Raw genomic sequence first — 60,871 nt, 5'->3', positions numbered from 1 at the left:
ATCATGAGATTATAAGAAAGATTTTTCACATTTCTCAACTACCAGAACGAGGGTTTGTTTCAGAATCATGACATGTTACTAGAATTTGTCAGTACAGCGTGAAGGCTATTGGGTATCAACATCCATCGGATGTTGGATCATGCAACAGAAATCGGAGACAATTTCACACAACTGCAAACATCCTCACATCCTCGTCCTTATTCAATTAAATTCCATCTATTTTGATAAGCGATTCATAGCTTTGAGTCTTTTTTTTTTTAAGAAAAAAATCTAAATTCTCTGATTTCAGTTTCTAAAATGTGAATATTTTCTGGTTTCTTTAGTTTTCTATGACAGTAAACTGAATATCTTTGGGTTTTTGGACAACACAAGACATTTGAGGACGTCATCTTAGGCTCTGGGAAACAGTGATCAACATTTTTTGACATTTTAATGGACCAAACAACAGATTAATTGGTAATGAAAATAGTCGCAGCCTATTTAAATCCAAAAGCATAAAATTTCCATAATTTAATTTAACAGAATATTATGAATATGACAGGTGTCTCCAAAATCTGTTGTGCTGGATGTGACATTTTGACTTCGTAGTGTGTAGTATTGCATGACCTTTTTGGCCACAATAATCAAATGCTTCAACGCCAACTATTGTTACAGAAAGAGGAAGACCCAACTTTGAAAGAAAAACATTTCAACAAACACATGAAATACTCTGGATCAGGCCCTTGGAACAGTATCTTACGTAGTGCTGTTTGTTCTAAAATGCCTGGTCAGTAACTCGAACAAAAGTATTTAATCTGCAAAAGCTTGACATCTTTGTGATCCAATTTATAGATGTATGAACTGGACAAAAACGTGAAATTTGTAGGTGATATTTGTTGTTTCCAAAAAGGTACTAGTAACAGTGCAGAGCAGTTGTCTTCAATGCATGGGCATTTATGTGTTTGCAGTCTGTAACATTAGCACCACAGCAGCCTACAGAACGCTTAATCATTAGCATTGCACGCTAGTTTCAATTTGCATTATGCAAATGGTGACCGACGACAAAGCAATTCGACAAGGATTAACTCTGCTGTTTCCCGAGGTACATATGACGCAAGCATCTAGTAACAGTAGTGTAAAATCTGTATAACACTGAAATCACCCGAACTGGATGTGACTTCAAAATGCTCAAACATCCCTTAATTAACCAATCCAAACATTATCACAGACCACAGACGGAGTGGAGACACTCATCTGTTTGTGCTTGCATCGCTGTGTATGAAGTAGTGTGAGTCTGACTTAGTGTTGATGTGTGCATGTTCTGTTTGTATGTGTGTTGATGAGTGTTATGTATGGTGCCTGCCATATACATTCTCTCCACTAGGAGGAGACAGTAGCAAGGCGTTAAACTCTGATAAAGGAGGAGAGCCTGCAGCTAACACACACAAACACACACACACACACGCACACACACTCATACATAACGCCTGCATAAGAGCCACAGCAAAATGTAACAGAAGTGCAGTTAGTTTTTTCTATGGTCTAACACATGACCCCAGCAGTCAGAAACCACCCTGTTTATTCTGCAGTCGTGACGACGCGCCGCCGCTCTCTGAGGTCTGCTCCGACAGGAAGTAATGCAGCTAAAAGAGGGAGGGAGCTGAGCCACTTGCGCCTTTCTCTTGTCCATTCAGAGGCTGATCCGCCCCAGACGTTATTTATTTTTTACTGAAAAAGGCCACTCGTCATCAAATTGAAGCCATTTGTTCAGAACCTGTGGATGGCTGCTTCTGGCTCCCTCTTTTTCAGCTCTTCCCGGTAGCAGCAGGAGCAGTAGTTGCCCGTTTCGGGGTGTCCGTAGTAGGTGCAGCTGGGTGTCCGACAGCGGCTGGACTGGAGGCTGGCCAAACCACCGGCGCTGCCCAGTGAGTAGTGTCTGACTGGGGGCTGCCCGCTCCGAGAGTCCAGGTTGGAGCGCATGTCCCGGAAGCCGTTGGTGTAACTTCCACCTGTGGGTTCGGAGCCGGGGTAGTCCGGCGGGTCGAACTCGGGGGGGTATGAGGGCGCAAGGCGAGAGGGACTCAGAGAGGCGGGGCCTTGTGAGTTATTGTACTGGGGGTGGGGGGGGCCCTGCGTTGTGGGGCAGTGTCGAGGAAGGGTGGCGTAAGAGGGGAGGCCGGGATAGGAGGTGGCCGGGGAGCCACCGGCTAGCTGGCGGCGAGTATCCACGTAGCCGTGCATGTGAAGGTGCTGGGTGAGGGGTGCTGCGGCAGGAGGCTGGTCGATGAAGGAGGGCCGGGGGATGGGCACGACAGCAGAGTACATAGAGGGGCTCAAAGGAGTAGTCTTGAAGGAAGGTGACGAGTTCTCTGACAGCTCCTCTTTAGCCTCATATGGCCGGTAGGTCAGCTCCGCACCACCAACGGTCTCCTTCTTGGGTATTTGGATGCCATTGGTGATGCCCTTCCTCTCTGCATCACGCCGCTGTTGTTCCTGCTCCGCTCGAAAGCGCTCCTCTGCGTCGGTCAGGTAGCGCTGGATCATCTCCTCCTGGAAGGGCTGCCGGTTGCTGGTGGTGAGCAGGCTGGCGAAGATGAACTTCCTCTCACCTTGCATGGCAGCTCGCAGGATGCCCAGGCTGACCTTGACGTCAGCGCTGTACTTGTAGGTTTCGCTCTCGGTGCTGCTTCCGCCGCTGCTGCTCATGCTGCTGCCTGTCCCGTTCAGACGCTCACTACCTGAGGAGGGGGAGCCTTTCCCAGAATCCTCTGAGGTGTGGGCTGAAGGAGAGCCGTCCTTGCTGCCCTTCCTCCCCCTAAATGAGCCCTTCTTCTTCTCCCCGCCCTCCTGCTTGACACCTCCAGCTCCGGCGTTCTTTCCTGTCATCAGTCCACCCACGTTTTTCTTCAGCTTGCTGCCCAGGCTCTTTCCAAAACTGCCGAGCTTATTGGCCACAGAGTCTGCCCTCTTCTTGTCTTTATCCTTGTCTTTTTCCTTCTTTGTTTTGTCCTTCCCTGCTGTCCCCGTTCCAACCGCTACCGATCCACTGCTGGAGGAACTCGACGAGGAAGAGGAGCTGTTCTTGGCCAAGGACCCACCTCCATTAACCGCTGATCCTGTGGTTGTGTCTCCGTTGCCATTGGAGCTGCTGCTGACTGACTCCTTGTCTGACTCTCCTGAGTCAGGAGGCGTGCGGGCATCCTCTCCTGCTGATGCTGTGGGAGACTCGGGCTGGGCCAGAGGCGCTTGCTGCAAGGAAACAAAACAGAAAATATGAGCTAGTGGAAAAATACTGCAAAAAAAATGAACATCAGGTCTCAATCTGCTGACCAAATTACAATAGAAAAGCAAACTAAAAAATATAATAGTAAAGAGAGATGTAAAATAAGGACTGTCATATTCTGGCTAAGTTTTAACAGTACAGGCACGTGACTCTCACGTGTGGGGACAAAAAGTCAGTACGACAGATACACAGTAAAAAAAAATCATACAGGAATTAGCTGTAATCAACTAATCTTTAGTCATTAAGTTATCGTCTTGCAGTGACAAGTCTTCTCACAAACACTCGACACAGAGAACACATCACTCAGTTTAAGATTCTGCTAATCAGTTTCAAGTCCCTATATGGTCTGGCTTTAATTTACATCTCAGCACTCCCGACCCCTTACTCTGCCCTAAGACCCCTCATATCAGAGAATCAAATGTTGTCAAAAGTCCCAAGGTCCGTAAAAGCATTATCACCTTTTGTTTTAAGCCTTTAAAACAAAAGGTGATAATGCTTTCACTGTTTTAGCTTCAGTGTTGTGGAACAAACTCCCCCTCGACATCAGAGTGGCTGAATCAGTACCTCAGTTTAAGAAGCTTCAAAAAAAAAAAATCTTGTTTTTCTATCTCCATTTTATGTCATTTTCTGTGTATGATGTGCTTTTAAATTGTGGTTTTATTTCTGTGTCTTTATTTTGTGAAGCACCTTGTAATTCTGGGTTTGGAATGTGCTGTGTAAATTATTTATTATATTTATCATTATTGGAAATATACACGTTTTGTGGCCTGTATGGTCAACTCATTAAATTAGGTTTCTAAAAAAACATGATGCATATTAGCAAAGAGTTAAAACTCTCCTGAAACCCTTCAGTGAAAACCTGCTGTGTGTCTCTAGTAGACTTTAAGATAAGTCAGGGTTGCTTGTTTTTAAAATCTGAAACACTGTGAGCATGATGAAGGTTAGTATTGAATTAGATAAATGTTGAATGCTTGGTTAAACAAACAGTTAATAAGGATGTGAAAAGTGTGATTCATAGAGCTGCTTCTTTGCACACCAATGCAGAAAAAAACAAATGACTCAGTTTCCAAATGCTTTTCATACCTACAAACATGTTATGCTGTATTTGGAAATGACGCAGTATTCTGATCTCTAAAAACTCTCTCTGGCCATCATGACCAACACACAGCTATCCTCAAGCAGCATTGCTAAACAGAAGAATCGTGTTAAATTATAATTTAATTACTTTGAATACTTGGGTTCCTGTATTTCCACCAGTTGCTGTAGTTTAACCATGAAGCTGCTCTGAATTTGTCCTTCCAAGCACCCTGATGTTAGCATGTGGCACACAAGAGGACCTTTGTCACAGTGTTTGCGTGGCGTGACTCTATGACCTGAATGGGCCAGTGTAGTTTGTTTTTTCACATACGCTTTGTACAGCAGTCAGGGGACAGGCAGTTCGATGGAAAAGGGAAAAAATATTGTCCTTGTTTGTAATGAGTGTGGGAAATTAACACAAACCACAAGCAGCTGTAATACTCCAAGTCTACCAGCCACTTTGGCATCAATCTAATAATCATCACATTACAAGTTGGGGTTTCTTTTTATTCCAAAACTCAATTTGGCTTGTAAAATACTGAGTGAGTTTTTGGAATCCTAAGCCAGTTGTCATGGTTAGTTGAAAAATAATTCACTGTTCTTTTTATCGCTGATTTATCTTGTCTGTCATTTCAAAAGCAGTCAAAAACCAGGTGGTACAATAAAGTCTGTCAGAGCTTTATAAAGCTGCTGTAGAGGAGCAAAGATGACTCAGGATGGATGTGTGGACTTTGATCTTTACCTCACAGGGCAGGGGCAGCCAGGTGACCGTCATGTAGCTGTGCAACATCTGGAGCTTTGCCTCTAAAGAGAGAGCCACACTGGGAGGAGGAGGGACAGACAGGCACACAAGTCAAAGCTCAGTGAGAGGAGACCAACACTTTCTGTCAGAGTTCCTGTGTTGTACTGTACTTGAAATGTATTTACTGGTGTTATTCATGTAGTTGATGAGCTTATTTCATGTTAAAATATCATAATGATCAACAGTCATGAGCTGGAATCTAGAGCACGGTACCAGAGGTAAACGTGCAACCACTGAAAATCTATCCAAACAGGTAGCCAGCAACATCAACTGGGATCATGGTGAGGGAAGCAGGAAGCTAAACAATATACTGCTGTGGACGGTGTCACAACAAAATGTATTTTAGCCACCTAAACAAAAAAAAAAAAAAAAAAAAGACTCAACTCTGAAAATAAAATCAATATTGGTTTCAGTGTACGCTATATTTAGAAAATTTTCACAGCTTTATCTTGCAATTAGACAGCCTTTTCTGATGGAAAATCGTAGTTATATAAGCAAAATATTTCTCTTTCCAAACCAACCAAACTCCATGGGTGAAACAAGTCATTTTACCTCGCAGAACACAGGAGCAGCTGGTCCACCGCTGCCTTGAACGGTTAGTTTCTTTTTGTCATGGTGTGACTTTGGTGTTTTAAACAGTTTATGTTTCACTGAGGCCACACAATAACATAAACAAACTAACCAACTGAGGCAACAGCATATCAGCAGCTCCTGTGTTCTGCAAGGTAAAATTACTGATTTTGTCCATGGAGTTTGGTTGGTTTGTAGAGAGTGTTATTTGTCTTATATATGATGGCAAAGTAAAGTGGTGAACAAATTCAAAATATAGCGTACACTTAAACTGATTTTTTAGGTGGGCCTTTTTTTGAGTGGCTAAAACACATTTTGTTGCTGAACCTGTCCACAGCAGGTGCTCCTCTCTGCTTCTCTAAACTGGGCACATGCCGACCTCCATCTACTGTAGTCAGTGCACTGACTATCCTTAAGTACCTCATACAACCCCACTTCAAATAACCCAAACTATTCATTTAATGTAGGCTCATAATAAAACGGGATGAATATTTATGTGCTGCTGTTTAACAACAACCGGTAATTTGGCTCTGGACGGTGCAGTGAATAGCAAAATGCACTAAAAGCATCTTGCTCTTGTTCTGAGCAAGCCTTTTAACTCAGTGACCTTTTCCGAACAATATTACACAGCCACTCATGAAATAATATCTCTGTCCACCATTTTACCTGAATAAGACATCCACAGCGTGATCAACTGAGGTAAGTAAGGTGGACTGTTATTTTTACCAAGCTGCTATTTTGGCGCTCCTTCCCCTGGTCCATTCATAGAAGGTATTTAGAGCTAATCTTATTGTCACTGGCACTGTCGCTAATCTGGAGTCAGGAGTCAATCCCTACACACTGACACTCAGCCCTAAAGGGACAGCTGTCTATAAGGGAGTACACAAGCAAGACAACATGTCCCACTCTCGCCTTTATCTGCATCAGTTATGACCTTTAAAAGCAGTTCTGACAAATCCATGTGTAAAAGTCACCTTATCAATCCATTTGACCTGACTCGACGGCATGTAAATGCGTAAGAGCTGTTTTTAGATGGAGAACATACCTCGCCAGCATCACGTTGTCTGTGTCATCTTTGCCCCACTCCCAATCTTTCCCGGGGTCCACAGCAAAGTGCAGAGGCAGCATTTTGTGCTCTGAGTCAGTGAGAGGGATCACAACTGCTGGGAGAGATGGGGGAAAATATTCTTTAAAAAAAAAAAAAAAAAAGATAAAACGTTTTTATCCAGCACTTTGTAGACAGAAATACTTCTGAGTGCAATCAATTCCTCCACTTTCTATTTTAACATTTAACTGGCTAGGTTTGACCAGTATTGTTTTTGGCTGGTCCAATCTGATATTTTTAGACTGGTGAACAATTCAGTGTCTGGACAATGTCTGGAATTTCATGGATAGGCTTGAGCACAAACTTGTGTACAATTGCACAAGTATTCAGTGGTTCTCCAAATTCCACTCTTGTAAAGTGAAAAACCTAAAGAACAGCATTTAGACTGACAAAGTAATAGAATATATTACATCATGAGAACATTATATATTTTCTAATCAAAATCACTGGATATACTGACATGTCCACCTCCAAAGTCACCATTCCTTAATAAACTGTAAGGTCAGCGTTAAGAAAACACCGACCCATCAAGCAAAAGTGCAAAGCTACAAAGTGAGATGTTGGATATTGGGCTGAGTATTGGTACCTTTAAGGTACTGACTGAGATAACCCAGCACCAAAAAGAATCAAAACTTCTCAACCGATTCCTGCATTTGATCCTTTTGGTTTCCAGATCTGAAGAAAAAAGACTATTTGTGTCGTTCTTTGACTGATCGTAACGTGTGTTCAGTCCACTGCCACAGCAGCTACGACCCATACAGTCTGTGGTGGTGAAGTTGAGTGTGATGTATCCGACGGAGCTGAAAGTTCAGCGTGCCAAGATGCCACCAAAATGTTGTTAAGTATGGCTATACTACATGCCTGTGGCTTCTGATAAAAATAAATGCATAAAATGCAGGAATATTTCAAGAATTCCTCCATTCACATGATGGGTGTCGAATAAACTAGAACAGATGTAATACTCTGTTGGTACTGGTATCACTTTAAGGCCATGGGGCCCTATTTCAGAAAAAAGGTTTAGTGACTGTTGAGCCTAAATGTATTAAAAGTGAGTTTTTGAATATAGGCTGAATTTGTATGAATGTGTTTTGACAGCATTTCATTCCTGACTCCTCACACCACTCCTGTTTTTTAAGATAAATGTCATGGTCTGCATTGGCACACATTCATATTTGTACACCGCTGGATTAAAATGGAGGCTCCGCCTTTTATTTACTTGTTGTCATAATGAATCATCGTACTGGAGCTCCGCTGATGATAGCTTTCATACACGCGCTAAACTGGGCGTTAAATTACTCAGAGTTGACTGAACTAATTCTGATCAGCTGTTCTGGAACCAAAAACTAAGAGTTTCCCATCTCAGGCTGAATCAAGTCAGAGTTCAGGATTAGGCTCAGAGTTTGTTAGACCTGCTCTCTGAAACAGGCCCCTGATACTGATACTGGTATCATCATTTTTAAACGATACCCAGCACTAGTGGATATTAGTGGTACGAGTGCTGTCAGAGAACTCCTGTTCTTAACCTCACGCACATTAATATATGGAAATTATTTGAGGACTTTTATTTTTCAGCAGGGTGTCTCAGGAGGAATTTCTAAAGTGTTACACCCATGATTGATGTGCTGTGATTTATAACTTTTTAAAATGTCAACTGCTTACTAGGAGGCTGCAGAAAAAAAATCAATATTCAGATGATAATAAAGATGAATGATGCAGAGCATTACCTTGCTCTTTGGAGCTGTCTTTCTGCTCCATGGAGACCAGGGCAGAAAAGTGGGCCTGGTCGTACGCCAGGACCAGGGGTGAGCGATGGCACTTGACAGCTGGCACTTCCAGTGGTAGGTAGATGCCTCCGAACGGGATGGGAGCAAAGGCTAGGGAAGAGTAACGAGGACGTTAAGCATCTGAAAAGATCGACCTCAGCACCGTGTCTAGGCGATAAAGAGCACTAGGAGCATTTGAGCCAAAAATAGAAATGAGCTTTCACTTTCAATGAATCAAACCAGTATTTCACTTACTACTTAATTCTGCCAATTATGAGTGCTGCATTAATTCCATATCAAGAAGTGAACAGTGTAAAGAAAATTAACAGCTACTACAATTATCAAACCACAATTCCCTCAAAGCAGTGCTGTAAGTTGCTTATTGTAGAAAAATGTATGTGTGCACATTTGTTTTATGTGACCAAAATGGGTCACACAGTATTTGGCAGTAGTTGATACTGTTTGTTTTAACCTGCTTGAGATACCAGATGGGTGGTGTTCACTTCATTAGGACAACTTAGGCAAGCCATCAGTCACTGACAACTTGAAATGTTTCATATCAAATACTTCCCCATGATTGTCTCAAATTTCTGTCGACTGTGGCCTAAATCCTGAAAATGACCAACCCAAACTTTGCTGGATAAAAGACTACGAATTGTATGATGAAATTATGAAAAATATCATGACATATGGCGTGTGATTCATTAGAAATGTGAGGCTTCTCCTTACCCTCTCCTCCGGAGTCCCTCAGCATGGTGTCAGCCACCACCACTATGGGCCTTCTGAGGACGTGAGCCAAGACGAAGACATGAAACTCCTCTAAACTCTCGTAAACTGGTTCATCTGAGGACTCCGCCCTGAAGACAACATCAAGAACACAGCTTCTGGTTAACATAAACACAACTGTTGATACTGTTGCAAAACCAGAGAAAATACAAGTTTCAAGTAGACAGTAGACTGTCTTATTATGGATTCCTTATGACTTAATAATTGCAAGAAATTGTAGACTTTTTGTTGGGGCACAAATACAAAATTCATAAACATATAAAGCAGGGCTCGAGGCTAACGATTTCATGTTGTCCCAGGAACAGTTGAAAATGTGTTTGGAAGATGAGTACACCACTTGCTTGTTGCAGGGAATCAAAGCCTCCAAAAATCTATTTCAAACAAAAAAATCAATCCCCACACACACTTAAGTCTCTCATATCTTCGACACATTAAAAAGAAAAATCAATGCAGAGGTGCTGCACGTGTGTGGGAATTTACTTTTTCCTTTAAAATGAACATGAACACATCCCTGGGATGAAAAGGATTTCTGTATTAAGTATGTAGGTCACCATCGCTTAACAAATGACAAACTGAACCGAGTGCTGACTACAACGAAGCACATCTTCTCAGACTTTTACTACTATCACTGGCTGGCTGCTCAACACGAGATCAACGAAAGACTTTGAAATGTTCCCGCATTAACGGTCCACCTTTCCCTAAATTTTAAGGGACATATTTGTTTTAGTCATTGGATTGAAACAGTCTAGCAAACTGCTTACCGCTTCCTAGCCAACTTTAGCCAGGTGCTACCCTGGCTGTGTGTGAGTGAGCTAAAGCATACATAATTGGTTGGTTTTGGTTCGGATGTTGGAATCCGAAAGGATGCAGTAAACTCACTAACAATGGGGGATGCACCCCATTTTTCCCAAATAATGCTACATGAAATTGGCAGGAGGAGAGACAGTTAGCTGCCAGTGGGCAACAGAGTCCTGCGGTTTTTAATGTTGGAAAAAAAAGAATCAACTCCAATCAAGAACGTGAAGTGTTACAGTGAACTATGGTTAAAGTGCACATGCACACCGTGTACGGAGGCTGTGAGTCCTCTGCAGTGGGCGTAAGTTCGACTCCCGCCTTCGGCCCTTTGCTGCGTGTCACCCCTCCCACCCTCTCTCCCCATTTCCTGTCATGTCAAGTATTTCAGCTGAGTACAGTTTAGTGGTAAAAGTACTTTGAATTTACATCAGTGTAAATTGAAGAGATCGTCAGAGATGAAAAAAACATTTACTCCAGTTCTGTACTGAAGTACAGTAGCATAGGTGCTTGTTTTAATGGTGTTTTTATTGTGCCATTAAAAACAAACAAATACAAATATTAAATAAATAATAAAGAAAATAAACTACATTTTGATTTTGGGATGGTTCATATTCAGAGCAGTTACAACTGTTTTTCAGGATGGTTCTGGGACAGTCGTGAATTAAGTTAGTTTAGGGTAATGATGAGAAAGAATATTGCAATATGCCTGAATTTAAACTGGTTTTTAAATTTGTGATGACATTAAAACTTCAAGAGTGTGTATTATAGAGCTTTGTCAGTATATTTAACCCACTGAACTTGTGCTTGTTGCAATAAATAGCAGATTGACTAAAAGGAGGACCAGCCACTCAGTTGTGATTGTGAGCACAGTCGTTTGTTCATGAATAAAAACATGAGTGCGCGCAGCTTTAACAGTCCCAGCATTGTCCAAGCCAGACCTTACCCGTTGGTGCCGTTGGTGCTGTAGTGTATTCTCGGCTCACTGGAGGCTAGCTTCAACAGTTCATTCCACTCTTTCTGCCACTCCTCCTCCGTGTACACCAGACCAGACTGAGGAGAAAGGAAGGACACACAAACACACACAACACACACACACACGTTTGCCATTTAGAGAGGGAGTGTCAAATGTCACAAAAGCATGCACTGACGTTATGGCATCTTAACGCAAGGTTACATACTGACAATTGAGGAAAGAAACTTCACCAGAGCCTTTACAAATCCCCATGCTGTTCACACAGTGGCATCAGAACCCTCATTAATATCATGTGTTTAACCTCCATATATGGACAGAAGGACGCTGCCAATTAATTTGTTTTTTCTTCAGAATCAATGTCCCCATTCACCTACAGTAAATGCAGGCAGGAAAGTTTCCCAGTGCAGCCACAGACCTCCACTGCTGGCCGCTGTGCAGCTCCACTGGAGCAATTTTGGGTTTAAGTGATTTGCTTAAGGACACCTCTGTGGTAGCTGTTGAAGAATGGGTGAACATTAAGCAGTCATTCGTGTGGCATCTCCTCTGTGGGTGTCTGCACGCTGTCTGCATCCACTTTGGAAAACATACTTAGTGTGCTGTTACGCTTGCATTCATGGAGAGAAAGGTCATTGTGTCCTGTAAAAAGCCTCTAAAGATCTTCTTTTTGCCTTTGTAGAATGTTGGAAGTGAAGTGTTGTGCACAACTCACACAGTCTCTTTCTAAGGTTTTGATTAAGAGTTTCAACAGTAGGTGGAGATACCAGCACTTATAGATAATATAGTTAAACAGTGAGGTAATGATAAGACAATCTTATAACCAATGTTTGCATTTGATAAAGTCATCGGCATGTTGTAAGGGCTGGAAAACGTGACTTTCTTAAACACAATCAAAATATCAATAAAAAGTAAGAAAAAGACAGTGAACTAATGTTACCCATCTAAAGTGAGGAAATTGTTGACACAGAAAGGAAATCAGGGTTAACTACTATGGGCAGAAGTGGTTTTGATGTTTAAATCTCGCCAAACCTGTGCACTCAGTGGCCACTTTATTAAGTACATCTGTACATTCTAAGGCCCCGGTCAAACAGAGTGCAGTTTTGGCAGTGAATGGGCATCTTGTTCCAGTTGTGTTCAACAGGCAGAAAGTGTTTTATTCAGTTGCTAATGCACCTTGGACACCTCGCATTTTGGATGCTTGGAGTCCATTGCATTTTTACAGGAGTGCCCTGAACGCCTCGAGTTGAAAAACACTTCAAATCAGCGCGATAAAACTCCTGATATCATTCACAATATTTCCCTATTGTCCAGCTGAATTATTTATATTGTGAGACGAGCCGTCTGTGGCGGAGAGGACAAAGGTTTCCAGATGCTTGGACACAACAATCATGGAGGACAAATTACTGGTGGCAGTTGCTGGATACCTAAAACTATGTGACTTTACCATCAGTAGTTAACATGATTTGAACAGAAAACAGCGACCTGGAGGCAGGTACTTGAAATTTTAGTAGTTTTCATTCATTTCGCTAACAGTAACAGGGCAAAGGGTAACAGGCAGCAGGTGAACATTATAAACTTTGTAAAGGTAGAATTTATGACAAAGCTGAGTTGCAATATATTTTACATTGGTACCTGATAAAGTGGCAACTTTAACTATAAATTAAAATTTAATGTTTACGTTTAAAGCTGCAGTCACTGTTGGTATGCTAGAGAGTGACTGATGATCAAAAATATTTAGAGCTACAAATATAATATTGCACTAATATTTAAAGTACTGTTAGAGTTACTAAAGGCATGAAGTGGCTGACTTGTGTGAGTACAAGTATTTCCCCATCAGTCTGGCTATGATTATTAAGTATATTAATGGAAATTGCTCAAAATTGAGCAAAGTTAGTTACAGAGCCTGACACTGTTCTGCCTGTACTGTCTCTGTTGCTTTGTTTATTGTTGCCACTGAGTTTGGAAAGAGATGAAATCACAGAAAACTAACCAACAATAGTGAGCTGTGTGCATTTGACATTTTAAATCTTTATTGCAGACATGCAAGCAGCAGCAGGCAGGCATGTGCTATGCGGTCTACTGTAGGAAGCATGAAAAGGCTTTACTTGTCCTTTGTCTCCGTATATTTTTCCCCATTTTGACAACGGACTCAAGCTGGCACCATTCTGATCACAAGTTCACAAGCCTCTCTATGCTTCAGAGTACCACCTCCGTCATACCGTCATCACAGCGTTACAAAGACGACCCAGAGAAATGTGAAGCCCATATCACAGACCTCTTTGTTCTGCTGGGTCTGCTGCCACCTCCACCTGCGCTTCAGTGCCTCTCTCTCCAACCCGTGATCCATCAGCGCATACAGAGACTTCCTTAGCATCAGGTCCCGGTCATGAAAACCCCACATACCTGCATTAGAAAACAGAATCACAATGAGAATCGTCTTTATTTGTGAGTATGTGTACACATACATGGAATTAAATTTTTCATTGCTATCGATGTACTTACTCTGTAATAGACATCAAGCTAAGAATAAAGACAACAAAACTGAACCAATAAAGGTTAAGGATGTTAACGAATAAAGAATGGGCAGGCCTGTAATGTACACGAGCATATGAAAAAACAGACATATATACATTAAAGAAATTACTAAAAACTGAGACGTTTAAAGGGGATCTATTTCTATTTCTTTTTTGTCATATATAATGTTACAATGAAAATAGAAAAACACTCAGGTTTCAGACTGCTCTGAATGCAAAGTTTTTTTCGATGTTCAATGTCCTTTCGATGTCCTCAAAGTGCTTAAACTCTCTGTGATATACAGAGTTTCTGATGGACATGTATCTTTGCTTGTTGCTAAAGCAGCTAACCACTACTAGTAGTAAGTGATGCACTTCACTAGTGTTTTGAGCTCCCAGTCCAGGCAGAGTCAGCTGCATGACTGCTCACGATAACTAGCGGTTAGCAGCTAAAGTAGCTAACCACTGATAACAAGTAAAACTTTGTCCATCGGTGAACTCTATAAATCTTCCAAAGTTGAGGCAGAGCAGCCAAAGGACACGAGATGGAAAATCAGAAACTATTTTCTCCATAATATACGACCCAGTTTCTCCAGAATCAGTGAATAAAGTTATTAAGTTGTGTGCTTGTAAATGTCAGTCCCCAGAGACACTCTGCTTCGACTGCCTCCAACCAACAAACAAACCAACTCAACCAGTATAACTGCATTCTTTGTGGTGTGGACATATTTGAAAAAGGCACAAATCATGAGAGACAAAAATAAATAAAGTGCAAACCAATAAATGAAAAGGTCAATTTGTAGGCATGTTCTGAAAAGCACAGGTTAAGTACATGAATATTGCTTTCACACCTACTATCCAGGAGATGCACTACAAGGGCTTAAATAATGTCAGCACATTTGTTAGGACATTATTAATTTTCTGGGCTAGGGCTCCTGAGTGGGCCATAAAGGCTAAGTGAATATGCACTGCAACATTGTAAAACGCAATTAGAGCTTAAACTAACAATGAGGCTCTCTTAATGAATGCTAATGGAGTGTGAACCTGCACAGTATTGGGGTCTTGTCTGAAAGGTCTGCGATACTCACCGAGCGAGGCTGCGTGTAACAGGCAATTTCCGTCCCCGCTTGTTGCCAGAGGCAGCAGACTCTGACAGTTTGAAACCACTTTCGTCCACCAGTTCAGTCTCCCTGCAGGCAAAGGGGAAAAACATAAGTCACCTGTTTGTACCACAAATATGGCTCAGTATCAATCCAAAACAATTTCTGTAGGGCTTTCCAAAGGGGAAAATGAAGAGGCTTGGAAGATAAACATATTGTGTCAAAACTAGACTTCCATGTTGGAAAACAGGATGTCATATGACTCTATTATTGTCGAGTACAGAATAAAGTTCTGCTTTTGTGTCAGCAGTCATTTGATTTGTTTTCCTAAAGGATTACCTTGGTGTTAAATGTAACTAATTACAATATGAGTGTACAAAACCATCTAAATTTAGTAGATATAATTTTATTATGAAAAAAGGTCTTCATCACAGCAGACATTTTCACTTGTCATAGCGGGAAACAGTGAGGCGGCATAACAGGACCAAGACCCTAAAACCAAAACACCTAAATCAATTCATTTCATTACTTCTGTCCTACTGTGACATGTCAAAAATCTTCTGTGAAAACAACCCTACAGGAAATTAAAATCTTAATTCATCAGAAAAAAAAAAAAAAAATTTCTTTTTTCCTTATTGTTTTACACTTCAGTAGGGCTGCAACTTTCATTCATTGTCGATTAATTTCTCAGTTAATCGATTAGTTGTTTGATCTATAAAATGTCAGAAAATGGTAAATAATGCATGTTTTCCAAGGCAGAAAACTAAATATCGAGAGTAGAAGACTGAAGCTGTGTTCCCTTGTTGATGTACAGAAAGCCTGTTGATTCTGCTCTGTGATCGTCTTGCAGGCGTGTGTGTGTTTGTCTTGCTGCAAGGGTCTGCATTTTTTTTTCAGTGAAAAAGAAACACAAAAATTACCATTCCCACTAAAATTATGACTCACAGGATCTGTCAAAATAATCGCTATCTGATTGTTTTTTCATACTGTTCAGCCGTAAGTCTGAGTAATACTACTGCATTACAAGGGAAAGTCGAGGGAGGATAAGGAAAGCATTGTAAATAATCAAGACCTACTTTATTAAAGAACACATTCAGGCTAAAAAATTGCATTAATATGTCTAGAGGTCTAAGAAAATATCCATACACTTTCTAAATGCAACTTAACTAGTTTTAACCACAAAAGAGGACAAAACTCGGACAAATAGACAAAAATGACCAGCAAGTACCAAAAACAGCTATAACACTGTCGTCACATTACACATTATTAAGATACAGAAATTAAATAATCTGTCATGTTTTATAGAATTAACAGCAAAATAAAACATCAACAAGGCAGACAACACATAGATGTACAAACAACATAAACTACACAGCAGCTGCAGCCACAAACACACATATTAAAACAAAAAGAGCCCAACAGTTTGTGGTGCACGCACACACACGCACGCACGCACGCACGCACGCACGCACGCACGCACGCACGCACGCACGCACACACACACACACACACACACACACACACACACACACGCACACGCACACGCACACACACGCACACACACACCAGCATTGTACATTTACTTGACTGTTATTTACTTTCAGGTAAAGAAAAAGGAGCCACCTTGTTCAGACTAGAGCTGATTAAGCACCAAATATTTTGATTACCAATTAATCAGTTTGAGTAATTTTTTAAGAAAAGGTAAGGCAAGATTTTCTGATTCCAGCTTCTTAAATGTGAATATTTTTTGTTTCTTTACTCCTTCATGACAGTAAACTGAATATTTTTGGATTGTGGGCAAAAGAAGACATTTGTGGATGTCACTTTGGGCTTTGAGAAACACTGATAGTCATTTTTCACCACTTTACTTCGGTTAAACTAACCGTACAAACTTATCAACAGATTAATCAATAATGGAAATTACTGTTAGTTGCAGCCTTAGCTCAGACCATATAGTTGCCCACTGTGCGGATCCACAGCATTAATGCACCAAATTACTTCATTTATCATAAATGAATATCTGCAAAAACAAACAAAAGAATGGTGCTAATACAGCACATACTGCGCTGTTCAGTCAACTTAAATAACCACAGGGGAAATTCAGTCACAGCGACAGACCTATTTGTAGATGCTCTGTCCATATACACAGAAAAGGCATGGGATGTCTCGTATTGAACAACAGCTCTTCAAAAGCAACTCCTGCTTGCAAAACCTACAGTTTCATGTGTGTGTAAGTGTTCAGTTCTTCTCACCAGCATGCTCCAAGGCCACCATCATAGACTGCTCAATAAGGTCCCTCTCGATGAAGCCACGGAAGTCATCTCGGTACACGGTGAGGTCTGGTAGTTGGAAAGTGCACAGCGGCGTGTCCAGAAGCGGCTCACTGCTGGTACCTCCAGTGCTTGAGACGTGAGAGCGGGCCAGAGACACGATGGTTGAACTGGCGTGGGAAATTCCCCTCGACAGACGCTTTTCTGTAGCTGCTGAGAGACAATCACAGATGATGAAGACAAAAGGTGTCATATACAGTAGTATTTTTTATACATAACTCTTTCTAATTAGGACTAGGGCTGCACAATTAATCACAATATCCAAATCACAGAACCACATCCAAATCTAATTTTTTTGAAAAAGGAAAAATGTATGAGAAAACAGCATCATAATGAGGTACTGTAGTGCTGCTCAGATGACCTGGCATAAAAATCTTGTTCTCCAGATGAAAGAGAACATGTTTGTTTCGTGCAAACCATAATAAATTTAATAAACTGTGAAAATTATCATGCAAAACTCATTATTTCCACTAATCATATCTCTTATCATCAGTGCAATTTCAGTCAAAACAATCGCAATATGACTTTTTTTTTTTACCAAATCATGCAGCCCTACTTTGGACACATGCAGAAGAATTTTGGGAAAGAGAAAAAGGGTGTGTTACAAAGGTTAGCAGCAGCAGTCAGAGCAACACTTCAAACTGGTGTTTCTACCAGTAAAATTATGTTATTTTAACATTTACACATGTCACTAGCTGGTAGCCTCACCTTGCACCACCTCATCTTGGCGGTGGAGTATAGGCCGCCCTACCCTGGCCATCTCCTTTTCGGGAGGCAGATACGTCCTGTCTTCTGTGAACGAATACGTCAGATTCCCAGCATGCACCTGTCGTAGCTGCTCAAAGTCACTGAGGGCAGCAGTGAAATCCCAGTTCTTGCCTAGAGACAGAGAGAGGGACAGGAACATCTGTTTGAGCCACTAGGGCCGGAGTGACAACCTGAATCTTGTCTCTATGTCAAGACTATGACACATCCTTTAATGAGTTTAAATATTTACAACAAGTCAATGCAAATATAGGCTGTCTTATCTTCTGTAAAGGCCACTGGCACATTCCTTCACTCGGGTAAATATCAGAATTTGAAGCACGTCTCAGCTCGCTGGTTTGCTGCTGTTCACTGCATTGCATTACATTTTTAACCCATATTCTTATCTGCAACTCATGTTGCTGCTAGGCAACAGGACTCAGAAGCCCTGTTGACTCCAGCTATACCTTCCTTCTGTAAGTGTATGATAGTCTAATTAACAGTAACAATTCAGAAGCACTGACTAGGACAGCGGTCAAACTGGCCACCACCATCCTTTTTTCCTAAGTTGCGCTGTATAAAGAATGGACCCAAAAAAGATAAGATGTGTAACTGAATTGAATACATTTGGTGAAGGCATAATTGATTTTACAAACTTGCTCTTAAAGGGATAGTTCAGATTGTTTCATGTGGGGTTGCATGAGGCACTTATCCCTAATCAGTGTGTTACCTACAATAGATGGCAGTCAGCAGACCCCACATTTGGAGAAGCAGAGAGGGGCATCAGCACAGAACCTAAGCAATGTACTGCTGAGGACAGGGTCAGCAACAAAAGGTATTTTAACCATTTGCTGTCAGACTGACTTCATGGACGAAGTCAGTAATTTAACCTCACAAAAAACAGGAGTTGCTGGTCAACTGCTTCCTTGATTTGTTAAGTTTGTGTGTGACTTCTGTGTTTTAAAAGGATAGTTCGTATTCACTGAAGTCACACAATAACACACAACCAATGGATTGAGGCAACACTAGAAAGGCAACTTTGGTTGGTTTGGAGAGGATGATATTTGGCTTATATAACATGGTTTCCCGTTGGAAAAGACTGTCTGATGGCAAAGTGAAGCGGTGAAAATATTCTCAATATAGCATATACTTAAAGTAAAATTTATTTTTTGTTTCTGAGTTTCTGTGCTGGTGCCCCTCTCTGTCTATCCAAAGGCCGACTGGCATCTACTGTAGGTAATACACTGACGATGGATAAGCACCTCACACAACTCTATAATCCAAGTCATCCCTTTAATGTTTCACTTGATCTGATGAAGAATGACTGGATAAAAAACAAGTTTTTATCACTACTCTTTATCACTCCAAGTTTGCATTTGTGTGATTATTTCTCATGCAGCATGTGCACTTAAAAATGTCTCAATTACATCAAATTTATCATTCCACGAGGACAGCAGTAATTAAGACAATTATAAAAATATTTACTTGTTCCAGATGTTTTCTGTCCGTGACCAGAGGTATGAATACTCTGAAACTCACCCTCTAGCAGATCTCTGGCCAATCCTGGTTCAGCTCCAGTGGAACGGACAAAGTCGGACAGGACTGCGTCCATATCCACGGTCATGTGATCATGAATTCACAAGTTTGCGGGTTATGTCCTGACAGAAAAAAAAAAAAAAAAGGAAAACAAACTCGGACTCTGCTCTCCCCCACAGGGCAGCAAGGGAAGGGGTGAGGGGGTCCAGTCCTCTGCCTTTTGCTACTCTACCAACCACACCTGAAAAGAGAAAAAAAAATCTGATTAAACCTGGAGGAATAAACTCATCAGAGGCGTAACATTTTCAGGAAAGATTACAACAGTTTACAATAGATGAAAGGAGTGGTAGGGCTTGCATGTTTACGACAGTGAATGAGAGGCACACTGATACAATGACCCTGCTCAACCCCCTTTTCAAATGCAAGCCTGTCGTGGCCTGGTTTGCTTTTGAACTTGACACTTTTGCAGTCACTTGACCCAACCAAGACAACAGCTGTGGCACAACAAAGTGAACAGGTTTGACTCAGATTTGCCATAAAAGCCACTAAAAGTCAAATGACAACACATAAAGAGAAGCTGCTGTTAGATGTGATGTTTGTCATGCATGTGGTTTCAGTCTACATCCTGTTCTGGAGAACACTTTTTAATTAGGCCTAGCTATTATGAATTCAGAAAAGCTGTCGGGATCCATCACTTAAGTCATGACTATTTCAAAAACTTGACTTGAAACCAATGTGCTCCAACACCGCCTTCAGATATGACCTGCTGAATATGAAAACAGATGAAACAGAGAAACCGACCATAAAGGTTCTGAGCAGGAATCACACTTAAAATATATATAAGAGAAAGCAAGTCATTTGTGTGAAGTGTTCAACAAACAGCCAAGATAAAGTCTGCTCACTCTAAATCAGTTGGGGATAACAATATCAGGACCTAATATTGAATGCCAATATTTATTTTTGTGCCTGTAAAATCTGGCTTTTTGTTCATATTGTCATAATTGATGATTTTAGATTCAGATAACAGTATAGAAAAACCTATTTCAAGGCTAGGTAAGTAAATGGAAGTCAATGTCATAAATGTTAAAGTTAAATCTTTTGAGCAGTGTGCCATGAGGAAACTGTATGCCTTCAAAGAGGCCTCTGTGAAATCAATTAGGCAATTTTACTCTTCAAATTTCAATGGCAGATCCAAAGGACCCGCATCAGTTGGGCACTGAAATCAATAGAGAAACATTATCAAGACTGAGAGGAAAAAAAAAAGAGTCAGCATCAATGGGCCGTTGACACAAAGGATGCAGAGGGCAATCAATGTGCAGCCAGACAAAAGGCATGAATCAAAGTAGCTCTGGCTAAAAAGATGTACTAAGCTAAAAGCGAAAATCATTTATGTGACCAGGAGATTCAGGAGTGCTTTGAAGCATATTGAGGCTTTGATCTGTAATGTTCGTCCTTCTGCAGCACTTTGCTGAGTTAGTATAATGTGTAAATAAACGTTTCAAACATATGGTAAATAATAAACCTTGCTCATCAACATATGTACAAAAAGCAAGCGAAATCTTTCATCTTAGAGCTGCAATATCAAATGCTAACCTCAGCTACAGTATGTAATTATTACACTCTGCACATTGGGCCGATTATTAAACACATAATATGTGCGTTTTGCTGCTCTGGGACAGAAGACATGGTTTGACGATGTTGTGAAGTACTGTGGGATCATGGGAGTTGTTGTCTTCATAGTTAAACAACCAACATATTTAGATGAAAGTCTATCTGATGAAACTTGAAATTTTCAAGTGAGCTTCTCTCATTCTTCTTCTCTGGATCTCTAGAGCAGCATCCTATACCTTGTAAATGTCTAAATAGTTCATTTCATCTTGTAAATATCTACATTTCTTTTTAGATTTTAGTTTATTTGAGCTTCTCTCTAACTACAACTCATAAATATCTAAATAGTTTCTTTGATCTCATAAATACGTCTATAAAAAGTTTATTTGAGTTTCTCTTCCACTCTTTCTGTCCTGATCATGAAGTCATAGGAGTGCCTTAAAAAAGAATAAATCCATGAAAGAATAACAGAATTAATGTGGAAATATAAATAGATCTTCCCTCCCTTTGTAGATTTTCTAAAAAACTTTTTTACTGTCCTTGTAGTGAGTTTGTGATTATTTGGTTAAAGAGTTAAAGAGTCTATTCACCTTTTACATGGCTAGCGATCTGCAACCAACATATCCATTAAGCTGGATAGATTTATGCAAACAAATCAATAATGATTTAATTAACATGCAAGTGAGCACATGACGTCATCTGGCAACTTTTGGAGCAAGTGCTAATTACTTTCATTGCAGAAGAGTTGGCAGCACTGAATAGATCTGAAGAATATTTTGTGCGCCTTTTTTATGTACCAACACAGTGACTTGCATACAGCATCCATATATGCAATCAAGGCATGAATAATGGAAATGTTTTATGGGTATCTTAGTGACAAATTGCTGTGCACAATAGTAAACTATCGAGTCATTATGCCTCCTTGAAGTTCAGTTACTGCCTAATCCAGTTTTGACAGACTTTTTTTCTTTATCTACCTACAGTCATCTATTCCCATCCGTCCCATGGCTCATCCACCACCCAATGTTCCTGCCTCATCTCTGACTCAGTGAACCCTTTTCCACTGCGCCTGATGAGTCACGAGTTTACTCTTCTTACACCTCTCTATCGTCCTCTCGCTTCGCACTCTCTCCCTACCTCCCTCAGTTTCTCCATCATTATTACAGTAAAAGCCACAGAGGCACGCAGGGGAGGAACAGACTTCAGCACAAAAGGCCTTTCTCAGCCAGCAGAGTATTTCTAGAGCGTTCGCTGCAAAGTCAGGCATTCAGTAGCCTCTTCTGCAGGGTCTCCTAACATTCTTGCAGTTTGTCGATTCTGTGATTCAGGTCACACAACAACTACAGAGATGTGAGGCCAGTTAACCATTTAAAACGGCAGGGTATCAAAATAGACTCAGACCCCATTCAGACTAACACAGAGGTGTGGGGTAGACCGTGTTCTGACCGATAATAGCACTGCAACAAAAAACACCAGGGGCTGTGTTGGAGTGAGCGTGTTGCTATAGGTACCAGTCAGAGGAAGTATTATACAACAAGAAATTCCGACCAAGCAATCTGATTGGTCAGCTTGACATGTAGAACTTAAGAACTGATGAAAACACCATGATCATCACTAAAAATACTTTTTTTTTTTCTGCCCAGAAAATAGGGCTGTAACTAACGGCTGTTTTCAATGTCGATTTATCTCTTGATTACTTTCTAATTAATATTTGATTTGATCAATTCATCTCAATGTGGAAATAAATCATGACAATCCTGTTTCTTGCAGCTGTTAAAGTAACATTTATAGAATAATTAAATCAATTTTCTATAATGAATACAAGTTATGGTGCTGTTCAGACCGCCCTGTTAGCAGAGATGTGTGCCTCCCTCTGTGCTGTGTACAGTAAAAATGTTGTTTTTGAAAGGCTAAGCACCAACAAATATGGGCTGATGCAGAATATTTTGTTGGATAAAAACATGCTGTGAGTTTCAGAAATGATTAGATCTGTCTTTTTTTCCGGTGCATTTCGACTTTTTGGCCTATAACAACATTCTGGAGTTATTGCAAATACTGGGATCACATAAATACTGTCTTCAGCATCCTCCCATCAGCTGTGGTGAGTCAGTGACACAGCGCTACTACCTTAAAAATACATATGAAGTTCATGAACATAGTAACAAAATCTGTCCACAGTTTTTGTTTTGGTTCAGTACATATCTTAGTTACAACAAGATTAAGCTAACAGAGCAGTATTCTTTTATATTTGTGCTATTTATTTAGTTTGGGAAACCCGACTACCTCTAAAAAGCATTAATATTAGCTGAAGTTGGCTGCTGACTCAACAGGAACTAGACATCATCTCTGTTGCTTGGTTGTTATTGAGGGTGGGACTACTTGTTTGAGTACGAAGCTAAGTTACATTAAATGGGAGTCCACTGATGTGACTGATTGTTTTTTACAGTTATTAGTCAGACCCCATGTGTTTCCAGGGAAACAGAGACAACATTAGCAAAGAATGTCTTTATTCTGAGAGTGAAGTGTCCCACAATATGAATACGTTTTGATTATATCTTTTATTTTGTTGGTAACTGTCGCCTAACTGCTCTTATAATGTTGCAGCCCACAGTTTATCAGGCTAAAAAAACACGTTTATACTCACGTAGGGAAGGAGGATTTTACTATTTTAGTTATCAAAGCAGCAATCATATTCTCATGCTGATATGAAGACTTATACATGTTTGATTAGGCACCGCAAGAGCTCTGTCTGTGGTGCACTGCACTGCAGTAAAAGCTGAGCCAGGATCAACTTTTCTATCAGACTGCATTTTCTTTTTTTCCAGAGCCTACCAATGAACGCCGGTGCTCTAGTCTTATTTCAATGAATGAGAAGCCTAAATTGTTTGTTTTTTTAAAAAACATGGAGCTATTGTCACGGTGGAGGGTGATCTAAAAGGGTTAACATGAGTCATTTGACCTTTGTGACCCTCATTCTGACCTGCGTTGAATGCGGGAAGGTTGCTGCCTGACTTTGGTAGACATGGGTAAGGGATCGGAGATTATTAATATGAGGGGATGAGAGTTAAAGGTAACTGACATTTAAAATATTTAACTGTCCCCCTTTAAAAGAAAAACTGAAAGAAAAGACTGCAGAAGTTAAACTGTGACAAACCTTTTTAGTACTTATGTACACTTATGAAATTCTATGTATTTTCATCTCACAGTGACATGAAGTATGAAACAGGGGTGCCGACTCGGGACTCTGAACACTGACAACGAGACCTTAACTTGTGACGCCAGTCTCAAATGAACAAGTTCAAGGCCTGTGTGATGCAGTGCATCACACTGACAGCCAGAGGAAAAAAAAAAACGGTGAAAGGACGATAAAAGTGAAGGGCTGCGGACAGAAAGTACCAACACAGACTAACAAAAGGCTGGCTGTTGCCACTCTGGGGCTGTAACATCAGCCATTCCTGTGAACCCACGCTGATGCTGCTGACGTAATGTCACATGACACTCTCCTTCAAAAACACTTATTTCTGAGTGCAGCTGCACAAATATGGCAAAAAGAAATCATTTTGACAGGTATTGTGGTTGTGATATGATTCATGATTAGTGGAAATGGCATTTTTTGCATCATAATTTTCATTTCAACTGTAAAAAGTGTATTAAATCATCAATTGTCAATTGTCATTGTCAACTGTGTGTCCCACAAAGCCTAGACAATAAAATCACACAATCATTTATCTTTTTGAAAAAATGTTTTAATCAATCATTTGTTTATTTTTGGGATCAGATTTGAGAGCATGTTAGCAAATCAGATTAGCCTAAATGAGCATTATGGTTGTTACTATGTACCTTATCTTGGACGGATTACTAGAATATTTTACTGAAGTCAATGTACTGCTACTGTAAAGAAATTTTATTCAAGTAAAAGTAAAACTACTGGTGTGATGTGAATGCACTTCAATAAAAGTAAAAAGTAGGTCAGTTTAAATGGGCTGAACAATTAATCAAAATCTCATGTCTTAAGTTAAAATGTAAAATGTGTCACAAAATACAATTATAAATGAAGCATTGTGGCGCTTAAGAGACAGCCTGGCAACCAAATCATCATCATTTTTTTTCCAGTGAAAAAGAAACACAAAAATTACCATTCCCACTAAAATTATGACTCACAGGATCTGTCAAAATAATCGCTATCTGATTGTTTTTTCATACTGTTCAGCCGTAAGTCTGAGTAATACTACTGCATTACAAGGGAAAGTCGAGGGAGGATAAGGAAAGCATTGTAAATAATCAAGACCTACTTTATTAAAGAACACATTCAGGCTAAAAAATTGCATTAATATGTCTAGAGGTCTAAGAAAATATCCATACACTTTCTAAATGCAACTTAACTAGTTTTAACCACAAGAGAGGACAAAACTCGGACAAATACACAAAAATGACCAGCAAGTACCAAAAACAGCTATAACACTGTCGTCACATTACACATTATTAAGATACAGAAATTAAATAATCTGTCATGTTTTATAGAATTAACAGCAAAATAAAACATCAACAAGGCAGACAACACATAGATGTACAAACAACATAAACTACACAGCAGCTGCAGCCACAAACACACATATTAAAACAAAAAGAGCCCAACAGTTTGTGGTGCACGCACACACACACACACACACACACACACACACACACACACACACACACACACACACACACACACACAGCCATCCTCTGAGGGAAGCGTTGCAACCATCACAGTGAGTCTGTTCAGTCACCTGTCTGAACGACAGTCTGTGAGCCCTGAACTCTGCTACAATCTGCACACAAGTTCAACTTCTTTGCTTTATCATTCTCAAAACACAATACAGCAACCAATCCAGGAAGCCTCTCTTCTCCACTCAACCACTTTTGTCCTGCTGCACTCTTCAGAGTTTTCAAATATTTTGAGCTCAGTGAGCGCATGACAGCTTCACAGACCTCACTGAGGATAAACTCTGAGGGCACAGCTGGAGTATTCACCGTGAGAATTTTAGCATTTAGCATGTTAGCCAGATGCAGTGTGCACCTGATGGTCACTCAACACTGTGGTTGTGTTTGATCTATACGATCTGCATAAGTAAAGCGATTAGCAAGAAGATTACCTATATCTATATATTTATTCTAAAGGTACAAATGTTCCTTGAAATCAGGTGAAAGGATTTATACATGCAGACCCGAAAAGCCTATGTCTACATTTTCCCAGCCAAATTTATGTTAGCCATTCAATAATGTTACTTTTGCATTTCTTGTAGTAGCTTCAAGTAAAAACATAATAAATAAAAGTAAAAACACTCAAAAATATACAATCATGCAAAAAACAATTTTGTTACCAGACAAGAATATATTACACCCACGCCCTTGTGATTGTGGTTACGAAACTTATAATTGATGCAATTAAAGAAAAGACAAGAGACAGACTTAAACAGTGGTGGACATGTCAGAACATGCACTCTTAATGACAGAGAAATAAATCCATTTATGACATTAAACAACCGTGAAGTTGTGGGAGGCTACAAGTTCATCAAGTTCATCAAATGCAAACTAAATTGTGGGGTGTGTGCACTGTGAAATGTCAAAAAGTGATATTACCCCTTGCAATTTCATCGTCACATGGTTGGCACGGGCAAAATTCATACACTGCTTTTTCTTCAAAACTGTGGAAATTACACTAGAGGCAATGTTCACCACTAATTTCAAGGCTGACTAATGGCAGTGACACATGGAGATCAAACAAATATGTTATAAATTATATTTCATGCTTTTCTGTTTGGTGGCCAAAATTTTCCATTTGGCAGCCAGCGAAAAAAAAATCTATTCAAGAAAAGACCCTTGTGTGGATTACTGGCTAACATTAACGGCACTGCTGCCAACGTGGGGCAGTCAGTGATTTGTGTCTGGGATGGCTGAGCTTTTGTCTGGCAGGAGGGCTTACGTAACAGGAGCTGCTGACAACACGTGGGTGCTGAGCTGAGGGCTGGGAGAATGGCCTGGATCACTGAGAGAGACAGAGAGGTCACCACAGCCCACTGCGTCAGCCCTCGGTGGGCTGAGAGGGTCAATTTACCGCTGAGACTGGGGACACAAGTTTGTTTTGCTAGCCTTTAGATAATTTATGAGGAAAACCTTCTTCTTATGGAATGTATGCACTCACATTTGAGATGTTACCTACATAAAACAGCAGAGTACAGCCACTGTCCTGTGTTGTTGACCAACGAGGGGGGGGGGGTTAAACAAACCTGATTTTCTAGCCTGACAGAAAAGACAAGTACAAACAACAGCATGTAGACTTTGCTAAAAATGACAGTGACTTCCTAAAGATGGAGGAAAAAAGATGAAGAAGCTGATCAGTGTGAAAAAGGGATGTGTAAAAAAGCTTCTGGCCAAATGGTGGAACAGCTATGTAACCAAGCAGTGGCACACCAACAAGACATTTTTAGATATGATCTGCAAAAAAGCTACCCTGGTTCCAGACATCTGAATCACTGTTCACATGTCTGATTTTTCTTTTAGGAAAAACTAAATGTCAATTCAGCCTGATTATCCATCTACATAATATCCACAAAAATAAGAATAAAAGCACTTGCTGTCACTACTACTTCTAGTCTAGTCTACTACTTTCCACAAATTTAATTTCTAATACTAGTTAATTCTTAAACTGCATTTATTGAGTAACAGGTGCTAAATTAAACCTGCTTGTTGTCATTGGCACTGTCTCTGTTGTTATAAAGTTCAGACATGATTTAGGAGCACTAGTACAATGTGTTGTTCTCAGCGTGGGGTGAGGCCACTACCCACTGTTCACAACCAGTGCTAGATAAGGAACGTAAGGAAATGGACAATAAAACGTATGACACACAAAGGGTAAGCCAAAAAGCCAGGGCCTTTAGCCTCCTGCGTGCAAAAGAAATGCTTTGTCATGCTTCCCTGTGTAGGTTACTCATGCAGGGTTACTCAATATGCCATGACCCAAATTATGAGAACACCAAAAACTAGGCTATATCTTTTAACAATGTTGATGAGGAGCAATGGTAACTTACCTACCACACAAACCAACAAGCTGGACCCTTATCTCTCTGGAATTTAAAGATCCACAGTTCATCTGGCAAAAGTTGGAAATAAAACTCTCATGCATTATTAAACCTGCAATGTTTTTTTTTTTACCACTTTGGGCCGACGGAAACCAGTTGTGAACACAACATTTAGCCTACATATCATCAGCTTTTAAGTTGATATGGTGAACCTGTCACACATCTAGCAGTTACAGAGCAACATTATCATTCATTTTGGTTTGAGTCTGTGTCTACATTAGGGCTGCAATCACAGAATTGATGGTTCTGTATGTATGTACCTCAGTTTTAGCGTCATGGTTCAGTACATTTTGATACAGCAGGGAAAACAAAAAAAAGTAAAAAAAAAAAAAAAAAAAAAAATGTGTCATTTATTTAAAAATGAAACATTCAACTGGAGCTTATTGTCCATAATTCTCTTACTGTAACAGTTAAGGTAATTAAACACTGACATACTGCCAATAAGAAAAACAACAACTAAAAAAAAATAAATGTTTGTCAATAATGCTCAACTGTAACACTGACCTGTTAATAATTCCTGAACAACTGCAGCTTGTTTATTCAGAGCAGCACAACAGACTGACTAACAGGTACACATGAAGGAACACTGAAGCAGAGCTCAAGCACTTCGATCAGATGATTAAATCCTGTATTTTAGAGCGAGTCTGGTCACATATTCAAAGACAATCTGCAGCGAGAGGCTGCCTGAACGATGTGGGGAGAAAGACTTGTCTTCTCCCACTCTGCCTTTCTAATGTGTCTGTTCAGTAGTTTTATGTTTGTAATTGTCATTTTCGTGCTGATTTACTGTTAGAGTGACGTGTGAGGTGGCTACAGTAGTACATTCCTTCACTCCAGGTGTATCTCAAAACTGGAATTTGCACGTTTCCCTAACATTAAATGCATGAAAAGCACTCTTCAGTACTCACTTCACACTACGTAGCATAATAATTACATAGTATTCACAAATAAAAAGCGCTTGGGGTTGTGGAAATTAGGTCAGGACACAGACCAGTGACGTGTCCCAAATCTGATAAATGAATTTTGTTAACATCGTGCTGTGATACCGGCGTTGGATTGGATCATCCCATCTCTAGTCATAAATTATGTGTTCAAAGTATTTTCACAGACAAACACAACTTCAGCTGAACAATGCTGGCAGACGATTTGACACTAATCCTTGTTTCTTTTCACAGTAGCTAACAGGAAGTAACGACACTGCATAAGCTTGACTAACCCCGGTGAGCCAACTAGTATGCTACAGCTGATAAAAAAAAAACAACTGGGTGCGCCAAACCGAGGAAGTCCCATACTGATCAGAATGTCCTGTAACCAAACAGTTTGTAATGAATAACCTGTACACACTGTTATACTCCTAGTCTCATCTAAATGATACATTTGAGTCCAATATTTGCTCGTTTTTAAGCTTCGCGCTGCTCAATAATGTAAGAAAATCATATTCCAATTACTTTGACAGATATTGCCATATGATTCTGGTTTAGTAGTAGTCATTTTTGCATCACAACTTTCATTTTCACTGGAAAAATATAAAATCAAATCATGATAATGTGACATTTGTTGGATTCTGTACCAAGCAAAAATGTTTTCTTACATCTGGAGAACAAGATTTGCAGGCCAGGCCATCTCTGCAGCACTACAGTACAGTATAATGCTGTTTTGTCACACATTTTTCCCTTATCAAAAAATTGCAGCCTCTGCAATTTGGATATTGAATTTATCCATATTACAATATGGATAATATTTCAATTAATGGTGCAGAGCTACTTTGGAGCTGGTGACAATTTTCTGTAGGTTCATCGCTACGAGTGACCCCTTTCACATTGTTATCAAATTGTCATTTGATATTTCAGTCTCATAAAAAGGTTTGGGTTCATTTATCTCATTATGTGTGACTAAAAGACCTTTTTGATTATTTTTGTATCATAACCCTCTTCCTGTAAAATGAAAAACTATTTTTGATGACTCATCTTGAACTCTGGGTTGGTTATATAAATGTATCCAATCAAATGTGATTTGGGGTGCTAGATAACCCTTCCCACCATATGAAACCACAACTGACCATTAGCTAGTGTGGGAAGAGCAATATCTTCGTAGGAGGTGTGTGTTTGGATTTCAGCTGGCAGTACTTTGTTTACATTTCCAAAGAATGTGGTTTAGGTCTAATTTATTCATTTCAGGGAGGTGTGGACGGAGGCCGACGGTCCTGCAGCTCTGGAGCTCTATTGTGCTGTATTCACTAAGCAATGCCCACTTTGGAGCAATCCAGTGCAACCCGAATTTGATTTAGATCTGGATTTGATTTAATCCCACTCATAATCGAGCCCCACCCACATATGCAATTTCACTCAGAAATAGTTCACATTACAGAAGTTACAGAGGCTCTAACTTCTACTTTACTTTGACTTTGAGGAACCTGGCCATTTTATGAACGTCAGTAACTGAGAATAACACTGACTCTTGTATTTCGGATATTACAACAATTAGACAATTTAGATTTAGTTTAATTCAAAGACAGATCACCACGTGATCCTGTGCATTAAAATCCTGTCAATCAATCTCAAAGCCAGAGGAGATTCCAAGTGGTGTTCTGAATTTTTGTAAAGGGGTTACCCTTGTGTTTACATTAGGGATGCAGGCGATTAGTCGACTGTATGATTAAATGTCTCCACCCTCACTAGTCGGCACTAGAAATACTAGTCATTTAAACTATTTATCAGTGTTTCATTCATGCATGATGCCAGTTATCTGTTGCCTCAAAGATTTTATGCAGCCTCAGACAGCAGCCCCTCTCACCCAGCGCATACAACGCGATCACCTATGCAACTCCGGATGTTTATGTCAGCAGTCGGACAGATGACAGCTCGTACAACCAGCACGGTTTGGCAGTGTTTTAAACTACGAAATGGAAACAATGTTGAATGTAGACTGTGACAGAATAAGCTGATATATATTCACTCGACTGGAGAAACATGCCCACATTAAGCACATACACGAACATAAACCTGTAAGCAGAGCTGCTGCTGCTGCTAGCACTGCTAACGTTAGCCACACTGTGTCAGGCTGGCAGCTAACGTTAGCTTTGGGTCCTTTACCCGCAGACACTGTCATCCTCTTCGGTCTGAAAAGGTGAAGTGTTTAGTGAGTTGTTGTCATGTTTTGTACATTGATGTGTAAGGTTTGTATTGCACAGCGCAAAGTAGCACATTTCAGCGGCATTTAAAGTACAATTTGGTGATTGTAGACTGATTAACAGCTTCAAATGACTCTTAATACACGCAGTATTTTTGGACAGTGTTGAACATTATAAATGAATAAATTCTGCTGAATTTTAACGGATTTCTGAGTGTTTCCTTAGTGTTAGAATAGTCGACTAGTCTAAACTAAATTTTGTGCTTAATCGACAGGGAAATTAGTCGCCAGGAAAATCCCTAGTTTACATGTGGATCACAGGTTGTGTCTTCCACAGAAACTGCTTCTCCACATGCATTAAACTAGGCTAGGTATACCTACAGAGGTCTCCATGAACAAAGGAAACAGGGCCATGGCCTGTAATGTGTTTACAATAGAAGATCCATCACTTCATATGTGGCTCAGTAAGGTTACATTCATCGTGTGAAACATGACCTTTTCTTTACAATTAAGAGGGAAAGAAGCTGGGGTCAAAAGACACGCAGAGCATACTACACCTGAATAGACACTCAACAATGACCCGAGCCTGAGAATTATTTTATTGCCAGCCCAGTTTGTGGTAAAACTTCACCAAAGACTGACTAAGTTAGTCTGTTTCCCTTTAATGGTCAAAACATGATGAATGACCACGTCTATGAATGTGTAAGTTCTATTTTAAGTTCGATCACAGAAACCTTTCCTGTGATCTCAGCGAATGTAACACACCCTCTCAGCCTCGCAAAACAATATGAGTAATGAGATAAAGGGCATAAAAAAAGCAAACGGGGAGGGCTGGTGGGAGTGATAAGTGCAGCCCCAGTGCTCCATCTCTGGTCTAGAGCGATGGTGGGATAGAAAGCAAAACCTTTCAACCTCTGAACAAAACTATACTGTACTGACAGCTAGAGCTAGCCCAATATATCACGACTGATATCAGCTCACAGCAGATATATTGCATCGGCGTAGGCTTTATGTTGGCCGATAAGTAACTACAAACTGCAGTACAGATATGCAAATTAATTTAGAAACAGTCTTTCCAATACATAGATTGTTGACCAGAAAGTAGGCCTAGGCCATACGGCTTACGAAAAATATCTGGATATTTTTAGGCTATTCAACAACATATGATATATATTCTGATACACACATTTTCTCTAAAAATAACATGCTGCAAATTCTCAAATACTGATGATCTTCCAGAATATGATGTGCTGCTGTGGATTAAGAGAACAGTTCACCCCATATCCAAAACACACATATTTCCTTTGGCCTGTGGTGCTGTTCCATCTAAACTGTTTTGGTGTGGGTTGCTGAGTTTTGGAGATAACAACCATAGAGATGTCTGCCTTCTTGGAAAAACTCAACAGCAATGTCTCTTTCCAGAAAGCATGACCCAATTACTCAAGATAATCCACAGACGTTGTTGTGAGCAGTTATGGTAGAATCTACCAGGACTTCTTTCTTTTCTGCTAGAAAGAAAGTAGTTTCTACATGAAAGAGAAAACAGATATTGCTCTACAGGAGAGCACCAACATGTATAAAATGTCCTATTTCATTGTATCTTGGTACAGTTCTTTGAAAACAAATCTGAGGGATCTCCATCAAGATCCTCTTGCTAAAATAAGTACTATCTCTGCCAATATAACATTATCAAACTTTTAATAATCTCAAATATCAACGTCAGTCCAGCATCATCCATACTAGACTGACAGCTAAAGAGGGAATTTGAAGAGACTTAAATCTCCACATGACTGATGCACTTAACTCAGTCTAATGTTGTCAGTCTAAGTAAGTGTTCTAAATGTCTGTGAAAGGTGTAGCTTATTGTCCTTAAAACCACAGAAACGTGCATCAAAAACTTGTAGGAGTGAACAGAGCAAACACTTCCTTGTTAATTCCCTTTCTCAGTGAGTCAAAGGTCTGTTTTTAAATACTCCAGATATAGGGCTGGGTTAGCTGTGAACAATCAATCACAGTAAACACCGTATGACTGGAGAAAACCAGAAGAGGAAGAAAAACAAAGGTGTGGTGAGATGGCTGTCCTTCAGCTGTCTTTATCAGTGGAGTGCTGTAATCTGGTTACTGACTGAGCCCAGTCAGCCTACACTGACTCATTATATAACATCAGAGCTACAGCTGGGAAGGAGGCTGATTGCTGCCTGGCTGAGGAATGGAGGAACACCAAGCCCTTTACCCAGTTCTCCCAAAGTTTCTCTCAGCTGAACGGAGCAGCACAATAGCTCTGCTGCACATATACTATGCAGAAGAAAAGAAAGAAAGAAAGGGCTTATCCGTGGACCCTACAGCCTTGGACAAGAAAATGCACAACAGTGCAAAATCCTTGCTCGCTATAGCACAATATTATTCTATAGGGCTGGGCAGTGCAAAATGACACAGATAAATACACCTATCATAAGGCATACAAATTGCTCCGCCTGTGAAGAAAAAGCAGAAGATATCTCGGCCAATTTTGTCATTTTCTGCAGCATCAGTTGTCTTCAAGGGCAACTGAATGCATCATATGAGCAGTGTAACGTAGGCACATTCATTTCCAAGGGCCTGCATTATGCTTAAGCATATGATAAACATTGCATTGTAAATATACCTTCAGGCTTATACAAGGCTGCTGCAGAGAGAGGTTTGCATTGCAAAGTGTGTCAGTGATCTTCCTCCTGTCTCAAAGTCAAAATAAATTAATTTATAAAGCACTTTAAACTAATACATTCATTGTAGAGGACACAGACCAGAGGTTGACCTGTATGTAATAAAAAGAAAATGCAAAACAAGACAAAATTTAAGATTCTGTTACTTTAGCATTGTTAGCCATTAGGCTTACTTCCTGTCCTGCTTGTAAACTGCTGCTTCACTAATTCACCCAGCAAATGTGCTAGACCAGTATTGAGGAAGGGGACTAATGTTATCAGTTCCTATTGGTTGACATCTCAGGAATCAATACAGTAAATTGGAGTGTGACCATTTCCCTGGACAAAAGGAAATATACCAGTAAGCTGGTCATCAGAGAAAAATCAATAAAGCCCACTCAACTGCAGAAAAACAGAGCATCCACAGAGCTACTGTTGACGTGTGAATTATAGGAACTAGTGGACCGTTTCAAGTCCATTAGCTGAAAAAATGCTTCTTCATGTGAATCAAAGAAAGCTTTTGTCTTTAGTGGAGCAAAGAACCCTGATATGGCTGCAGTAAGGACTGGTTATCTTCTTGCCAAATAAGGACATCAATTATCTTTCACCACTTGCCTTATCCTACACTGTAAGAAATGTCAAGCTTATGAAGTGCTTACAAACAAGTGGCAATTCAAAAAAGTCTGAAAAGATCAGCCTTCCTACAAGGAGACCAAAATGTTTCAGAAGTTTCCTTAAGAAAGTATATTATTACTCTAATAGACAACATTTTTGCACTGTGAAATGTGCAGCGTGCACATTCCAACCCTGATGAAGCTTTGACCACCAGCTGTGGGCGTCTGTGTGTGTAATGCGTAAGACAACACCCGTCTGAATGCACACACAGCTGATGTCAGAGATTCCACACCGCGCCTGCCCTCTCAGAGGCCATGCCACTCGAGCTGGTCGAGTCCAAAAGCTGTCCAGTCATCACACAAAAATTTGCCAAGTCTAACTTCCCTCTCACGGCCTCCCTATCACTCTTGCTGGTTCAGAAACATCTAAACCTGATCCATGTGAACTCAGCAACCGGCTTTTTTCTCCATGAGAGCTCAAGGCAAAATAAGGTGAGGAAAACAAGATCTACTTACATACAGATCGTGAATTTGAGCTTGGTTTTATTGTTTGGAGTGTACAGAGTCACACCATGTGTTAACCTCAGGTTGCGGCAGCTTTAACCTTTATCACCGTGCAACTGAATAAAGTTCATCTTATCTAAAAATACTAAAAATAAACAGAATCCATGCAACATGAGGAATAAGACAAAAACACATTCACGGTGGTACAGCTCTATTAATAGTATTGTTCATGAGGACATTAGACACTGGACTGCTTGCTCTGAGTATCTATACTTGCATCTAAACCAGAGTAATAACAACTGTGTAAGCACAACTACAGTACCAATGCATGCAGAGAATCACCACCTAATCTCTGAGTTGCTAGAATTAGAGCAACCTCCTGTTTCAGATTGTCTAAAAATAATCCGCTCATAATCACAGTTTAAACATAGAAACTCTGCACTGTGCAGAGTTCGAAAACAGCAGACAACTAACATTTAAACAACACCGGAACAAAACGTCCTGACGGACGCCTTAATTAAAGACAATCATATATTGATGACGTCATTTGCTCTCTTGATGCTTGACTCAAAGTACCCACCCAATTTAGGCCTAATTCTCATGAACAAAAAGGCAGTGATATCCCGGAGGCCACATTTTTCTGAGCACAGCACAGCAAGTAGCGTTAGGGCGGGTACCCATTTATAGACAGGATGGGTTCAAGTGAGGTTTGAGATGACGTAAACTCATCTTCCAGCGTGCCCACTATTCAGGTGACAAGGTGTAAATTTGGTTCGGGAAATGGGACAAAATGTCTCCTCGTCTGTGAAAGAAATATTAAGAGTGCTTCAAAGTGGCTCCCTTCAGCCTAATGTGGACTCCTTCTGATATTCACTGGAGCAAAGTAATAACAGTCATGTCCAGCCAACTGAAATGGGCAGTATTAGCTTCTGAGCACAAGTGTTTATCAAAGTGTCTGAGAGCTGATGTCATGGTTTAGCACTGCATGTTGTAAAGATATCCGAATTAGGCCTGTACCCGACTCAGAGTTTTGTCAGTTGAATCATTTTGGCTGTTCAATACCAAACTTCGACTATTCGTTCCTTTTGTTTTCACTTCACAGTCTCATGCTTTAGCCTGCCTCATGTTTTAATGCCTTTCATTGTCATCTGTGAGGTGAAAACATCAGATTTCCATGCAGTTAAAAAGTTAACTTCATTAATTAATGAATTGATCGATTTGAAAACATCATACAATCTTCTGCCCATAAAAGAGGCAGAAGACTGAGTAGAAGGAGCCAGAGTACATCTCCCTTTTTAACTGCTGATAACTCTAGCGTGTGCACACTGCAGACAGATTTGATTTGACAGAATAGATTTGTAATCTTTCAAACTGAGGATAAAATATTACAATAAAAGATTTGTAATATTTTATTAGTCGTTTGTAAAGGGGCCCATTTGCCCAATCAAGCAAGTGGAAAAACAAAACAAAACATAACACTGAACCCTGATAGCGCGGTTATAAAATCAGACCACATCATGGAGCATTTCTCCTGCTGATGGCACTGCCAGCCGGAGATTCAATCATAGTGGATGCCAGGAGAGGAGGTCGTACCACAGTCTGGTTCAAAAGTGGTATAGCCAAACTTACTGACAGTTATCACCAGAGTGCATCGAAGCAGCTGCAGGCCTGCTGCACTGTCCGGTCTCACGCTGCCCTCCACTTCAATCACCATTCTCTGCTTCAATCACAGTTGTTTTTGTGGTAATTTTGAGACTTGGTTTAAAGCCTGCCATTGCTCTGTGTACAATGGTGCAGCTAAAAAAACACAAAATTGCAGAGATTCAACTGACAAAATGCGATCTTCTCAACTGATGACTTATATTCACTTAGTTACCCAAGATCCCTTTGTTAAAAATTATAGGTTTGAGTATTTTTTAAAGAAAGAAAGTCCAAATTCTCAGTTCAGCTTTTTAAATGTGAATAATTTCTGGTGTATTTACTTCTCTCTGACAGTAAACTGACTATCTCTGGGTTGTAGTCAAAACAAGACATTTATGGACTTTCTGACATATTATAGAACAAACAACTAAACGATTAATAATCGACAGATTAATCAACTGTGACAATAATTGTTAGTTGCAGTCCTACTACACAACTTTATTTTAGTAAAAATACAAAAAAGAGTACAGTTTAACATGCTACAGTGTAACTTTGAATAGGAACAGTAAATAGAGAGAGAGAAGACATGAATCAAAGGGCCGCAGGCCAGAACCAAACACAAGGCTGCTGCTGACAACTCCTAGCCCCCTGCAAAACTGAGCCAGAAGGGCACCCGTGTTTAGAATTTTATCTATATTGTTTACCCCATGCTGTAAGTCTTCCTTTCTCTCTGTCTGTAGCAATGGTTTATTAGGCAGCCTATTACAGCTGGCCTCAAAGGTTCTTAGTCTTTGCCTGGGGCATGTCACTGCAGTCAAAGCCCAGTAATCACCAGTCAAGGAGTGCTAATTAACAGCCACATGAAGCAGGCTACTGTGGAGAGGGCTATAGGGGACCGTAAGTGGCAATCCCACATTCCACACAGAGACCACATTACATTGTGCAGACTGTCAGTGCGGTGGACACCTGAAACAGCAGAAAATGTAATGAGGATATCTGATCCTCACAGTGAGCGAAGGAAGTGGAAACTAATCTGCTATCAATGCATTACTGTTTTAGGGATGTGCATAAAAAGAAACCAAAAACAAGACTGTCGAGCTGCAGAGCATCCAGTCCAAAGTGTTATTCTCCCTCTGAGCGACGGCAGCACAGGGGTAGATGGATAAATTCTTTCACTTTCTGATAATGTTTTGATCTCTTTATTCCAGAAAGCTGCCAACCTAAACTCCAGACTCAATGGCTGACAGGTCCTCATTCAGCCCTGGCTGCCTCTTTATCAATTTTCAGCCTTTGTGAAGAAACACAAGCCTCTGCATCCATCTGAACACTGCCCACCTGTTTATTAGCAAAGAAACGGGAAATTCAACCATGAATTACAACATATGCAATGACTCAGCAGAAATAATAAAGATGATCAAAATAATCAAAAAGTATTCTAAAAATAGATAGAGCATGGTGCTGATAATCAAGGATTCCCATGAACAGACTCATACAAAAAAGATGAATCCCTCTCAATCATCACCCATGACCCAGCAAGAAGTGTTTAATGGTGCCTGCGTCTGCAAAGTTCCCGCCCTCTGCCCGTAGCTTATTTATTTATCTCGTGTTGCTATGCTCGGGACACTTTACCAAAAACGTTGACATTTGACGTCCAAGCAGTTCCCTTTCTTGCATGATTACAAACAACAACTGACAAATCCTGCTTATTCTACATTTAACGTCTATTACACTGATAAGAAATAATGTTTCTGGGTTGGCAATGCCATGTTTCCATATAAATTTAACTGTCAAGCAAATTTGACAAGACCTTTTGAAATATTGCAAAAAAACAAAAAACAAAAACACAAATCAGACGTGTTTCCATCAACTGGTTTAGAGCAAATAAACTACACAAAGTGTAGTTTTGCCAGAAAGCTGGCTGTATTGGCTAAATTAATAAACAGAGTGGAAAAAGTAGAGGCTGTGAAATAAAAACAAAACCAGCTGTTTGCCAACCACTAATAAACCTTACAGAAGAAGAAGAAAAAAACAAAGCCAGTCACCTTTGCTGTAAACATCATTTCTGTTAGGTAAGTTGTAATTGTTCTTTCATGGGACAGTAAAAAAAATGAGCTTCTGTGTCTCTTTTCGGAGTTGAAACAACTGATCAATCACGTGAATTAAATGTTTGTTAGGTCAGAACTTTTTCCTTAAAGTTGTTTGGAAAAAGGGAAAAAGCACCTCAAGTCAACAAAAACAAAATGCACATAAAGATACACTGAGGGAAACACATCTAATGACGGCAAAATATCCTTATTTGCTTAATGTGCAAACAATGTGCTTGTTATTACATAATTCACATTTAGAAGACGAGCGAGATGACTACTGCTTTAATATGCATATTGCCCCTTGAGGAATATGAGACATTTCTAAGGACACTAATTTGAGCTTCGCCCTGTGCAAATTTAGAATTAAGTTTACTTGTTCTACTCCTGCAAAACAAAATAAGACTGAGCAAGAGAGACAGTAGACTCAAATAAATATTAGAAACCAAGTGGAGCTACACCTTGCATCTACCATGTTTCAAGACAGGACTAAATCAAATACTGAGGATCCCTCGTGCTAAATCAGCCTGAATGTGAAGCCAACCAAGCGCTGCTAGATCTAAAGCCAGTGGCTAAACGAGCACCCGCCTCTGCAGGCGGGCAGCACTAATGCTCATGTGAATCCCCACGTGCTGCGGGCCAGGCTCTGTACACAGCAGGGCGACTTCACGTCACTCCCTGTGTGATGTCATCCTGGGTGACAGGCTCCTCATCAGGGCTGTGTGTGGGATTACTCCTGCTGTCCTGGATCAACAGGGCAGGGCGAGAGGGACTGATGTCTTCTAGCCTGACTCTGCACAGGAAACCACCCTATTGTCCACAAGCTGAAGTCGCATCTAAATCTCATTATTCACCTGCTATACAGCTTTGAAATAACCATTACCCACTTAACAAATGTTCACGGGCTTCGGCTGTGGCTGGTAAATTTATCAACTCCACGAGACACTTTGACAAGGACCAGTCCAATCCATTCCAATCCAATACAATACAACACTCCTCCTTCTGCTCGTTTTCAAATCCAACAGCTACCAGTAGGGATGGGAATCGAGAACCGGTTCCAAAATCATTCCATCAGAATCATATGCCTCTGAGCTTATCAAGTCCTTTAATCCATGCCAGTATGCTTTTCTCACTATTGTACGGTGCAAAACAATGATATCAAATTCATGCATCTAGACTCCTGGAAACTTACTACAAGAAAAAGTCATGGAACAGATCTTTTCCCACTCCTTATCTACACTGTGTTCAGACTCAGATACTAAAACATGTGCATTGAGGCTGAAAACCTGTGTAGGCCTTCCTTTTTTCCCACAGAGAAAATCCTTCAGGAATCAATAACAGAATCGATAAAGAATGAAGACTATGAAACAAGTTTACATGTTAGAAAGTACAGGGGTGAGAAAATATCAATACACTTGAATATCATGTACAGGTTAGGAGTGCCATATCATATCGTTCATGATAATGTGTGATAAAAATGTGTCATATCATGATATCACTGATAGCGTAATTTCATTTCAATTACTTTATGACTGCATGCAGCAGTAACAAGACTTGCTGAAAGCAAAAGTAACATTACTACCAAAAAAGGTAATGACTTAGAAAATATGGACACACCATAATAATATGTAAGCAATGTAAAAAGGTGATAATGCCAAAAAAGGATACTACAACAAACTTGTTCCACCATATATTACATATTTGAGTGCAAAAAGAGTCAGTAATCCCTGCAATATTGTGACATTATTGTACTGTGAGGCAAATAACGCACTTCTACTGCAGATGTATTGATTAACTGCATCAAAATGATTTCAATATGAGGGGAAAGGCCTTCATAATATATTCAATCCATATTCATATGCATGAAAATATATGGCAAATACTGTTTGCTTTCATGCAATCTAAATGATTAACCTTTGTAGATATGTTTGCTATGGTAATTTATCTACTTTAAAATGTAAGTCACTGTTTATTAAGAATTATGTAATTTTAACAGCTGTATAATGATGTGCCAAAAATTCTGACAGGGCCGATAAGACTGTGAGGTTTTGGTTGGTGTATATCATTAATTCTCCACCCTGCACTGTATGCAGAGGAGGAGAAGGTGAAGAACATATAGTTACTGATACAGTAAGCTCTCATTACCATGGTTTCTCTTGTGGGAGTGGCGTGTCATGCTGTATGGGATTATCGCTGCTCGGCTGGTATATAAGGCTATATCTTTCCTCATATAGGCTGACAGTTCTACCCTACTATGCCGTCACCTCTGTGGTATAACAACGGTGAGAGTTATCTAAATTTAATCCAAAAGCATTCAGTGAAGGTCTAATAGTCCACAACATGCTGTTCACACTCAAGCAGCTGCTGGCACCCAGGTAGATGCCTCAGTTCTAGGTCTCTCCACCCTGACACAAACAGCCCTGGGCACTGGCTGGTAGCTGTGTCACAAGACTGGCAGGCAACCAGCCATGCTGGAGAGGGTGGGGCTCCAAAGAGTTTTATGAGTTGCTGTCTGGACACAGAGGCCTCTCGGAGACAAGCCACCTATTGATCCCTGTCTCACAGTGGCAGCGGGGGGACGAAGGTAGTTTTCTCTTTCGTGCCCCATCTGTTCCTGTCTTTCTGAACAGTGCCACTTAGAGATGAGAACACAGACGCATAGGTGGCTGTGTGGATGTCACATTCATGATATGTCATTTCTTCATCTTGACAGTAATGAAAGCTGCAAAATGTCCTAAAAGAAGCAGGTGCTAGCGTTGCTAGGGATGTGCACGATTAGTCAGCAAAACGATTAAGCGTCATCACCACTCTCAGTAGTCGGCACTAGAAATACAAGTCAATTTGACTATTTATCAATATTTTATCAATGTACAATGCCAGTTAACTGTTAAGTCTAGGATGTTACACAGCCACCCACAACTAACAAGGGCTGCAGCCCCGTCAGACAGCGACCACACTCTCTCCTCATTAATGCCATATAGCCGGGATATTGTTATCAGCAAAGTGGGACAGATAACAGCTTGTAAACAGCAAGGTTTGGCAGTATTGATCTAGAAAATGAAAGTAAGGCTGTATCACAAAACACTGGCATATAACGACTCGACTGAAGCAATGAGCAGCCAAATTCAGCACAGACATGCAGATGTTAACCTGCAAGGAAAACAGACTGCTAGCGCCGCTGCTGACCTGCTGATGACTGCTAATGTTAGAAACACTGTGTGGCTAACGTTAGCTCTGGGTAAATGTCGTTGTTCACCCACATGATCAGGATGCTGTGATCCTGTCCATCTGAAAAGTTGAAGCATTTAGTGAGTAGTTATCATGTTTTTAGGATAATCTGCAATGTTTACAATGCACAGCACACTCAGCTGCATTTATAATATAATTTGGTGATTGAGAATGTGATTAACGGCTTCAAATGGCCCTTTACACATACACTGGACAATGTTTAACATGATCAATTTCTAAATGGTACTTTCAGAGTAGTTAACTAATCTAAATTGATAGGGAAATGAATCAACAGGAACATCCCTACTAATCAGACTGTGGACATGTATTTGATTTTGTCCATACTGCCCAGCCCTACTTTATATACCGTTGGGTAGTTTAATTTAAAACAATGCATCATACAGCCTACTATAGGATCATAACTATTTGAGAATGTAAATAACTAGATATATATCCATATCATGGCCTAAACCTCAAAAAAAAAAAGGCATATCGCCGAGCCCTAACATGTATGCTGCAAAATTGAGTGGAACATGTACACTTGACACAAAAGTCATGTGCTTGTCCTACTAACCTGGAGAAGCACTCATCTATTTACTTATTAATCTGACCGTGTTTGAGAGATCCTATGGGAATACCTCCGTGGCAAAAAGGGCCTGGCTCTGAAACTGACACTGGATCCCTAATGCACACACACACACACACACACACACACACACACACAGACACATAGTGAGCAGCTGTTTGGGGGAGCCCAACAAGAGACAAATTTAAATTTTCATACCCTGGTTACCCCTGTGAAACACTATATTCTCTAAGGCAGTCATAACAGCCACAGCCGTCCGGCACAAAAGCAGTAAGTAAGATCCATGTTAAAGCCATTAAGGATATGAAAGATAGCTGAGATAGTAACATAAAACCTTAAAAAAGAAGTACAGCTCCAAACTGAACGTTTCCCACCAGAAAGACAGACAACTTAACTAACTGCCTGCTTTGTTAAACTATAAACTGAGACTCATATTAGCTCTTTTCTACTCTACCCACTATTGTGTAATCATATGACTGTTATGTGTCACAGCAAAACAGTAATGCAGCAACAATGCCACTGTCACCAGGTCTTGCAACTTCAAGATGATAGCCAAACCCTTTTCTACAGGCAGCACGAGTGTCTACACACTACTGATCATTTAAAATAACAGTAAAAACATTTTACCATTCGCATTATCCGTGTCATGTCGTCTGTATCATTTTCAAATGAGGTGGACATGCTTACCGCAGCCCATTTGAATACTGCCTCTGCATAAGCTGCAAATTGCAAACCACACATTTTCATCCAGATCGACAAAATTCAAGTGATTCAAAGAGAATCAAATTGCAATAACTCAGTGAACAAAGGCTTTAAATAGATTCTGCCTTGTTCTGTACCACTGGAGGCAAGTTTTGAGTAGATTTATCTATTGGCTGTTCTGTGCGTTGACAGATAGTCGGTCAAGCGTTCACCCACTGGCTCCTATCATGTAAACACTTACAAAGTGGCTCAACTCCGTTTCTGTTTTCTTTAGTGGTAAAAAACACTTCTATCTCATGATAATTTTCATTTTACGCCCTGCCACTTTGGAATCTGAATTGCAAAGGGAAGGATGTTACACCCTACTTAAAATACTTGCCCGAGGTGCCCTGTGTGCTGCTGTAACCATCAATGCGTTTCTAGAAGTGTTGAGGACGTCCATAATGAAGCCTGACAGTGCAACCTCGCACACCCTCACACAGACTGTGCATCAGGGTATGAAAATCATTTTCATCTTCGAACAACAGTGCACGGTGAATCCCAGAACTGACAGGCAACTTGAATAAATTCATCATCCACAGTGATACAATAATGCATAAACACATAGCTGATTACCTGCCACTGTGACTGGTAGAACAGACAAACCTACCAGTCATATTTAATAGCATTAAAGGAATAGTTTGGATTCTTTGAAGTGGGTTTTAGGTACTTATCCATAGTCAGTGTGGCAGTTTTGTTTTGGGTAGAGTTCATGGAGGCAAAACAATTCCCTAAACATTTAAGCTAACACTAGCTCTCAGTTTTTGTTGGCTTGTTTCTTAGACTGAAGAAAATACGAGCTCCCCTGAATATGTACAGTCACTCACTCTCCAGGACTATGAGTGTTCACATTAACAAGTGGAACCAGATCTGCTGACTCGTACAGGCTCACTCAATGGATGGACCATCTTTCTACAATAGCCAAAGTGCTGGGCGATTGGACGAATATATCGCTGGGTAGTCTGTTTGTTTCGGGCAAGTTTTGTCATTTCATTTTGCTAATTTAATGCTCTGTACAAGTGACAGCCACTGCTCCGCAACATGCTATCATTCAACGGCACCGTACATATCCACTGAGTCAGGCGACGACCGAGAGGAAAACAACATGTAGAGTTAGATTATTTTAATATCTAATATGCTGAATTAAGGATTTATTTGGTGATTGTTTTTTTCTATTTAATAAGGAAAATAGGAGAGAGAATATAACCTTTCGACATTTTGTGACCTAGATTGTTGTGGCTTGTACACATCTCCCAGCTGTCTTCTTTTTTTTGACTGGCAGTGGCAGCTTGCATGCGATAAAACTTCAGCTTCGATTCTGGCACCCAGAAACACAGCAAGATGACATTTTCGTTTGGTCATGTGGTCTTCTGCTCTGAGATGTTTTGTGCTTGCCTCCAGTTTTTGCTTAATTTTGCCTCCAGCCAAAACTGTGACACAATCTTGACAACAGCTCAGAAAGGGTCAGTTACCTATTATCCACTGTTTCTGTCATTGTGTAACTCTGGTGTTCTGAAGGGATAGCCGGGATTCACTGAAGTCACACAATAACACAATCAAACTGACTGATTGTGGCAGCAGTAGACAAGCAACTCCCGAGTTCTGCAAGATAAAAAAAAAAGTGTTTTTTGTCAACGGAGTCTGGCTGCTTTGGAGAGAGCAATATTTGGCTTGTACAGTGGTTGTTTTCCTTTGAAAAAAGTTGTCTAATACCAAGGCAAAGTGGTGAAGACATTCTAAACAGTTTATATTTAATCAGAAATAGACTTTTTTTAGGTGGGCATTCTTTATGTGGCTAAAATAGTCTGCTGCTGGCCCTATCCAGAACAGTACATGACATTGCTTCATACACAAGTACTCTCGCTGCTTCTGCAAACCAGGGGTGTGCTGACTGCCATCCACTGTAGGTAATATACTGACTATGGACATGTGCCTCAGACAAGCCCACTACAAAAAACAAGCCAATCCGTCCCTCCGAGTTGATACTTCCTTCTAACTTTCCACGCTGCTACTGATCAACAGTCTGCTATGAACTGTCAGGCAGTTGACTGTGTGTCCTGCATTTCAAACGCCAGCCTGCACACATTCACCAGAGGGACTGAGTACAGGTGGGAGGGCTGGATGCGTTTCTTTTTCCGACCAATAGCTTCTTGAAATTCCATCAACCTTTTATGATGATGTTCCTACTTACTGCTGCCTATGTTTCCAACAGGATATGGCTTTTTAACTACATAAACAGTCCCCGTAGGCCAAGTGCAGTAAACAACTTGTACCTGTCATACTTTTCATGTTGACTGTCTGTCTGTCCTGGTGTCCCAGCAAACAAAAGAGCCCACAAACACAAGAACCTAAATAATTCAAGGCAAAGTGTAATGCAACCCTCTCTCATCATGGTGATGTTGGAAATGACGGCAAATAAGCCAAGTCTTAGTTTCAAAACGAGCAGGGAACAGTGAACCCAATGACCAGCCAGCTCAGGCTGCAGTCACACATAACTGGCAGCAAGGTTTGGAGAAAATGCCTGGCGTTACTGATTTGACTCACTCGATCAAGTTAGCAACTGGATGGTAGCTTTGTGAAATCGGTCGGTTTGGTGAGACGTTAAGAAATACATGTGAGTGAGTGTAAATAGTTAATTCAAACAGTTTTTTTTCTGAGCTGGTGCTTTAAGTAAATGTTACATCACACATGCACCTTAAATAAAAACAGGGCTCAGATAATCTGGATCGTGACTGTCAGCTCTTAGATGAACAACACCATTACTTAACTTACATTTTATCAGAGATAGCTAATGAAACGTAAATTAATTCTAAAGGCAAACACACAACTGATGAAAGGGCAAATATAGAACTGATCCCCCATTCAGAGCAACTTGAAAATGCAATGTTTAATTGCACAGCAATAGTTGACAGCTCACAAAGCTAATGTAATGTAAAGCACTCAATTCTGTTGATCAACGTGCTTTCAACGGTAAATAAATGCAGACTGACGCTACCGATGATGGTCTGTTCTAACCTAAATGTTGACTCCAAGCCAGCTATTATGGCTACGACTATTCTTTGGAACAAAATATCAACGAACAATACACATGCTTACATAAACGCATTTGAGGCGTTCAAACGCATGGGGTTCATGCACCTTTTACACTCAGCCCAATAACTTTATTTTCGCGTAAGGCACTATTTAATTACCCCTTTGCAACACTGCCATACGCGTGCATGGATGCTCATTACAAAGAAGTGTTGCTTATTATTCAATAAGTAGACCGAAGCGTAACGTTTGGCTAGCAAGTGGCTACTTCAAGCCTGGCTAATCAGGAGCTAACGCTAGCTAACGCAGCTAACGTTAGAGTATCCCTTTACTGCTTACCTTCAGCGGCCTCGCAGATGTTTTTCTCATCGTCCCATTTAGTTTTCCAGAAAGTATTAACTTGTGAACAGCATATACCTTTCCAGGACAAACAATTCCTAACTTTTTAGCATCTTCATAGGTGGGACTAAGCGTAAAATCCCAAACCGGACCACCACCGACAAAGTAATTTCTCCACCACTTACAACAACAACGTCAACCGAAAAAATTGAACCCGCCTCCGCGAAAAATCAACCAATCAGAGAGCGGAGTCTATTATACTGACATTTCTAAGCACCAATGGTCGTTTTCGGAGACTTTGACTGATGCTCCTCAATAGAGTAAACACCAAATGAGAGCGAAAGAGTACAAAACATTCGCTTGCCAATTGGCTGCACAAAAATAAGGGGCCAGGGGTTTAGTGCAAGTAGCCTATGAGTGTGGCACTGTGTCCAGAGTGGCAGGTGCTTTGGAGTTGACAAAATAGCCGGGGCGGCATCACTGCCTGGGTGAGGTCATCTAGGATGATGTAAACCCTACGTCATTAGTAGTGCTAAATAAAACACACAACAGGGCACATATTCACCTTTTAAAAAGTTTAATTTTCCCCAAGTAATATAAAACAAAACACTCCAGTACAATAAAATGCACATAAAATTGAGCAAACTGAAACAACATTTCGAGGGAATCATGAAAATCAAAAAGATGTGCTACAAACAAGTGGGTGTTCAAAGTAAAAAGCTAGTTTAACTCGACAGAGCAGCATTATTAATTCACAAAAAACTGAAAATGCTGCTTCCTTTCTTTTGTTATTCATCTCTTAAGAACAATTCCTAATCACAATATTTGAAATTGCACAACTGCATGCCATAACAAGTGTTAGTCCAAAATATTGTACAAAAACTCTGAAATTAGCTTCTTAAGAGAGGATTATAAACTGCCTGTCACAGTGACAGACAAGTCGTCTAGCCAATGGCAGCTGCAAACTCAACGCCGCCTCCTGTCTGGACTTCTGCTGCGTCTCCTTCCACCAGTCCTGCCAGGAAAAAAATTAAATATGAAACCAGTTTGGTTATTAAAATAGAAATATAAGTAGCTTGCTCTATTATAAGAATTTAGATCACAGTTATCATTTTTATCGAGATACCTTAAAAAGCTACATTATAAACATCAAGGACGGGAAGAGATTGCAATATTTTTTGCGTGCAAAAATGAAATGCCACCAAATTTAACTATGCGCTGGGATATATGGAAAAAAATCTGATTTTTGACCAAATACTTCCAACATTTAATCGATATTGTAGGGATGATTACTGATACTTTCACAGATTATTAACAGACAGATTTCTGATTAATGATCATGCTATGTGGATAAAATGACGAAGTCTGGTAAGTTCAGAAAATTACATCATTTTAATGTAGTCATTAAAACAGGAAATGACAACATCTATGCCATATCACAATATAACAATATTCATAATCTAAAACAATATCTGGCCTCATATTACAATATCAATATATTGCCCAGCACTACACTACCGCCAAAGAACACAGATAAACACCACTCTCACCTCCTCTTGTTCTTGGGGGGCCCTCTGACAAATCCCCAGTCCACGCTGATAGGTTGGCCCATCAGGTCCTGACCGTTGAGCCCTTCCATGGCTGCCTGGGCCTCTTTGTAGGTCTCATACTCCACCAGCGCATATCCCTAAGGGACAGTTATCAGGACATCATGTGAGTTATCGTGTGTTTATAGCATCACTGCTCTGTAATTTGGTAGCAATTTACAGTTTAAATTTAGCCTGGCATTGTCAGGCTAGAGCAAATTAAAACATGAGCTCAGCAGATTCATCTGGTTCCGAGGCTAATTTAAATTAATAACAGCACAAAAAAACAGGGTTACTGATCACTCAGTAATCTAATAATATACTTTGACCACTTTTACTATTGTAATGGCCCTGCTCAATTCAGTGTGGGATCACTGGCTAAACTAAAATTGAATGATTCTCTGTGTTTGACTGAAATGAGTGTGGAGGAAGAGTTTCTGCTTTATTCTTACTTCATACTCAAAACAATGCTGCCACCTTGTGGCCTAGAGGAAAGTTGAAGCATTCTGTATATTTGCACATCGGAAAAGACAAAAAAAAAAGTCAATGTGTCACACTGTAATATACATAATATAATAATATACTGTATAACACACAGAAAATGAGACTACAATTGTGATGAGCTGTGATTTGTTTACAACTATTAGCAAGCAGTAAGGGCAATTTGATTGTATGATCCAATATCACAAATTTGCCTTAAAGGGATTTACAATCTGTCTACCATAAAACACCTTCTACTCTTTGACCCGAACTTCAGAAAAAAACTGCCCAAAAAGTGTTTTAATGGGAAAAAGGACTCTGAACTCAGTGGGAACAATGAGGATGACAAAATTATAGACTGTAAACATATATGTAGAATATGGATCCAAATGGAAGTATTAATGACAACAATCTACTTTACACAGAACTCAGAAGGGGTCTGGTTTCATACACGCAACAAATGACTCCTGACACCAGTCAGGGAGGATTAAAACAAAACATTTGCTTTTGTAATACGTTTTTTTTTCATCATTTAATAAACGCAGCTTTAAAATGAGTCCATCTGAAAATGATATCACATATAAGATTAGTGTAACTCAGAGAAACTAGGACAGATGTTCAATTTTCTGGTTGAGTCAACATGAAGTTTGGAGCTTCTCTCACATGTTTCAGACAGACATGTTTGACTTTCTGTTCTGGCTTTGAACTTGACATACATGACTTTGTGGTGTAACCATAACTAGTCAGACAAATTAGTTGTGCCGCCAAGTATTGTGCAAACAGCTGCAGGGCACCATTCATAGAGTATCCGTTAATACGCCAAAATGTCTTCAAGATCTTAAAGAACACTAAGCAATCATTTTTCTTGACTCATTTTAAATTAGTAAGTGGTAAATTCCACCAGGCATGGCACGTCTGCGCCGTGGTTCTGATCGGTCCTCCACACAGCTGCAGCGCCCACCAGCAGTGTTTCAGAACTGCTTCAGCAGTGGAGTATTTTGCCCACCTGATTATGTTTACTTGCTCAGAGTTTGTTGATTAGGTCCTCTTTCCTCGCTCTTTGTGCTTCTACCATAGCGGGCTACGTGGTTAAATAGTTTCTTTTCTGTCTGTCTTTATGATCGTCAGTCTGCATGGGGTCTTTTAATTTGAAACTGAAACAGATTCTCTGTGCATATTCTCTGCGGAGTAGAGCGCCAAGCGTAGCTGCTTTTCTGAGAAGCATCTGAAACAAGCTGCGGCGCTTCTGGTGGAATCACAAGCATTGTATAGAATGGCCATAAATCACTCTGACCACCATGGCGCAGCCGTAACGCAGCACAGCCATGCCTGGTGGAAATTGCGGCACAAGTCTATACCAGATGGAATCAACTGTCTCTCTGGCTCAGTGGTCTGTAGTGTACCATACTTGGCCTGATCTGACTTACACTCCATATGTTACAGTGAAACTACTGCATGCACATGTGACAATGCTAATGCTGAAATATTTATCTCAGCTCTACATGAAAGCTGGTTATTTTGAATTAGAATAATTGTGTTGTACGAGTAAAACTCATTTTGGTAGCCTACTAAAGCAAACCAGTGGCCACACTGAAACTCACAAACATACTAAAGTAATGATGCATGGTCATTTGTCTCACCTTGAGGTAGCCTGTTCTGCGATCAAGGTTGAGATGCAGGTTCTTGATTTCTCCAAACTCTGAAAACTTGTCATGGATGTCTTCCTCTGTGGCCTCTTCGTGTACACCTGTCACAAACAGGATCCAGCCCTCCACCGCTGCAACAACACAAACAAAAAAAAAACTTTATCAGTGGGCAAATAATAAAAGAAGCAGCATTTTCACCAAGGTGAACTTAACCCAAGTAGAGTTATGATCAAGAAAAATCTCATTTCATGCAAGATGTGCAAATAAGCTCTTGCCTGACCAATATGAAGCCTTCTGAGCTCCACTTTGTGCCCCTTATGAATTAACTGTAAATCTGAGTCACAGAACCACTCTGACATTTTCAAAAGCTATTTCTATAATAATCAAAAAGTATCAATCATCTGGATGAAAACTATTTTGTCTACTGCACAATAAAAGTTTACTCATTTGGTTTTGCACGACACAAAAATACTGAGTAAATAGAAAGAAACTTCAATATGGAAAAATGCAACTGAGAATTACATTTATTTTGAATCGCGTAGAAATTAAGCAACATCATTTATGGCTACCTGAATAAAACAGAGATTCACATCTTGGGAGACGGGTTAAAGTTTTAAATACTGATGCAAAATGGGATGTGAACTGATGGGGAAAAAAACTGCTGATTATTTATTTATTTTTATTGGGTTCGTCCCTAAATCTAAGCAGATCTTAACCACAGTGTCGTCACATTATCAAACATAATTAGATTGCACAATGAAAAAACAATGCATACAAATCTCGCAAGAGTTTTGCAAATCTAAGGTTCCCATCTTCAAATGCAACACTCACATCTCTGAGGGCCTGGCTCATCCCCGTCCTGTTCCACAGTATCGTAGTCCTCTTTGATTCTGGACCTGGCTCCTTCCTCTAGAAACAGCAACACAGAAAAATATTTAATACTGCTGCCAACATGCTTTATTAAAAAGCTTCAGTAGGTATCACAACTGTAGTAACTCACCTGAGCCGAAGCCTCGTCCTTTCCTCTTCTTGGCTTTCTCTTTCAACTTGTGGATGCTTTCTGAAGAAAGAAAATTGATTGAAGTCAAATCCATGCATGCTGCTACATCTTTTTCTGCACTTCTCTATTTTTCAAGTTTAAAGGGGGAATTCACCTAAAACTGCATATTTTTACTCTAGCATGTAGTGCCATTTATGCACCTTGTTTCTGTGCGAGTTGCTAATTTTTGGAGATATCTGCCTTTTTTCACATGTAAAGAAATTAGATGGCACTTGACCTGTGGTATTAAAAGTTTAAAAAAATACATCCCGAAAGCATGACCCCGTTATTAGTGACAATGAGTACATCCTGAAATTAGCTATCAAGATCATAGCAGACCCTCTGCACCCTCTGGCCTGAATATGCCCCTTTATCTTCATGGCAAGAATACAGCAAGCTAAAAGAGGTATCACATCCTTCATCCAGCACAGCATACAGCTGCTTTACAATTTCTGGGCACATGTTCTGAATTTGGCACCATCTTAAACTGCATTTGATGTCGGGTATGAATTTCCCAAACTGAAACTTCTTATTATGCTTATGTTATATACTGTCACATATGGTTGTTGTCTTTTTATGCACAAATTAGGGCCAGTAAATGTTTCATTCATTCATTCGATTATTGTGAACAGCTTTATGCAGAAACTATTTTCTTTTTACCATACAAAGACGGTGGTTTCTACATCTCTGTGATCGATAACTCCAAAACTCGGCAACTCACACTAACATAATCAAGATGGATATATAACACCGCAGGACGGAGGACAAATAAATATCGTTGATTTTGGAGTGAACTGTCCCTTTGACTACTAGTTAGCTAACGTTAACTACCTACTTTGAGTATTTAGAATTTGATAGATTTTCTTGAGTTAACGCTGTAATTACATGAAAAATGCATTAACACATAATATACTGATTAAACGCGTATGACTTCGAAGTTCTGCGCAGTTTTGTCAATTTATCTTAATATTCACTAATAGAGGATTCAACTAGCGTGCTACCGCGGCTAATAACACGCTAATTGAGAACCAACTTGTGCTTTAAAGAAATGTAAACTTGGCTAAGAAACATTTAAATTAATATTTTGCACATTGACAGTGGAAGTGACCTTCAGAACTCATAATAAGCGCTACCTTGTTAGTTACCTTACAAACAGCGTTTGAATGAACCACCCGTGCGTTGTTAGCTTCATATTAGCTTGTTAGCATATCTCAGGCCTGCTACCACGCAGTCAGCGTTTGGAACATTTTCGTCAACGTCCATATCGATGTAACGTTGGACCTCAATATTTTCACATCATTTAAAAGCCAGTTTTACGGAGCATCTGCTACAAAAAGGGCGTAAGTGTTATTATTACCATCACCATCCTCATCCATAGGAAAGTCCTCGCCTCCCGCCTCATGAAGATCCAATACGTCCGCCATGATGTCTCTGTGTCTGTGTGTATACGGCTGACGGCGTACGTAACGTGCGTACGCATAAAGAGACAACTGGTTGGCGGAGGTTGCCAGGTTGCGTAAAAGTAAGTAAATACAGTAAATGTCACTGTACCATCAAAGTACAATAAATCACGTTATCACATTTATCCTCTGTTTCAGTTTCTCTCAAACAACACAGTCATCAGTCAAACTGAATAACTAACATAATTTATACAGTTAAAAACAAGTTTTGTTTCCCTAATCACTAATAAACTACAAGTGAAATGTCTGGATGAGTGAAATGTTGTTTCCTGTACAAACGAGAATGGACCTGCAGGCTTTTGGTAGTTTTCCATTAAAAACACAAATCTGCTTTATTTTGGAAATCTTTGACGATGATTATTGCATATGTCTATGTGCAATACCACATTTTGTTGAAATAATTCACATGAACAGCAGAGGGCTCTCATGCATCCACGCAGGCTCTTGGTCCATGTAATGAGGCTGCATGTTCTGGACAGGCAGGTAGAGAGTAAGACTGTCATTTGATCACCATCTGGTGGTGAGTTGGATCAAATGGCAGAGGAGACTGACAGACAGGCCTGATATATACAAAAAAAAGTAGTGTTGAGAATGGTGAAAGACAGATAAAGCCTGTTTCAGTTTCACCTCCAAATATGCTCCGTGTGGAATCAGACTCAGAGTTATGCAAGGGATGTTGTAAGACTGACAGACACACTCTGGGGGCAGAGCTGAACCTGTTTGGTCCCTGTTTTTAGAAACAGGCCTATCTGCAGGAACAAAGTGAAATAAATGGTACAGTAGATGTTGCCTGCCTGTCATAGTTGAATGTCACACAGATTTTGGAAACAGAAGCTGTTAAATCAATGGCAGGATAGGTTTCGGCTCTAGAGGGATCACACTTTTTATTCTCGTTAATAAAACCCATGCATATCGAGGGTCACCATCTTATGCTTAAGCTTTACATCAAGAAGAAACAATGCTGATTCCTTTGTGGACACGATATAGAGCCTTTCGCCTTTCATATAACTGAGGGGAGAAAAAAACAGTTGTGCCTACACCAGGGCTGGATATTGTGAAAAGTTCCGTACTGCTCATTTGATGTAATCCAAATCTCCTAAAGCCCTGACATGCTCTACCCTTGCACATGCACACGGTCACACCACACACACCCAGTTCAGACGGTGTGCACGTGCACATGAACGTGCCACCAAACTTCTTTTTTTGCTATTGTTGTTTTTTCCATTTCTAAACTGGTCACCATTCACTTTAATTGTTTGGGCGATTCTGCAACACTGTTTTCCTGTGAAACTCCAGCAGCGTTTTGTGGACTAAAAAAACTAAACCCAACCTTCAATTGGCACAAGGGTGAGAAGATAATGACCGAATTGAACAATCCCACTGATTTTCCAAGCAGCATCTCTGTTTGTTTAAAGTCTGTGGAAAATCTGCAGAGATGTTGTTGGAATTCTGCAGCCGCTGATTCTACGTGGGTCTGGTAATGAGTGAGGGTGGAGCTAAATGTGACCACTGGTGTACTGGCTGTAGTAACAATAAATAGCAGGTTATGTGAGTTATGAGTTCATTTTGACCCACAACTCCGATCACAAGATTAAGGCAGTGAACCGCTGCTTAAAGTCACAGGTTTAAATAGGCAACATTTGGTTTAAACACAGCGTGGCGGAGTTCACCTCCCACTCAGACTGCTCTCACAATGTTTCCCTCCAGTGGTCGGTGTCCACAAGTCATTAAGTCATGAGTCATTTAAAGTCCAAGTCGAGTTGTAAGTCATCAAATCTGTGACTCAAGTCTGACTCGAGTCCAAGACATGTAACTCGAGTCCACACCTCTCGTGTAAGTCATGTTATGTGATGGGTTAACTTAAGTTCATCTGAAGTGATCGCTGTGTAGATAACCACATCAGTTGAAGATAGTCCAACCCCAAAGATAACATTAAAAAAATGTCTGTTTTCAGCTTCTGTACTTTGCTATGTCAAATATCTCAAGTCATTTGTTTCGCTGTGTAAATGTGTGCTACCCATCACAATTGTTTAGTACAAAACTATACTATTACAGGCCTAAAGTCAGGGTAATGCATGCTAAGGAAAGATAACAGCTGACCTGAACTTTAATCTTGTGGATGTTGAAATGGGCTCATCACCTCTGCATCAATGTGCAGCCATGTAGTCCATAGTAACACCCATGAATCCATCAAACAGTGGAAACGTGATTTACCAGTTTAATTTAGGAATCTTTGTGTAATCTTTAAAAAAGGTCCATTTTTAAGAGGCTAAAACATGTTTTGTTGCTGACCCTGTTCAGTACGTTGTTTAGCTTCTGTGCTGGTACTGTTCTCTGCTTCTTCAAATTGCCGATGTGCCAACTGCCATCTACTGTAATACACTGACTATGGATAAGTACCTCATGCAATCACACTTCAAATAATCTGAACTATTCCTTTAATGTATCTCAAAATCAGCGTTCATTCTGAGTGTAGGCTCAGTTATATTTATCCAGTTTCAAAGCACCACTTGTCATTCGGTTATTTTGACCTCAGTGCTCCTGTAAAATAAAGCAAACTGGCTTTAGCTATTTGAAGTTGACGCACAGACATTTTTTCATGTTAATGACGTTTTAAAAGACAGAAACCAACACAGCACACACAGCATTCATTAGCACTGAAATAGACAGCACTGCAGATTTGCAAACACCGCAAAATTTCCACTTTTTTGTACCTCCAGATATTGTGCAACACTCCTCGTTTGGAAGGAATAAGTATAATAAAATAATATATGAAACATAGCAGTTAGGCCTAACTTTCAGTTTATTGTTCCTCACCAAAATCACCAAGACAAATTCCTCAAATGTGTAAACGTACTTGACAATAAACAAGAACAACTTCAGGTGGAGTGAGAGTGAGTCAAGAAGGTTGCAGCCAGAACATGGACAGTGTAAAATAAAAAGAGATGAAAAAAAAAATATATAGGAGTTCAAACCAATTGGGATAAGTAGAATAAAATAAGACCAACAAGCAACCAGTACGAGAATCAAAACCGTTTAAAAGGAAGAAAAAAACAAGATATAATAGGATCAAATAAAATTAATAAAAACAACAGTTGACTGATAAAAATGAGAAAAGAAAAGAAAAGAAAAGAAAAGAAAAGAAAAGAAAAGAAAAGAAAAGGAAAGGAAAAGAAAAATTAAGAACCGACTGACCAGACTACTGAAAAGCACAGCTAAAGAGAAATGTTTTCAGTGTTGTTTTGTAAGATGATAGTGTTGCGACACACCTGACCTGATCTGGTTGCAACCCGATTCTGATTCTGATTAACTCGAACAACGTTTTCTTAAAGACTCTTGACAGAGCTGAAGATAATTTTCAAGTGATGTCTGCTAAAGCCGTGAGAATTTCTTCATAATCACTTTATTATACCCACTGTTCCCAAACAGGGAGTGCGGTACAACATCAGGACGTACAAAAACAGATAGATGGGTCAGTTGCCATAGTGACATTGCAGACACACAATGTCCAACCTTGCCTACAGCTGTAACAATGCAGAAGAGAAGAACGCATTTTGTTTCAGCACAAAGATAAAAGGATTACAAATGTATATAAAATGATTTAAACCATTTGATAATGTGTGTGATGTAACAGACAAAAGGCCTCAGTATGAGAGCAGACTACAGTATCTATTTATCTATCAGTATCTGTCCTCTGGGATGAGTTCATCAGGAGCTGGTCTCAGCCTGCTGTGGACTGTAGATACTGTGTGTGGGGCAACGTGCTGATAACAGACTGGTGTCTGAGGTCTCATCAACTGACCCTAACACAATGTATAAATTAACCCCTGCCATCATCAAAGTAAGGCTCATAAATTACACACTGTGTAAGTGTTTTATACCAGTTCATTTGAGGAAGATCTTTTACTTACAGCTACTACAAGGAACTTTCATATTATGTTGACAAAATCAGAGGCGTTTCCACCATAATACCTGCAAAATATGACATCAAAAATAAAATTCTCTGAAGAAAAATCTCCTCCCGCTTCTTTTTAACTGAGTAATCTTCTCCACACTGTAACTTTGCTTGGGAAATTGTGAACACAGGCTTGTTTCATTTGATTTGGAGGCAGGCATTAACCCTCGGTGTTGCTTCTTGGTAATTTTTCTAAGTAATTTTTTGGCCCTTTACTCTCTCACAAAATACATCCTCAGTTATGGTGTAATACTTTAAGGACAATAACAGTTTTAATTTGTTACATGACTCTCTGGAAGTCACGTTCCATTTCTTTGCAGACTTCCTCACAGCTCCTTCACCTCTCTGTACAAAAATGGTTGAAATGTCGTTTTCTGTCATTTTACAATCTGGAAAAAAAAGATAAATGTTTACACTCTAAAACGTATTCATTCCTTTAGACTGTTCCATAGTGGTACAATGTTGTCTGAGGCTAAGATCTGGACAAACAATTTTGTTGAAAAGAGTTAATTTTTAATTCTTTGTCATTTCAAATGGCAAAAAAATTAAACTCCAGAGGTTACTGAATATTTTCCATGACTATTGTAATGAATTTCATTAAAATATAAAGATGATAACTCTTTTTTCATCCTTTACAATTTGTTTTCATTGTGTATTTTATGGCCAAAATAGAAGAAGGAAATACAATCTTCTCCCTGATGATTTTATATGCTTATGTAGGTCTTAAGAGGTATCTATGTCAGTCCTAAGGGAAAAAAGAAAGTTCTGCACTTATAAGCCTATACATATAAGCAGCAAAATGCACCTAGATGATCAAAAATACTCATAATACAGGCAGAATGATGCCTGACAGAAATATTTAATGATACTGGATTTTTATTGTTGATGCTCTAATAGGTATGCATCTTTTTTGTTGTCATTGGTTGATGTAAAGCTACATTTTAGTACTTTATATACTGTTGGTTAGTTTATTTTATAACAATACATCGTATTTTAAAACCTTAATCCTCTATTAACCAGTAACTGCAGCGGTCTGATAACTATAGTGGAATAAAAGTGCTGTTTTTTCCTCACAAATATAATGTACAAGGAGTAGAATTATAAAGCAGCTCAAAAATGTGCTGAAGTACAGCTCTTGAGTTAATGTATTTAAAAATAAAGAGAAGATTCATGAGGTCACAGCAGCCAACAAGTCATGATTAATCTTTTCTCCAACTCACACACACACACACACAGACGGACACACACACACAGAGTGGACTTTGTGTCTGTCTTGTGACGGCTATCAAACATCAAGGTTCAGCCAACGCAAAGATTGTGCTCCTCTTGTCAGGTCACGTCTTTACATTGGAGGTGATTAAGTTGTGATTAGCGGTGATTTACTCATCCTCCGGAGCTATAAAAGCCTCTGGCTCGCTCACAGAAGGCACCGTTTGGTCCAAGAACCCCAGGAGTTAAGGTATGTCTCTGCATGGCTGCTTTACTTCGGTTTTTCTTATTCTGTGTCTGACTATAGACAAAAAAAACCCAAAACACTGATTTCTTTCATTATGACAAACTTCAGCTTTACAACAGTTTGTCACATTCTTATTGTGATCTCTGACTAATCCTTCAACTTTCTCCAGGTTGGTCTCGCTCATCTGCAGCCATGAAATTCTCCCTTGTTGCCGCTCTTGTTGTTGTGCTGGCTGTTGCCCATGGTAAGACACATTTTTACTGAATTAAAAAAACTATATTTGATACACATAATGAAATTTTAAGCAGACTATAGTAAGATTTGTCCGAGCTGGCTCATTCCCAGGACATCAAATACAGATGTTTTAGGCTGGTAAAGCGTCCAGAGCAAAAATAATGAGGGCAGGGTCTCTGCAGATACAGCTACCATCACACACTTCTACTGGGTCATCAGTGATGCTTGAAAGGGATTATGTTGATATGACTCTATGCATTGCTATTTTAGAAAAATGATGCACATTATGCCTTTAATTTCTGAATATCTGCTTCATTTTCTGCACATCAGAACCCTTTTTTGTTGACATTTCAGCAGCAAACTGCCTTGATTTTTATCACTTTGTAGTTGAGAATACACCGTACATCATAAAATTTTTTAAATATGTTTAAAAAGTTTAGACCTTTCTGAGCCCACAAAGGACAATGCAACCTAAAACTGATTTTTTACCTCAAGAGCTAAGACCTAGTGCTTATCAAGTAGCGTAGCCTTTGGACTGATGAACTAAAGGCACTACTACTCATGTTATTAACTGTCTTCAAGTCCTTAAGTGTGCAAGTTTGTACTGAATGTAGTGAATTTAGTTAAAGACCAGTAAATGTGCGTCCACAGGCACTGAGGCCATGTCCCTGGTGAAGCGTGACGTCCAGTCTGAGGTGGACAGGCTCACCAAGATCATCAACGACATGTCCGCCAGCATCACCACTGCAACCCAGGAGATGGTGGAGAAGGTGAAGGCTCTGGAGGTGACCAACACTGCACAGTAAGTAACTACAAACAACACATGCACTGCTTTTAGTCTTTCATGGTTGTTTTATAGAAAAATAATTATTCTGTGTCTTACTTTGTTTTAATTTAATCTTTTGGGGGGGATCTAATAATTTAAACTCACTGTTTGAGTCAGTGTGAGCAGCAGGTCGGGACTATAAATGTAAACGACCAGCATTAACATGAATGTCTGACAGATAAATTGTTCTTAACACAATCAAGTCAAAATGTTACGTGGAAGTTCAAAATGGGCTAATTTTCCCTCAGCGAGTTTGACTTAATTTTAGACCAGTACATACAGTGCAAGTTAATTTATTTGAATATCAAGCTGTAGAACATTTAATGCAATAACATAACATAAGAAAAAGTGAGGCGCCACATTTCAGACAGCTGTCAAGATGAAAAAGTCATATTCATGATGGTGAATTGCAGGTAAAACATAAGACTAAAGGCTAAACACCTTTTTGGATAGTAAAATGGTTGTTTATGAGAAAAAAAATCTGAATGCATGCAGATCATTAGACAGATTAAAAATATATTAATCGATAACTAATCAATAGTCTAGAAATGGCAGTGGTTGTGCCCTGCTTGATTTTTGTATGGGCCATTTGTTGAATAAAGAAAATTAATTTAAAATAAGAAAAAAATGACAGACAAAAAATAAAAGGAGAAAAAACTAAAATGTGTTTTCTGTCTTACTAATGATTAATCAATTGTTCAATTTTAAGTATTTTCAACTATCAGTAAAGGAAAATGCAGAAAATTTGTAACCTGAGTATATTCCCAAACTGACATGTGTAGTAGAAATTAAATGTCAACCACGGCTGTTTTTCACACCAATGAATTATCAGGCAGTTTTACTTTATTTCTCTTTATTAAATCACAACTCAGAGTCAGCAGCAGTGATTAACAGAAGACTGTCTCTTCCTCCACCTCCCACAGGACTTACATTGAGGACAGCAAGACCAAGATCCAGCCTCTGGTCGACAGGGTCCAGGCCGAGGCCGCCAAGCTGCAGGAGCAGGTGAAGCCCTTCATCGCCAACATCGAGGACAAGATCAAGCCCCTGACCGAAAACATCAGCTCTCAGGTCAGCCCCATGACCGACAACCTCCACTCCCAGGTCAAGCCTCTGACCGACATGGTGGAGAAGCTCTTCCAGCAGGTGATGGACCAGACCAAGGCCCTGCTCCCCCCCCAGTAAAACTCGCCGTTGGTTCGTTCCAGCTGCAGTGACACCTGCATTTGGTTCTGGTGTTTGTCTGTTACACTCCTTAAGTCACTGAATGTCATCATTAAAGGGGTTTGAAAGTCTTCATTTTGAGTCTTATTTTGACTTATGTGAGTAAATTTATACTTGATTAATTAGATTAATTTATGAAAAAGCCAAAGGGCAGAGTAATAAAGTGGAAATGAATAAATTGTAGCTGAATCTGATGAGAGCTGGTCATTAAACTGGAAGTCGATATCAACATTACCTCTAACCTTTGGGTCATCTGTGTTTTCCATAATTTATGGTTCAATATTCTGAAGTAGGCTGTCAAATAGC

General features: G+C 39.9%; 3 protein-coding genes across 6 annotated transcripts; 1 reads left to right on the top strand and 2 right to left on the bottom strand.

Annotated features, from left to right (window-relative positions):
• Positions 1 to 1,284: 1,284 nt before the first annotated feature.
• Positions 1,285 to 46,858, bottom strand: otud7b (OTU deubiquitinase 7B). 4 transcript variants are annotated; one of them, XM_084727666.1, is made up of 12 exons: positions 46,660 to 46,858; positions 19,357 to 19,594; positions 17,782 to 17,952; positions 16,996 to 17,226; positions 14,732 to 14,833; positions 13,406 to 13,533; positions 11,104 to 11,210; positions 9,309 to 9,436; positions 8,541 to 8,690; positions 6,757 to 6,874; positions 5,082 to 5,160; positions 1,285 to 3,228 (listed from the first exon to the last, which is right to left on the bottom strand). In XM_084727666.1, exons 2-12 carry the CDS (start codon positions 19,439 to 19,441, stop codon positions 1,747 to 1,749), a joined length of 2,781 nt encoding a protein of 926 aa, XP_084583792.1. In that variant the 5' UTR covers positions 19,442 to 19,594; positions 46,660 to 46,858; the 3' UTR covers positions 1,285 to 1,746. The 4 variants fall into 4 exon arrangements, with proteins under 4 accessions (XP_084583792.1, XP_084583793.1, XP_084583794.1 ...); XM_084727667.1 differs by having other exon boundaries at positions 6,757 to 6,871; XM_084727668.1 differs by having other exon boundaries at positions 16,996 to 17,223.
• A 584-nt stretch (positions 46,859 to 47,442) lies between these two features.
• Positions 47,443 to 52,854, bottom strand: rbm8a (RNA binding motif protein 8A). The gene is made up of 6 exons (XM_084727665.1): positions 52,768 to 52,854; positions 51,372 to 51,431; positions 51,203 to 51,280; positions 50,366 to 50,502; positions 48,210 to 48,346; positions 47,443 to 47,674 (listed from the first exon to the last, which is right to left on the bottom strand). The coding sequence occupies exons 1-6, from the start codon at positions 52,832 to 52,834 to the stop codon at positions 47,626 to 47,628; spliced, it is 528 nt and encodes a 175-aa protein (XP_084583791.1). The 5' UTR covers positions 52,835 to 52,854; the 3' UTR covers positions 47,443 to 47,625.
• A 5,349-nt stretch (positions 52,855 to 58,203) lies between these two features.
• Positions 58,204 to 60,638, top strand: afp4 (antifreeze protein type IV). Its single transcript, XM_084727664.1, has 4 exons — positions 58,204 to 58,284; positions 58,451 to 58,525; positions 59,167 to 59,317; positions 60,265 to 60,638. The coding sequence occupies exons 2-4, from the start codon at positions 58,474 to 58,476 to the stop codon at positions 60,524 to 60,526; spliced, it is 465 nt and encodes a 154-aa protein (XP_084583790.1). The 5' UTR covers positions 58,204 to 58,284; positions 58,451 to 58,473; the 3' UTR covers positions 60,527 to 60,638.
• The last annotated feature ends 233 nt before the right edge of the window (positions 60,639 to 60,871 follow it).

The sequence above is a fragment of the Lutjanus erythropterus genome, chromosome 9, assembly GCF_056507025.1.
Source record: "Lutjanus erythropterus isolate fLutEry1 chromosome 9, fLutEry1.hap2, whole genome shotgun sequence".
NCBI classification, from domain to species: domain Eukaryota; kingdom Metazoa; phylum Chordata; class Actinopteri; order Lutjaniformes; family Lutjanidae; genus Lutjanus; species Lutjanus erythropterus.
This window is presented reverse-complemented; position numbering and strand designations above follow the sequence as displayed.

Coding starts and splice junctions, on each gene's coding strand:
- otud7b (XM_084727666.1), bottom strand. CDS start 19,441: ATGACCGTGGATATGGACGCAGTCCTGTCCGACTTTGTCCGTTCCACT. Junction 17,227..17,781: donor CCAAGATGAGGTGGTGCAAG/GTGAGGCTACCA, acceptor ATTGTCTCTCAG/CAGCTACAGAAAAGCGTCTG. Junction 9,437..11,103: donor AGCACCAACGGCACCAACGG/GTAAGGTCTGGC, acceptor TGTTGTCTTCAG/GGCGGAGTCCTCAGATGAAC.
- rbm8a (XM_084727665.1), bottom strand. CDS start 52,834: ATGGCGGACGTATTGGATCTTCATGAGGCGGGAGGCGAGGACTTTCCT. Junction 51,432..52,767: donor TATGGATGAGGATGGTGATG/GTAATAATAACA, acceptor TTCTTTCTTCAG/AAAGCATCCACAAGTTGAAA. Junction 48,347..50,365: donor GCAGAACAGGCTACCTCAAG/GTGAGACAAATG, acceptor ACTGTCCCTTAG/GGATATGCGCTGGTGGAGTA.
- afp4 (XM_084727664.1), top strand. CDS start 58,474: ATGAAATTCTCCCTTGTTGCCGCTCTTGTTGTTGTGCTGGCTGTTGCC. Junction 58,526..59,166: donor TGTGCTGGCTGTTGCCCATG/GTAAGACACATT, acceptor GTGCGTCCACAG/GCACTGAGGCCATGTCCCTG. Junction 59,318..60,264: donor GAGGTGACCAACACTGCACA/GTAAGTAACTAC, acceptor CACCTCCCACAG/GACTTACATTGAGGACAGCA.